The sequence below is a fragment of the Cibotium barometz genome, chromosome 60 (genome assembly GCF_041138505.1).
Source record: "Cibotium barometz isolate CiBa-2024 chromosome 60, ASM4113850v1, whole genome shotgun sequence".
Classification (NCBI taxonomy): Eukaryota; Viridiplantae; Streptophyta; class Polypodiopsida; order Cyatheales; family Cibotiaceae; genus Cibotium; species Cibotium barometz.
The window spans coordinates 34,965,322-35,037,410 of NC_141105.1; the positions used below are offsets into that span (position 1 = coordinate 34,965,322).

At 41.0% G+C, this 72,089-nt stretch overlaps 1 protein-coding gene across 2 annotated transcripts; it reads left to right on the plus strand.

Annotated features, from left to right (window-relative positions):
• Positions 1-26,160: 26,160 nt before the first annotated feature.
• LOC147605282 (Low-density receptor-like protein) lies at positions 26,161-52,223 on the plus strand. 2 transcript variants are annotated; one of them, XR_015265254.1, is made up of 3 exons: positions 26,161-26,428; positions 51,717-51,937; positions 52,070-52,223. XR_015265254.1 is itself a non-coding variant. In XM_086794242.1 (2 exons), exons 1-2 carry the CDS (start codon positions 26,272-26,274, stop codon positions 51,755-51,757), a joined length of 198 nt encoding a protein of 65 aa, XP_086650368.1. In that variant the 5' UTR covers positions 26,161-26,271; the 3' UTR covers positions 51,758-52,044. The 2 variants fall into 2 exon arrangements, 1 of the variants encoding a protein (XP_086650368.1); XM_086794242.1 differs by lacking the exon at positions 52,070-52,223 and having other exon boundaries at positions 51,717-52,044.
• Positions 52,224-72,089: the final 19,866 nt, after the last annotated feature.

Here is a 72,089-nt window from a genome sequence, read left to right on the forward strand (position 1 = left end):
ATGTATGAAGACACCTAATTACATCAATTTTTTTATTAATTGGAGAAATTTGACTCTCTGCTTAATTTTGCCTTAAAAGAGGAGACCATAATTAAGAGTCTAATCAATCCTCTATTTTAGATTGATTTACACAATTTTTGATGCACAAATATTAGCATTCCCTTGCTCTATCCAATGATGTGCTAAATTGTGTGAATTAATGAGAGATTAGTGGTTAATTAGATTCCTTGATTAGTGTAAAAGAGAAAAAGATTAGCGAAAGGATTAATATTGGATTAATTTTTAATCACTTTTTTACATAACTTATTAAGGCTAATGAGCATTCAATGAGTAGATGCTCATGAATTATCAAATTGTCCATTTTGGGGATCATTTATGAAGGGTGTAAGGGGTGTCATTAAAAGGTTGACTTTTTTTATTCCCACTTACCTTTTTGGAATTTTCTGTGACTTCACACCCTCGGGAACCGCACATAAAAAAAATAATTCAAATTTAATAGATTCACAAGGTGACCCATTTTTGCAACTTCACGGCCTAAGGGTTTACGTCCTCAGGAACCGCACACAAAAAATTTTTTATCGAATTTAATAGTTCCGTGAAGTCCAGTTCACAGCGTGAACCATTTTCTACAACTTCACGGCCTAAGGATTCACGTCCTTGGGAACTGCGCAAAAAAAAATAAATCAAATTTAATATTTTCGTGAAGTCTGGTTCATGGCGTGAACCGTTTTTCTACAACTTCACGGCCTAAGGGTTCATGCCCTCACCAACCCCAAAAAAAAAATCGAATTTAACTTTTTCGTGAAGTCCGGTTCACGATGTGAACCGATAAGAGGGAAAAGCTAGTCGATGGTTCATCACATTGATGCCTATGTGATCAAGACCAACTTCAAAACCTTGAAATCAGCCTTTATGCATGGCTTTTCCAGACAAGGTGATCGGTGGAGTGCAGCAACATAACTCTATTCAATTGAGCATCAACCAAATGAATCCATTAGAGATTTTATCCTTCGGATAAAACTCTTGGACTCACGATGTGAGTCATGGGAAAAACTTAATGATTCTCAATTGAAGAGATGTTTCATGACGGGCTTGAAGAATAACAGCTTACACAACTTGATCATTGCATCCAATCTGGAAACATTCGATCAATGTTGTAAAGAAGCAATACGTTTAGATGACAACATGCTGGAAGATGATCATGCTATGAGGTGTTCCTCATCTAAACCAAGTGAAGCAATGGCAAAAGAAAGATCAATCTCAAAATTGACATTCCCTGAATTCTATGTAGCCTTGCTTAAAACCTTCCAATTGACATCTCTAAGAGAGGATGAGAACCTTCAAAACCAGACATCCTTAATGTCTCTACAAGTGAGGAATGAAATGCCTTGTTTTGAGTGCAATCACTATAACCATCCCAATTCCCATTGTGCATACAAGGCACCTCTTCTTCTATACTGCATATATTGTAAAACCTTTGACTATGATACTAAAAGGTGTCCTGCTTCATCCACAATTGACTCAAAACCTCCATCTCCCGTGCACCAAATAGAAATAGTCCAAAGGGTAGAAACTGCTCAGGAAGCAATTAATCGAACACTTCAGTGTTTCTATTGACGTGGACCTCACAAGGTGGTAGACTGCACAGTTTGGAATATTTATATGCCCATAGTCACTGACACCTTACTATGACCCATGTGTGAACAATGTGGCATTGATCACATGTTCCAAGATTGTCTAAGACGAGTTGATTCCATGCAACTTATCTCACAAAATACAACTCTTAATATCTTTAGTGTACAAAACGGGCAATTGTCCACGATACCCTTGAATGTGCTTACACATTTACAAGCCTTGGCACATTTACAAGCCTTGTCCACGATACCCTTGTAAATGTGCTTACACATTTACAAGCCTTGGCACAAGAAACAGTCAAAGGGAACGTGAAAGACAATACCTCAACATGGGTAGAAGAACATGTTTTAAAACAAAACCTTCTAAAACCAAGAAAAACAAGGAACAACAAACTATCAAAACCAAGGTTGAATTAAAGGGCAGGGAAAAGGAGCGTATAGAGGACATAATCCCAAAAGAGCCAAAAGTTATACATGATGCAAAAGAATCCACCTCAAACACCACCACACAAACCAAAAAAACCCATATGTGTGACACAGGATATAAACGCCCAAAAGAAAATTCGATCTCGTCACATGGGTAAACATAATAAAAAACTAACAAACCAAAGAAAGTTAGAAAATGAAACAAGTACTAGTACGTCACTAAGTGAGGATGAAACAAGTTCTTACTCTTCACTTAGTACACCACATAGACCAATCAAGAAACTAGAACACACCCAACCACCCCAAATGGATAATAATGATCACATGACATATGTGGAACACAAAAAGCAATCTCAAGAGAGCATGCTTAGCTTGGTTGAATGTCTTACAGGTTCACTGGTTGTGATTGAGCCTCATAATGCCAATCCTAAAATAGCAACCAAAATACAAAGCCCAGAGAAGTATCGCTTCCCCTTTCAACAAGAGGAAGACATACTCTCTATAGAAGAGTCATTTGAGATAGATTGCATGAACTATACACTTGAGAAAGCACGTGAGGAATTTGATAATTCCCTTACAAGATTAAAATAGTCTCTCAAAACCTCATTTGGAGGAATGCTCTTCTCTCATGATGTGAACCCAGCATCACATCAGCACTTGCACCTTTAAGGGCTCAACCTGAGTTATACCAAGACATAAAGAACTCCATAGAACAGGATTGTGAGGATTCGCAAGTTTCTAAATAGACCTCATTAATAATTGTCAAAGGGCCAAGTGTGCCAGTGTACACACTGGGTACTCTTGAAAAAGTTGAGAGCCAAAATGAGGATGAAAGTGAATGGAAGTATGAAATAGAAATGAGATCTGAAGCCAAAACAAAAACTAAAACATCCATGGTTCCTTTGGAAGATTCTATCATGGTATGGTTGGATTTTCCTACAAGCAATGATGTTAAGTGCAAACACACATTGATTAGCCCTCGAGCTAGTCATAACATCGTGACAATAGACACTTGGGTGTCATTGGGACAACCTAAACTCATCCCTACAAACAATAGTCTTGCAAGAGGAGCCAATGGACAAAACATTGAAGTTCCAGGTTACTTCAGATACACTACTCAAACAATCGCGATGGCGATATGGAATTTACATTCCATGTTACCCTAGATTCCCTTGAGTATGATGTCATCCTTGGTGGAACTTAGATAGGTGAATCATTGTATTCAATAGATGAATCCATGCAAACAGCCACCTTGAACACTCCTACAAGCAATGTACAATTGCTATTTACGAGAGGAAGAGACTTGCAGGAACTGGAACTTCCAACATATCTTATTGAAAAGATCCCTAGGATTTTGGTTGGATTGGAAATTTCAAATAAAATCACCACAGCTCAAGCACAGCTTTATCCAACACGAGAACACAATCTCATGATCCTCGAGCTATGGGATTTGTTAGGTCAACCAACATTCACAGCACATCCTGAAAGGATTACCTTTGCACAAGACTTGAACATGCCATGTTTGGGGTACTTTGAACATACGATGTATATTGAAACTAACCCCCTCACTTGCAAGTTTTTTGTGGTTATGTGTTGGAAGCAGATTTGATCTTGGGGCGGCATAAATGGACTATTGTTGCCCTTGCAAGCACCACTGTGCTTTGCTAGCGCCATAGAGTCATCATGATGGTCAACAACAAAAAGTCGACAATACCATATTGCAAGGAAGAGGATCCAACTTTAATATCTATGATGCGGAACGTAAAAGAATACAAGCCTCTTCCACAAAATCCCCTCTACACAATGACCTACCATCTACATCAACAACTAACTCCTTTAGAGCATCTACTCCTTCAACCCCATCCTCACCTATGAAGTTTGATGCCAAAAATTTGCAATCAACGGCTATTCCTGAAGAAGTTCCCATAGCCCACCAACCATCTATCTCTAATAAGGAACTCAAAGGGAAGACCCCAGAGCCTATGAATCTTCATCAACAAACCTCACCAAAGGAGACAACCACATGCTCAAAGGCCTCATCATCGACATAGCCACTCCACAAGAGACTCTAGCCTCATCATCGTCAACAATGCCCATGAGTCTCAAACCTGCAGCCTCAGCGCACCAACCAAAGTCAAGGAGGGCCCCAAACCTTCCACATCAACCCAAAAGAAAACTCCACCATGACAGCCACAATCAAGGTATCTTAATAGTATCAAGATGTGGGTGGAGAAGCAACTACTTGTAGCTCAAGGCTACTATGAAGGTGCCAATCAAATTTGGGTGCCTTTACAATCAAAGCCTCTTCCTCAATGCAACACTCAGGGGCTAAGAAAGAAGAAAAGTACTCCACAACACCATCCACAAAAGCCTATACGAGTTCCTCAAAGAACTCCACCAAGTCAACAAGTATGGGTACCAAAAACACTACTCTACAGACACAAGGGTACTACCAAAGAAATACCAAAGCTTAGGTACCCAATCGCATCACAAAATCCCCTAAGCTTACACAAAGAAGGAAGCCTCAGCACCAAGCACATCGGCCACCAGTTTATAATGTTCATCAAAGATGGGTGCCTGTGCATGTGCTTCAACAACAAGGATACTATGATGGTAATTCTATCATATGGTTTCCAAAATCAAACAATGTGAAGAAAACCTCACCACCAACTTCAACCCCAACAGCTTCACCTAAAGCTCGACAAGAATGGAGGCCCAACAACAATAAGCAAATCACTCAACCACTCTCGTGCATTCAGCACCAACACAAGAGCTTGTGTGTTCAAGCAAACAATCAACAATCTTGCCTCGACAACATTTGAGCAACAAATTCAAGAATCAATACCCACGTCTACAATGGAGACTTATGAGCGCATCAAGAACAAAATAACAATGCTCTTGTCACCCCTCTGGATGTGAGAAATAAGTGCACAAGAACCTGTTGCTCACAAGTCAAGACCTAGTTGTCCCATAAAATCAATTAAAATCAAAAAACCATCGAGGTCAAAACCTGTAACTTCATGGAATTCCATCTCATGGAACTGCACTTCACGGAATTCCAGTTCATGGCCTGCACTTTCACGGAAACATCATTTCACGGGGTTAACTCTCATGGGATTAGGCCAGCTCATGGAATAACCCTTCACGGCGGCCAAAAAAACCTACAATCACACAAGTTCAAATTTCTCACGAATTACAGTCTCACGGCTTAAGAACCTGCACTTTCACGATTTAAGCCTCATCACGGATTAAGCCATATCACACATTAATACTTTCCAAACGATCTTCAATAGCCATTATATATTTGTTAAGCTTATTGCTTACTATTCTTTTGGCTTAATTAATGTAGTAGTTGCTCCATGAGTACATATCCATACTCATGTAGTGGAGCACATTTGCACCAAATCCTCACCATCGACAACTTCCAAGTACATCCCTGGATGGGGGGGGGCATGTTGGGCAAAAGCCTGGTCAATGGTACAACCCATCACTTGGAATTTCCCTTCAAATTACAAACCTCTCCAAACAATGCTACCATCTTCACAAATCAATGATCTTCAATCCTTCATAAAGATATCTATACCAGCCTCGCAAGTCGACGTAATTCTTTCAATCCTCATGAACAAGTGGCTACTTTAACACAGAGCAGTTCAATAAGAGTCTATATGACTCAATTCTTGTACTTCATGTATATCTGCTTCATAAAAGCACTTAAATATACATAAAAACATAAAAAGCACATGGTCAGAAGAAAGCAACAACAGGTCCTACTCAATAACATTTGACAAGAATCCTACCACACAAAGGGACATCATCGAAGGCCAATTTCTTCAAATGATGAATGTCGCTTCAATGAATCAAATGAGGGACTGAGAATCACCATCTCGTTCTGATGGTTAAGTCTACGTTGCTCCGGATCCTTCCCTCTCTTCTCTGCCATTATTAACATCTCTTAGCATCCCCACTAACACAAATCACATGTAACATTGCTTATGATTTCTAAAAACAAAGTGAGCAAAAAGCACCCAAAAAAAAACCATGCTCACACAAATATGCAATCATTCACAAAAAAAACCCCACCCCATTAGGAATTCCTAGTAAATCACTAACATTTTCATTCACTAACAAGCTTTTCTTATTCCTTCTGGAGGAACAAAGACCATTGAGTGTCAATCAACATCAAAGCGATCTAAAAAGCTTGCCCATTCTCCCCACACAAAGGTTTTCAATGCGATCGCCATCAGGAAGGGGGGGATGTTAACCCAATTCTAGGGTTAACAAGATCTACCGCCAAGGAGTCACGATAGATACACCAAAAGGTCATACATTCAAGATATGAAGCAATGGTGTCCAAAGCTACAAACACCCGTGATAGTGTAACGAAGTATTTATGGCGATTCCCACTTCAAGAGCGTTTGGTAGCAAGTAAGGATGCAGTCCTAAGTGATGTACTTCATGGATATATTATCAGAGTAGTCATTGTAATAGCATTAGGCCTCTTATGAGCCTAAAGTGCCCAGCCGGCCACATTTTAAGTGAGTGTGAACACTTATGGCCATGTATATAAGTGAATTTCTCTCATAATACAATATACTCTCCCATTGTACAATTGAGTCTTGCTCTTGCTAATCCTCTTGCTAATCTCTCTCCCCTAATGCATGCTAATGAGTGTGAGTGAGTGAAGTGAGATGAGAGGAGGGACGAGCACCCTTAGTGCAACGCAGCGATGTGACTACGCTCGCAGGAGGCACGGTGGAATTGCTTCTCAAGGAGTTGTAGAGCTTGGAGACCTCAAGGGTTATGAGGTCGGCCATTGGAAAGATCCACACGACAGTTGTGGCTCACCAGGCAAGTAATCTCTTTTTGGATGTGTTTTAAAGAGGGTTAGGGTAAGCCTTAACACTCATAGCTTCCATAGCCATAGCGTGCGTACTCATGTTTTCTAACATAGTATCAGAGCCTCACCTCTCCTCATGAGCCTCTCAATTTTAGCTTAGTTCATCTTTGTTATTAGCATTAATCACTTATCAATAATACTAACCACATCTATCCTCTTCACTCTCATTTAATTCTTAAGCTCTTGATAGTGATATCCCTCATTCTTGAGCCATTCCATAGCATCATTGTGCAAGTTGGAACATACTCTTAGTTCTTAGCACACTAAAGTATGCATTTTTAGCACTAATAATACTTAATTAGCTCACTAATCTCACCTTATCCTTCACTAGTGGCTCAAAGTTATAGAGCTCCGTTCTCCTCATCCTTAACACCATTGGCCAAGCCCTTCTAGCTTCAGCACCTACTCGTCAAGGCATCCACGCACACTTGAGGGTTTCACTGATTACGCTTTCAGGCTGCCTAATTTTAATTTCTCACCTACACTTGAATCTCTCTAATTCCTCTTAGGTCTACTTAGAGGATGGTATAAGGAGTCCACATCTCAAATCTTAGCTCATTCTATCCACGAGAGTTCACCCATATATACCTCTATGTTCGAGGCCATGGTGCAACAAAGAGCAAGAGACCTCAACAATATGGTACGTAGGATACCAATGCAATGTTCTTGATGCAAAGACCTATAACATATTTACAAATTTCCCCCTCATAAAGACCTTGCACCAAATCCCCCAAGTGCTCCTAGCACTTTGAATCTCATTCCCAAATTTGACATATTTCCTTAATGAGGCATATGCTATAAGTGCGAATTTGACCATGCCCACAAGGATTATCCCAAAGTGACAATCACCCCTAATAGCAAAGCATTTGCCTCCACGTCAAGGAGCCCTAACCTATTAATCATAAAAGGAGGACTCATTCACACGGTCCCCCCTTAATGCAATTATAAGGCTCCAATCCAAGATGAGGGCGGCAACTAAAGGAACATCCAAGGATCCCAATAAGCAAAAAGCTCGGGCTTTAACTTCAAAATAAGCAACTAAATAGCCAAAGATGTGAGCCCCAAAAGCTATAATAGCCCCAAAAGCTATAATAGCCCCTAAAAATGCTAATAAACCAAAACCAGAGGTCCAAAATAAGAAGACCTCAAAGAGCATATGTAAACACAATGCACAATTAGTTATCAAGGGCAACGACATCATGACAGTGCCAAAGCTTCCTCCCTTATAGAGATAGCTAGCCATCCTATGAGGATACCTGCCCCTTATATATTATACAATACATATTCCCAAGCATGGTAATAATGTACACATGTATCGGATAGAGAGTCCCACCAGGGGGTACCATGCACACCAACCTAGTGTTCGGCTATCTAGTAGCATATGTCCCATATCTGCCAAAAAAAACCTTACACTAGGAAATGGGTATGAATCCTTCTATGAGGTCCCTTTCATGTTTCTCATAAGTAAGATATGATTGGTGGGGCTTTGTATAATGCATACAACACTCTCCAATGTCTTACTCCTCGATTATGAAGCAAACAGCCTCTATTCCTTTGGATTGACTTCATCATTTCCTAGAGTCTAATTTTCCTCTATTCCTTTGGATTGACTTCATCATTTCCTAGAGTCTAATTTTTCTTTTTATTCTTATTTTTTTGAGTTGTTTCAAAGAGAAATTTAGTTTCATTTTAAAAGAAGCCCTTTATTTGGGTCCACCCTGCCACCCAATTCCCAATGGTGCTTTTATTTTCTACTTTAACTAGATCCATAGGCACAGCCTAGAGCCCATCCAATCCCCTTCCACTAGCCCTATGGAGCCAACGTGAACTCACACACCCATAATTGATATTCCTAATTCATTGCTCACACACATATAATTGATATTCCTAATTCATTACTCACACACCCAGCTGAAGCAATGAGAGACAGTTCATACACACACTCCACGACATAAAAATCTTTTGACATTGAAATTAAAAACTCTTATACACCAAGTACTATTCATACTAAGTTCATACAAAAACTCTAAAATATTATCCAACTAGCAAGTAATATAATATCACATATATCCAAAATATCTCCTCGAACCAAGAAGATATGCACCATTGAGCCCAAACACTTCAACTTGTGCTACCATCCAATGAGGAATCCATAAGTCTCACATCCCAAATCGATAGAAGCTTCTTCTAATGGCCATATCCTTCCCAAGGCATGAAAACTCTATGTTATTTTCGCACAAAAGTCTTATTATGATGAACCCGTACATCCAACCCATACTTACTTATCATGTTACACTTCAGAGTTGCCTCTGTCCTCACACTAGGCGATCATGTTTATGACAAGACTCACCACTCATATGACATCTACATGCATCACATCAACTTGTGAGGAGGTACCTTCACAAACTCCACTAAGAATATAATTTCAACAAACAGTATCCAAACAAATATCAAATATAATCAAGCAACCATGCATCATGAAATGGGGTAAACCATCGCAAGGTCCAATGTGATAATCTCGGTCCTCCATCGAGTCTTTGAACACGTTTTCCCAATCAAATCAAACTCTCTCCAAGCCTTTGAATAATATTTCCATACCTTTTGACTCTATTTTTCATTAAGTTTGAAGGTCTCTAAAGGTTAACTTATTCAATCCTTTGATTTCTTAATTTTGAAGCTTATCCTTTAGTTAGACCAATAATACCAGGTTTCTAAAGGACACATACTCTTCACTTTTAGAATAAAGCACTTTCCTTTAAGATCAAAGCTTTATAGAATATTTGATCATTTGATTTCTTAATTTCCAAGCTCCTTTAGTTAGACCAATCATACTAGGTTTTTAAAGGACACATACTCTTCATTTTTAGACTAAAGGACTTTCCTTTAAGGCGAAAGCTTTATAGAATATGAAAACACAATTTCACGCATCCTTTTTGGGGTTAGAACTAAACTTTAAGTCATTCACCTAGACTTGTGTTAAGGTTTTGGTCATAGCATAATTCTTTGATTAAAACTTATTACTTTAAGTAGTTTTTCCAAGGTAAGTCAATTTCAAGGTTCCTTTTTCTCTAAGGTATGTTCTTCTCTTTTCTATAAGGTTACTCTTAGCATTATAAAAGATCCATCTAAATTTAAGATATGTTTTATTCATGTTTTAAATCAAGTACTTTTTCTTAAATCATCTCATGTATGGTTTAAGCCTGTATCAAATCTTGATTTAAACTCTAATTCTTCCTTGATTTGATTTATTCAAGCTACTATTCTAAGTTTAGACCTTTCTTAGCCTTAGTTTACTAAGCCTCTAGTTGATATCTGATTACTTCTCTCTAGCTTTTCCCTTATCTCTCTCTAGATTGATGCTACTTCTTTCTAGGATTTCATTGGGGCCTTTCCTTTCATTAATACTTTTCTAAATTTAGACCCTTAATGACACTTATATCCTTAGTTTCTTTCATAATTCTAATCTCTATGGAAAAAAACCCCACTAGTAGTGGCATTCTCTCTCTACAATTAACTACTCTTTCTCTACAATTAACTAGTCTTTCTCTAGGGTTGGATTCATATTTATTGGAGAGTCTATGTAAATTTGACCCATTATTTTACCAATAATTTTTAAGGATTTCTAAGGGATTCAGCTAAAGTATAACTTCATCTACATTATTATGTATTTAACTTATATAATTTAGAAGCAAAAAAACTTTATGTCAAGGCTTAACCTTATCTCATACACGGTGATTAACAATAAGTTTGAGGCTAAGTTTAGAATTCTTCTAAGCTATAATCTCATCTACGAAAAAGGGTTCAAAAGAAATATCTACTTCTCAACTTATAAGATATCCATAACTATCTTTAAGAATAATTACATTATATTATGAGCACATATGTGCATATAAATGCACATATGTGCTTAAGCTTATCTCATACCCAGTGATTAAGATTAGGTTAGAGGCTATGTTTGGAATTATTATAACCTATAATCTCATCTAAGAATAAGGGTTCAAAAGGAAGACCTACTTCTTAAATTGTAAGGTATCCTAACCATCTTTAACCCTAAATTCACAAATAAATTATAATTGTTCTATTTAACCTAAAAGCTAATATAGACTTGGGTTCATCTCAATTTAGAGTAATTACCCCAATTTCCTCACCCTAAAAATGCATTTGGCTTAAGGACTCTCCCATAATTTGATAAATTGATAAATTATCCTATCATTTTGGGAGTAGACTATCCAACATCTATTTTGCCAAGGTACAAGATATTACAAAGGGTTTCACAAATTTTTAAGGTTTTGAAAAGGTCTAAGCATTAAATGAATATAGGCCAGACCTTAGAGGTCTCTGATTAAAACTACTAAAACTGATAAATTACTATTGTAAGGAAATTATAATTTATCAGCAATTGAATATTATACCTTGCAAATTGAGCTTAAGGGTACTCTGTGTGGCCATTGTACAAAAGAATTGGCCTCTTACTCCTTCAAAACTCCATGAGTGTTTTATGCTCTTTCTAAGGATGTATAAACTCCAAATCCCCACCTCTTACACCTCAACTAACTACTCTAGCCCTTGATAATGTAACCTAGGAGTAATCTAACAAATATTGCACTAAAATTTGAGCAATGCATACTCTCCTAATTTTCAAGAAAATTTCATGGATTCTTCATGAAGGGGGGGTTATTTCATACTTGAAAATAATTGGCTACATGCCTCTCATGCACCATTAGTCATCTCAAGCTGGTAGCCCACCATATTTTTAGACAACTCATCTTTAATCTTTCATGAATTCATTGATTTTCTCATGCACACAACCACTCACATCATCCACCCATACATCTAGTTAACTAACACATCCATGCACAACTAGATTCTTATATTAGTTCACTTTCTTAATCTCCACGTTAATTACTATTTTCCTTTTAAAAAATAACCCTAAGGTATTTGCACTCACCTTTAACCTTAGACTTTAATCTTTTACCCATTCACCCTTGCATTTAATTAAATGTGCACACTCGCAAGGGTAATGCAAACATACCCTTATGCATATTTTTAGATATTTCTCATTAATTAATTCCTCTAAAAAATATTTTATTTATTCTAGAAATTTTACTTGATTTTATTTTTATTATTTTCTTCCTTTATTTTTAACCTCCATATGTAGGGGGTTACATATGTGCACATGTGGATACATGGGCTTCGACCCCCTTGCAAAAGTTCTTACCCACTCCACATGCATATTGGGGAAGATAACAAATTACATGTCACATGAAACAAGCAACTAAAAACAAAATTGATGCATAAGGTAGCCATGCAAGGTAACAATTTATTTTAAACTTTTCCTTTACACACTCACTCACTTTGCCTACACTCTTGCTCTCACATTCTTGTGTAAATAATTTCATCCTCTTTTGTAGCTGTTAACACGGTGATAATAAATCTTATTAAGTTTGACTCATCAAACTCCCTACTGGACCCCAACCACCCAAACAATCAGCCATGGCTAGAAAGAAGTGGTTTAATCGACTTTTCTTGACTGCATTGGATAAACTCATAAAATAAATTGGAAGCAAAAGAACAATGGTGGAGTTGGCCAAGACCAATAAGGTGCATACAGTTGGGAAGAAGGTAGTGCTTGTCATAGGGGAGACAACGACAAAGGCTCTCCATCTCCTATCAGAAGGCATAACTAATATAGATGCATCAAAAGAAACATCTCCTTAGACCTAAAGAAAGTTGACAAGGAATACCTTATCTCGATAGTAGAGAGAAAGGTTCACCAGAAGCATATGCGGTTCTACTTGGACATGGTGTGTCTATCTCCACATAAGTAAATCTAATTACAACTTGCTAGGTAGTAAAGAGAAAGGTTCACATGGTGTGTCTATCTCCACATGAGTAAATCTAATTACAACTTGCTAGGTAGTAAAGATAAGGTAGAAGGTAAACTGGACAACTTGCTAGGCAGCAAAGATGGAGTAGAAGGTAAACTGGACAATGATAATATCAAAAAAACATGGTGATTCAAGACCAAAGATAGCTTTCTTAGGAGGACACTCTATGGACGGCCATCTAAAGGCAATTTCCACAACTTGAAAGCCTAGAATAGAGCACACATTATAGCTTGGAGGAACATGAGGAGGAATCTAAGAGACAAAAGAAACAAAATCTATTAGAAGCTCATCCCTCAACTCCTCGGGTGTAGAAGATGTAGTAGCCCCCTCCAAACCCCTCTACTAGCAAATACTTATTTGAATGGACTCAAAATATTGTAACACACAAATCCAAGAAGGCCAAGCTATAGGAGGAGAAAGACTAAACCCCTCTGCTAGCAACTCGGAGAAGCAGGTGCAAATGGTCAAAAAGAAAGAAAAAACAAAGGCTACAGAAGCATTAGCTAAAAGAAAATATTTTTTACAGCTATAAAACAGAGAGTAAAGAAAATATTTTTTACAGCTATAAAACAGAGAGTAAAGAAACTAGAAAAAGAGAACCATACCACCTCTACAAGGAGAATGAGCTAGAGTTTAAGAATCCTCTTTCCTTTTTCTAGTGTAGCTGATAAATTAAATCTTTGATGTATATTTCTTGTGAGAGAAGAGATTTTTTCGTTTGAAAATTTCATAACTAAGAAATTAAGAAATTACAAAACAAAATTTTAATAATAGTTAAGATGCCATGTGTAATAATTAAGTTGGGGATTTCAACGTGCACATGTGCACATATGTAACCCCCTACACATTGAGGTTAAAAATAAAGGAAGAAAATAACAAAAATAACATCAAGCAACTAAGAAATTACAAAACAAAAATTTAATAATAGTCAAGATGCCATGTGTAAAAGGGCCTATCCACTTGAGTTTCAGTTTTGCTAGATACAAACCTATTCTTGATTTAAACCCTAACACCTAGTCACCTTTATGAAATATTTTATACTTTATATTTACATCAACCCAATCCCCACTTTTTTGAATGGTTCAAGTGGTGGAATCAATATTGTGATGCATTCTATCTATTGCACTCGGGTGAGACCTAGCATCTGATATACATCACACTATTTTGAGAATTGTCATGCATATTTTGTAGGCCAACAAAACATGGCCTACAATATCTTGTGGCCTATGATTTCTCTTCAAAATGACCTCCCCATTGATGCCCTAATGTCCTTCTATAAGCATGCCTTGCTGCTCATAATCCAAGACACACCTACTGAGTTGCTAGTCTACCCCCATTTTATAGAACATCACATTGTTTTAAGGATCGCCATGCATCTTTTAGTATTGTGGGTCACCAAAGCCTGGCTAGAGTATATTATGGCGTGTGATTTCTCCTCCAAAATGTCCTCCCCATTGATGGCCTGATGTGCTTCTGTCAGCACGGCTTGCTGTTCACAATCCAAGACACGTGTGTAAAGTTGTTAGTCTTACCCCATTTTATAGAGTTGGTCTACTACCACTGTATAGTGCTTCTTGGTGAAAGTTTTTTTTAAAATCTATATTCATGCCATTCACATTTGTTTCTATCATTAAAAATGTTAGTATGTCATATTACCAATTACCTTCTAAGTTGATGGATTGTTAGTTGTGCGAGGACATAAGTTTATGTTCCATGTTGACCATCAAATTATGTACTTATCAAGCAAACCAAATTTAACATAATTAAGACAGATGCAACATCCCATAAGGAAAATAAAAGGAGTGTGAATTAGGTCTATAACAAACACAACACACAAACAACCGAGAGGATGGGTTAGAGATCCTAGGAGTAGGTGAGGACAAGATGACACGAAGAAGACTAGTAAGTTAGACATAACATAATCTCAAAAATAAAAGGAAGGAAGGATGAGTATGATGTATGGGATGATTTGAAGAACGTGGAACTAAATATCACATTAGATCAACTATTGACCTTGGTACCAAATTATAGGAAGAACAAGCTAGCATTTAAGGTATTAAAACTACTAGAGGATACCTTTGAGACTCCAACCAAAGAGCCAATAGTGGATTTCTAGAATACCATAGTAGAAAGGATACCGAAAGTGGACAATGCAGCTCCACAATTGATAGTGAACATCCGAGGTAATGTAATACCCAAATAACTTTTGGATAGAAGTTTTAGAGTGAACACAATGCTCGAAAACACAACTAAACATTTGTGAATACATGTATGGATACCAACTCCATTTAATATATCTGCATGGCAGATCAAATAATAGGTCGTTGGGCATAGTGAGAAACAAAAAAATGATGATTGTTGCAAGATGGAATTTCCCTAAAACATTCCTCGTGATACGCATGGAATCAGTACATGGAGCATATCCGATCCTACTCGAAAGGCCATGGTTGGTGTGACATGGAAATATCAACTAGAACTAGGAGAAAAACAAAATAACCATCAAAAGAGGTAAGAAGAAGCTAAAATGTCAGTCAAGGAAGGCATGGCAATTAAAATCACAATCCAAACACTTCATAATATGGAAGGGAAAATCTAATGAATGGTGTGGAAGATGATGAAGAGTAGAGGATCCTCAAAGAGAATCTAGACATTGTGTCATTGTTCATGGTGTATGTGGAGAAGAACCCTATGTAATACACGATAGTGGACCTACACAACAAAGTTAAAGGGGCTAAAAAAGTAAGCATAGACTCAATAGGTCATGCAAATAGGCCCAATTTTTTATATATAAAGAAAGTAAGAAGTAGAATAGACTTCCCTAGAAGAGCTGAAGAATTGGATTGAAAACAAAAAGCTAGAAGAAAAGTTCAACATGAATTTAGTAAGAAGATAAAATGGTGGATGCTAATCTATGTCTTAAGGAAGACCTTAAGAATGTCAAAATCAATGCAAAAGTAGATCAAAAATTCAAAGAACAACTAGTAAGCCTAGTGATAGAATGTAAAGATGTCTTTACATTTGCATGAAGATATACTAACATGGAACACATTGATCCTAGTTTTTATTAGCATTGGATCAACCTCAAGGAGAATGTACTGCCAATAAGGCATTAAAGGTATAGAATGAATCCAAACTACCGAAGGAGGTTGGATTCATTTACCCCATAGAAAAGACAACCTTGATTTCTCCAATTGTGATTGTTTTGAAGAAGCCCGAGAAGGATCTCAAGATTAGAGTATGTGTTGATTATAGGAGGCTGAATATAGCTACCATTTTAGATCCCTTCCCTTGCCTTTCATGGATTCATAGCTGGATGAGGTAGCTAGCCATGAGATGTATTCATTCTTACATAGATTCAATGGATACAACCAAGTTAGAGGATAGGGAAAGATGGCCCTTATCACATAATGGGATGTGTTTACCTCAAACGTAACTACTTTTTCCCTAAAAAATGCCCATGCTACTTTCTAACAAATGTATAAAGGAAACAATGATGCATCCTCTTTGGTCTTGTCCACAGACCAAAAGTTTCCTTTGCTAAATTTCTCATTTTCTTCAACTCACATTTCCAGGGTATTCCTTCTCTAGATTTTTATGGCTCTTTAGCAGGTGGCCTTCTACATTGGATCATGCTCAGCCCTTTCTAATTTAGACTAGATATTGGGCTTTTTGGACAATTTGGCATGCAAGAAATCACTTGGTTTTTCGTTCCAAAAGGATTGAACGCTATCCTTACTTTTGTCAATCCTTGCGTCAGTCTTTGTTTGATTCCATCTACCTGGATTAGATAGATGATGGCTAGTTGGCTTTGTTTTTTCAGTGCTTTTAGCTTCAGTGTGATTGCTTTTAGCTTCTATGACTTCAGCATGTTTGGTCAAAAGCATTTACATCACCTCAAGTTATGTTTGTAAATATTCATGGACACATGACTTAAGCTCAATCTAGCCAAGTGTGCAGCGACATAAAAAATGATACTCGAACACATTGTCTCCAATGTTGGGTGATAAGAAACTATGTCATCACCATCAAATCTAAAGGGACTAGACAGGTTCCTAGGGAAAGTCAAATGGCATGTATGATTCTTGAGGTACTTGACTCATACGGCCTACTATCCGTCATCGTTGTGCACACTTACTAGAAGAAAAGATACATCCATATGCATAGTCAAATAAATATAACAGATCTTGTTTGGCTCAAGAAGATGCTTAGCTCACCACCAGTGATGATCTCCCCCAGTCTTTTTTGTGGATGCATTAGACATAGTAATTGGGAGTGTCCTACTGTAGTAGTCAGAGGAAGGAGGGTACATACTAGTGCATTATGCCATAATGTTATCCAAAGTAGAGGAAAACTGCAACAGTACTAAAAGGGAAGCATTGGGACTCGTTTATTTTGTGCATCTTAAGCTACATCCATCGTATGGTCTAGTGCTCCTAATTAATTTGGTTCTTTATTTTCTAATCTTGATAGAAAGTCTACTACTTTTCTTCAACCTTTAAGGATCTAACCTCTCAGATATTAAATTAAGTAATATTTCTCAAAATGAGAATGAAAGTGCATGTGAATCTATAGATTGCATGAAACATTTGAATCAAAGATGTAAAGAAAGAGAATGAATGAGCGATAACCAATTATCATCATGGTTTCTTATTGGTCTTCATGATTTCTTATTGGATTACACAATCTTGGTCTTCATGATCATATGATTGTTGATAGTGGATTACAAACATTGGATGCTTCAAGTCATCTAGTCATTAGTCCATTAGATGGTAACATGAAGGATAAAGCTAGAAGAAATTCAAACTAAAAAATTCCTTTAGTTATTTTACAAGCAACCCAAGCTACTCATCCAATAATCAAAGAGCAACATCTTGGTTAGATGTCAGTTAATGAGCTCACTGTAGCATTGGAAAAACTGGGACAAAAACTTAAAATTATAGATACTTGTGGAAATGCAAGACATGCTCATACGTATCCTTGTAAAGATCTAGTGTGGTGTGCAATCCACCAAAACCATACAAGTATTGGATGTCCTCAATTAAGGCAAAGGCTAGTCTTATATTATGTGCCATTGTATGCAATGGTAACCATGATACCAATTCATGTCGTTAACCTAGAGTATTCAATGCCTTTCCCTAAAAGAGCACCACTTGCTCTACCAAATCCATCACGCAATCAACCACAGCATCACAACCTCCATTATGAAGAACTACTATGGTCAATCAAGTTTTGATTGATGAATTTGTATAAAAATTAGGTTATGAGGTTGAACTGGTGGAGCCAAAACCACCATATGTGGATGAAACCCAAGATTATTTGCCAAGAAGTGCGAGAGCTTACCCAAGATGTACGGTGGCATAAAGTAATGATACCATTGTACCACGTGCTTCGCCACTTTAGAGAATGATGGCATGGAGCTATTGGCTCTAAAACCAAGCTCTAAAACTAGGCTTTGATACCAATGTTGGAGGAGGGACTAGATGCTCTGCACACACACATAGACACACAGTCACACACAATCGTATCGAGATCAGAGAGCGAGAGAGACGAGACGTGATAGCTAGAAGTACTCGATACAATCATACAAAATGAATGGAGTACAAGGTACTTATAGTCCTAGGGATGATGTGCCTAACACATTAGAGTGAGTTAACAGGGGAAAAAACCCCTGCCACCACCAGCATAGGGTAAAAAGTGCTCATGTATAAGACTGTTCACACCAGGACTTCCCAGAGGACAAAGGCTAATAGTGTTAACCCAAAAAGGTGATAGCATGTCCCCCTTACTTTGTAGATTGAAAAATTGTGTTAACCCAAACAGGTGATAACATGTCCCCCTCCCTACTATAGATTGTGCCCTCGGAAGCTAGATTGACTTCAACTTGTTCTCCCACAAGCCTCTGTAGATGTCCTTTCTCTTTTGAATAGTTCTTGTAACTCTGTTTGGAAGTCCAAAAGTTTGCGTCGACAGATATGTCCTTCAATTTTCCATTCTTTCTAGGCACAACAACAGTAGGTGATACCCAATTGGTATGCTCCATTCAAGTTTCAAGATTCCCTCCTTGAATATTGTGTTCATCTCTGGTAAGGACATTGTTTTATAGGTCATGAGATAAGAATGGTATGTTACAACACCTCAAGAGGTAGTCCTTTCATATAAGCATACTTCCAAACAAAACAATCCTTAAATTCTTTCAAGATATCAATTAAGGTATGGTGCCACCACCTCAAGAGGTACTCCTTTCATAACAGTATACTTCCAAGAGGTACTCCCTTCATATCAGTATACTTTTAAGAGGTACTCCTTTAATATTAGTATACTTTTAAGAGGTACTCCTTTAATATTAGTATACTTTTAAGAGGTATTCCTTTCATATTAGTATACTTCCTTGAATTCTTTCATATTCCAAGAGGTACTCCTTTCATATTAGTATACTTCCAAGCAAAACAATCCTTGAGTTCTTTCAAGAGATCAAATAAATCTTTTTTCTCTTCTAGAGTCACATCCTTTGCAATAAAATTTGGTTTAAGGTCCTATCCTAGGTTCTATAATATCTACTCAATATCTACTTCCTTGACTACTATTGGGCCATCATAGGGCATACCTTAACTACTATTGGGCCATAATAGGTCCTCTCCTAGGTTCTGCAATATCTACTTCCTTGACTACTATTGGGCCATCATAGGGCATTCCTTAACTACTATTGGGCCATAATAGGTCCTCTCCTAGGTTCTGCAATATCTACTTCCTTGACTACTATTAGGCCATCATAGGGCATACCTTCTTGACCTTCCTTAGCACATTAAGCCTTCAGTTAAACAAATTTATCTCATTAATATTATAGGATTTGAAATGATCCAGACCTAATCTCAAGTCAAGTTCCTGTTTGATCTCATTTTTGCTTAGATTTTTTTTTGGCTTCCTTCTCCACTTGAACCAATGCTTTGGTGTGGCATCTTCTCTCTCTTGATTGATCTTGTATTAAGGTTTATAGTTTTTGTCACTAGTGTTTCTGGGTGCATGAACCTTTGGAGTTCATCTCCCTAGTCCATGAATCCATTGTGGACCTCAATTACTTCAACAAAATGCAACCATTAAGCATCTGTCACTACGCTCCTTGTAAGATTGTCTCTCTTGGATCAATACCATGCTTCATCCAACATTTGAACTTTGATAAAGTATCTAATGAGGAATTAGGAGAGTCACTATCAAAGGAACTAGTGTGATATAAGAGCAATTGGTATCATAATCCATTTTAGCACTCATCACATTCACAAAAGTACTTAGTACTCTCATTATGTTTAGTTTTCAAACTAGCCTTCAATATCAAGCTATCCTTTCTTAGATACATACAATCCAAAAACAATCATGTATAATTGTGGATTCATACATAAATGGTCGACCTAAAATTATGTCATAAGAGTTTGGTTTCTTTAGGAAGTTTAACTTCATATAAGAGTGAAAATAAGTGAAAGAGAAAATCTTGATTTTCAAATCATGAAGGATTCCCATCAGTCTATTAATAGTACCATATGCCATTTTGACTATGAGGTCAGCTCTATTTCTCCCAGCAATGCTTTGTCACACCAACACTATCATCCAAGATTGCTATGGCTTCCCACCATTTGTAAACATCTGATAATGTTTACTATGGCTTCCCACCATTTGTTTGCATTTGTGCATTTTTTCCATCATCCAAGATTGCTATGGCTTCCCACCATTTGTTTGCATTTGTGCATTTTTCCATAATAATCACCACAAAAAACTTCCCACCAAGAATATTGTATGTTGTCCAATTTATATCCTTTAAGTTTCTCGATGACAATTGGTTCTTACATAGGCAATTGTTTTACAAAAACTTTATTTTCTACTCGTAAGTTTCCCCATCCACCCAATATTTGAGATATGGCAAAAGACTCAAATTACGACCTACCAACATTCTTATTTTTGAAGATAGAAATGATGTTAATATAGTAATATGTTCTCACATTTTGTTTATGATCAATTAGATTATTGACCTGGTGATTGAGGTATGATTGCCTCTCTCGGAGGTTCATGTCATCCTTCATTAAAGATTCTAAACACTAAGTTTGGTTCCAAACCTCTTTAGCTTAATCTTTTGTAATAAGTTATAGAATTTGACTTGGACTGTCCAAAGATTTTACAAGTTGCCCTTCCTAGCCTTTAGCTTAGCTTTTCTCCTAGCACTCTCATACTAACTTGGTGGCTTCTTCCAAATAACCCATTTCTTGTTTAGGGTTAGGATAATCTCTTGCTCCTTTAGAGTTTTAGGTTGGTCTCGGTTTTTATTATCACCAATTTGGGCTTGTTGACCATAGTCTACTTAGTATGTTCCAACACTGGATCTTTCTCTGAAGGAGTAGTTGAAGGATTGGTAGTTGTGTCGTCCTTAAGGCCACTTTGGACAAGGACTCGTATCATCTCTTTTCCCCACTTTCTTCACTCTTCTCCATCTCATTAGTTTTAGCGTATCCCCATTGAGCTTAATAGTAGTTCTTGCATGCTTTACTTACAACCTTATAAGTGCAAGCAAAGAAATTATAAATGTTCCTTTTTGTATGTTGTGAATATTGATGGCAGTGGGGCACTCAATGTGGGTGCCCTCGTAGGACAATCCTAAATAAACTATCCACACCATGCTTATTGCAAGTTGGAGGTTGATACTTGTTAGATCACATTATTATATAACATTGTGTAAATTTGTGCAGTCCTTGACAATGAAAGCATTGTACAGAAGCTCCACATGTTGTGAAATCGATATCTGTGCCTTGAGGATGAAGCTCTTCTTGGAAAATTGAAATTGGAATTCCTTCATGATCCCAATAATAGCAGATCTGGGATTTTTACCTTCTTTTGTACATTGTTGGTGTCATTAGTTGTTGCCATCGTACATCCTAGGTACGCTCTCACATTTTGCACTTTACACAGTTTTAGGGTTTTTGCCTACACCGGTGTCATTCATTTACATTCTGGGCATTCCCTCACATTACACTTAGCTCAAGTAAGAAGCTTTCGGCATCGGACTTTTGTGTCCATAGATTTCGGATGGTTTTAATGGCTACTCATTCAACTTTCAGCATTGGACTTTTATGTTTGTCAGTTTTTCCTGGTCAGCCATTCAACTGCATCCACCATCACTTTTGCATCTGTCGGTTTTGCCTAGTCAGCCATTCAGCTGCATCCATTGGTTTTGCCCAATAAGCCACTCAACATTTGGCTTTCAGCTTTCGACATCGAACTTTTGCATCGGTCGATTTTACTTAGTCAACCATTCAACCTTTGGCTTTCAACTTTTGGCATCGGACTTCTGTGTCCATTAGCTTTGCCTGGTCAGCCATTCAACGTTTCGCTTTCCGTATTCAACACTCCATCAGCTTTCAACCTGCTCATACCACGTCAACTTCTAACCTATTGATTCCATGTGAGCTTCTGACATATTGATTCCACATTAGCAAATTTTGACCTGTAAATTCAACGTCCGCCAATTTTGCCTGTAGATTCTGACCTACAGATTGCTAGTTTGGTGAGTTTGCACATGCATTGATCACACATTTAAGGTGCTCTGAGTCACATGCAGATATTGTTTGTGTCAAATATACTTCAGTTTGAGCATTAATCTATTATGTACAACGTCAAGAAACACTAGTTAAAAGAGATGTAGCAATTATTGGAAACCTAGTCTTGTAATTGAGGAATGTCGAAATTGGATAGAGAGTGAGAAAAAGAAGCAGCAGCAAGGTCTTGCTGAAACTACCATCAACAATGCCAAGGAAGCAAATTTCACACATGATAGCTATGCCTTAACAATCACCTTCGAGCTATCACATCTTGTCTCTCTCGCTCTTTGAGCTTGATACGACTGTGCGACCGTGTGTGTGCGTGTGTGTGTGTGTGCAGAGCATCTACTCCCTCATCCAACAAACACATTTTGTCAATCTACCATGTTATCACCTTTTTGAGTTAACATATCTAATTTTTGTCAAGCACATATATATATGCCATGATTATATTTTGTTGGCACATTAGAAATGCTTAACTAAGAATCCTTATTCTTGAGTCCATGTAAAAATGCTAATGTCATAAAGCCTTGGTCTTCTTAAGGTCTTTTATGGGATTTTCGTCCAAGTGTGAATTCCATGGCTTAGTATATAAGTGACTTTTGTATTGTATGTGCATACATGTTGGAATAGTCAGAGTCTCAATGGTGTGAAAGGTTGAGGTCTTTTGGTGTGAACACATTAGGTGTGAACCACCTCTTATTGAGGGATAAAAGATAGGGCCCTAGTGCCTATAAAAGCATTACACATGGTGGAAGTCTTATGCATATAATTCATTTATCAATGTGTTGTGCAATCTCTCCATTGTGCTCCTTCCCTCCCCCCTCCCCCCTCCCCCCCTCCCCTCCTCCTCCTCTCTCTCTCTCTCTCTCTCTCTCTCTCTCTCTCTCTCTCTCTCTCTTTCCATTATGCTCCCTCCCTCTCTCTCAATTATGCTCCCTCCCTCTTATAAAAGCATTGTGCATGATGGAAGTCTTATGCATATAATTCATTCATCATTATGATGTGTAATCACTCTCCATTGTGCTCCCTCTCCCTCTCTCTCTCCCTCTCTCTCTCCCTCTCTCTCTCTCTCTCTCTCTCTCTCTCTCTCTCTCTCGCTCCCTCTCTCTCTCTCTCTCTCTCTCTCTCTCTCTCTCTCTCTCTCTCTCTCACTCAAAGAAGCATTATGTAATCACAACATGGTATCAAAGCCACCCTATCCACCTCTCGCATGTGTTTTCCATCCCACCATACTCATGCCTGGCTAACCCATTTTCTCCATGTCACCATGCTTATCTACCTCTGTGTTTTTAGGGTTTTTAAGTTTTTTTTTTTTTGCATTTTAAAGGCTTTTTAGGTTTTTAGGGTTTTTGTATTTTTTAAGGCTTTCCACATTTTTAGGGTTTTTACATTTTCTATGCCTCTTTTACTTGCCATAAAGCACTACACATGGCTACGTTTTCACTTGTACATTTGCCCACCTCTACTTGCCATACATAAGTGTATTTTTTGCTATATATATGCTGATTTTTTTTAAATTTGCTACATGAGCTATGTTTTCCCTTGATTTACTACCTACCATGCCTACATTTGGCTGCAATGTGAAGCAACTAATGCAAGCAAGTGAAGGTTATTAACGTAAGCAAGAGGGGGACTTGTATAGCATTTTGCATCTATAGTGGCCAATTAGCAAAACACAACCATCTACATCATCATCATGTATATAATGATTCTTTGGTAAGAACTTTAATAGATTAAAAGATCTTTCAATAGTTTGCTTCCTTCAAAGAGGAAGCACAAGTTACATAAACAAGTGCTTCAACTAATGTTGCTTAGACAACCACATGGGCCACATCTTATGCTTCTTTCATGAAACAATTCTCATGGTCTTCATCGAACACCTTCACGTGCATGACTTGTGGGACCTTCAACACTACGTATGTGCTCCATGGCATTACAACACCCATTGTTATAACTTTGAGATGTTCTTCAAGATCATGGGCTTCATCGATAGTATCTTCCTTGAAAAAAATGCACGAGCTCCAAGTCACATTAGCACATTGGCTTGGAAACGACAACGCAAAAGGATCTTCATTGACATCAAGGGAGACTCTTCTTCCTCTAGTGCTTTTTTTATTTGAGTAAAGTGTTCTCTACCTGAAATGTCTCCCGAAATCTGAATATTTTGTAGTCATGGGTTCTTTGCCTGAGTTGTCCCCTAAAATTTTATTATTTTTAATGTCTTTGTAAAGCCTTGATACTATAAAAGGTAAAAATGTATTCTTATCCTAGTTAGGAGTCATCGGGGGGTAACTAAGCAATAATGCCAGCTTCTTCGGTCATAAGTTGATTGAGGGAATAGCACATGGCATAGGAGGTATGCATGGCTAGGTCATCTCTCTATAGAGTGGTGTGATGGAGTTGGAGGTTGGTTGCTTCTTTTGGCTTCGGGTCTCACCATCTTCGCTCAGAGGGTGAGTGCTAGAATAGTCAGAGTCTTAGTGGTGTGGAAGGTTATTTAGGTCTTTTGGTGTGAACATATTAGGTGTGGAATGTTATTTAGGTCTTTTGGTGTGAACACATTAGGTGTGAACCACCCCTTATTAAGGGACAAAAGATTGTGCATCGTACATGGTGGAAATCTTATGTATATAATTCAATCATCATTGTGTTATGCAATAATCTCTCTCCATTGCCTCTCCCTCTCTCTCTCTCTCTCTTCACACACACACACACACACACACTCACTCTCTCCTCCATCTCTCTAACTCTCTGAAGCACTATGTAATCACAACAATACATTCTCACACATAATAGAAGTGACTCTTGGAGAGAGAGAGAGAGAGAGAGAGAGAGAGAGAGAGAGGTATTAACATTGGTAGAATGCAACATGAGGGCATATACGACCAACGGTGGGACTAGAGAGAGAGAGAGAGAGAGAGAGAGAGAGAGAGAGAGAGAGAGAGAGAGAGAGAGAGAGAGAGCTCTTGCTGTGTTTTGTGCCTCCTACTTTCTTGCTTATTTGTGAGAGATGGGGGAGATCTTGCGACATGACAACCATAATGAGTGACACACTACTAGGCGAACGAATGAGGAAAGTGAGCAACCAAATGTAAGCATCACTTCGAAGCACGGCTCGACTTGGATGACAGGTAAGTTCCCAATGACAATTATGCACTCATTCTAGTTGAAGTCGGGGTGGGAAGTAAGAGGAATCCATGCTTCTTCCTTCACATATTGAGGATATTCCTTTATTTCCCACCTCATAATCTACATCACTACCATTATTCCTACATATTAAATTCAATTAAAAAAAGACGAAAAAGAGGCCACGTGGCTTTTTTTTTCCTTTGTTCCCTTAGGATTAGTATTTGGTTCTTGGACAAATGTTGTTCCTTTCTTTTCTCTCCTCATAGTTAAGCAGGCACTCGACACCTCTTTAATTTGTGTTTGAAAAAAAACTTTTTTGCCAAATGGTGAAAAATCTTGATCTCTTGAAATCTAGAGATTATTTTTGATTGATTTTGAATAAGGTTGAAGGTATTTATAACTAAAACCTCCCAAAATCTGACTGCGAGTTACTGGATGGTTCTCGAGAGTCCGCGAGGCCATGGGTTCGAGCCCCCCTCTACAAGGGGCATGTAGGGTGTGTGTTCTTCTATCTAATTCCAGCCAAACTTAAAAAAAGAAAAAGAAAATTTAAAACCAAAATGTGGAGTGCTTTTCCACACATTAAGGTCCATAGATCTGCCGGATGTAAGCATTTGGCACTTAGAGGCTAGATCTTTAACGCGAAAGGTCGGCCAAAGAGCTGCTTGTCTGGCTAGGTAAAGATAAATTTGCTCTTTGTGCGCGCAGTATCAGCGATGGCAGCTCCAGCAGCCAGGTGGGCGCTGCGGCTCTTCATACTCGTGGCCGTCTTCATCGTGTTGTTTTACCTGGGCCGCCCTCTCTACTGGAAGCTCTCCGCCACCGCCCACGACATCTGGCAGAAGAACTACGACCCCCAGGCCATCAAACAAGGTGCGCTCTCCCACCACCCCCTTTTTCTCCTAAAAACGAACAAAAGAAAACTTCTGTCTCTCTGAGATCTGCCTTCCTATCTCCCTAACCGTTTTCCAACACCGTACATTTTTTGACACCACACACGCACTTCCGTACACTTCCTAGTTAGATGCCGTGCACTCTCTTGTCCTGCAAAGGAATTGCTTCAAAGAGGCCTGCAACGCTTCATCATCGTGATGTCTCGTCAAGATTGTAATTGGTACATGGCATCTCAAATACTGCACTACAGTATACTTTGCCATTTAAATCAGCCCATCTCAGCCCTGCAAGGTGATTGTGGAGTAGAGGAGCTAATCACCCTAGTATCAATCGGCACAAACTCTCAAGGCTCAAAGAAGACCTCTTTCACGGTAGCATCCCCTCTACCATGCAAAGACTTCCCTTGATTCATCAGAGATAAGTATATAAATATAATTGGCAGATAAATAAAAGATAAACTTTTGTTCATGCATTAAGAAATTGGTAGCTTAGACCATGCAATTCTTGAAAAACAGGTTTTAGAGAATGCTGCCTTGCGTTTTATTCTCAAAAAACTGTCCAAAAGCATACGAAACCTACTTACCCTCATCTAGCTTTTAAACCAAGGTTGGGATTTGAAACTAAGAATAATCATTGATCAATACACCAAGGTTGGAAATATGAGCTTGTAAGGAAAGTCATGGAATAAAACCGTTTGTGTGCACTGTGTTGGGTATTCGGAGCCTCTTGTACGTTTGTACCATTGTTTGTGTGTCCGTGTGTATGAGTGTGTGCCATGTGGACACTCTTTATGAGTGTATGTGTGCATTGTGAACACACCCTAAGATGGAGAATCTAGGGTATTTGTGTGAAGTAATCAGTGATGTCATCAACATTGTACTTTTGGCTATATAGTGAGCCGCTATCAATCAAATCATAATAGAGTCGTGCAAGATTCTCTCTCTCTCTCTCTCTCTCTCTCTCTCTCTCTCTCTCTACGCACGCACCATCCTTTTGACCTACTATAGCCTAGCTATGCTCCAACCCTAGAAACCCTAATCACCACATTTGGTATTAGATCTCGGCTCTCTGTGTTGCTGACCGTATACCCTTCGTGCTTCTCGAGCTGCTGCTGCTCCTCCTCACGAACCTTTAGGCTCATACAGCACATACCTGCCTTTGCCATCCATCGTTGCCTTTCTGCATCGTCTAAAACCCTTGCTGCCACCTGGGTCTTCATTGGCTTCCTTGCTTGTCCGCCATAGGGTAGCTGTTCCCACTACTTTGGCACCGCCTAAGCGTAGCTGTCCTGACTTTTTTGGCACCGCCAACGGTACAAGAGCCGCCCATTTGCAACCACCACTGCTAACGCTATGCCGCTGAGCCTACCAATGTTGCCGCCTCACAAAGTTGTCTTCCTTCAATAGTAAGGTTAAAACCTTAGCCTTTAAGGTTACTTCTTAAGTTGTAACATGCGGAAGCTTCGGGGGAGATCGGTAACTTCAATGCTCAGAAAAACAGCACACTTGTCACGACGAAATCAACGCAGAAAACTGAATAAAGATGTGTAGAAAAATAGAGGGAGAAGAGGACACAATATTGGGTCCCGAATAACCTCTGTAGGGCCCCCACCACGAATGGTGTATTTGCTTTTATTAGAATGATGCAAAACTGAAATAAAAGTCTGAACCTGAACCTTCTTGGCTGAGATAGATCTCTGCCCTTGACCTTCAATCCTTCACCCCTTCTGCGTTAGCTTGTCCTTGGCTGTCCTAGCCCTTTGTTCAGCTTCAGCACTTGGTGAATGATGAGATGAATGGACTGAAACATGCAATGGGTATTTATACCCTTCAAGGATGCTGGTCGGCTGGATTAAAGCCAGTCGGCCGTCTGAAAATTACCTCACGACCAGAATAAACAGCATTAAATGCTATGAAATCAGCGCATCATCTAAATGAGCTGCTGGCCATTAGGCGCTTCACATTTTGGCTGCTGGGCAGCCTGTGTGGGCTGCCCCACACCTGGCCTACAGTCCTCTAGGGCTGTGTACCCTGTCGGCTGCCTGTCCAGGAGCCCTAGGGCTGTCCTACAGGCCTTCCATGGCCATCCCATGGCTGGTGGGCACAGCCAAGGCCTTCCTGGCCCCTATGGGGGTGGTTTTGCACCTCCCCCATGCCCATATCTGTCCTTGGGGTAGCCCTATGGACCGGCCCCTTTCCTATATGCAAACCCTAACTGTCTACACAGTGGTCTGGCATCCAGTATCATACCAGATACATAGAATCACTGACATCATTCCAGAGGGAGACTCATAGCGCGGACTGGCACTGTTTCATGTGCAGGACAATGTATACCTGACCTTGGACGCATGTGTAGGACAATGCACACCTGACCTTAGACGACTGGAGTGGGACCCTGGCTGACTCGTCCCGGACTGGGTTCACATGGGACCAATTTTCCACCCCAAGTCTTGCACCTTCTGTACAGATATGTCTACGTGGCATCCAAGTGCGGGATGCACGTGACATCCCCTTTTGCTTAACTTGACGGAAGCTGCATAGCCTCCAAATAATCCGTCAATAATGCCGGATAGTCGTCGGAAAACTCTTTGTCAAGCCATACCGCTTCCTTTGTCCCTCGGTCCTGAAACTTCGTGAGGAACTGTCTTTGTCTTCGGCCTGAGCCATGCTTGAAACGGTGCAAAAGGATCTGTTCTAGAACCATAACTTTAGCTTCATCAATAATATCTAGTTCCGCCTCGTCTTTAACTTCTGAAGGGATCGGACCTGCATATGGCTTTAACCAATTGACGTGGAACACATTGTGCATAGTGCAACTTGGAGGTAGCTTCAACTTCATTGAAACCTCATTAATCTTTCTCTAGATGGGAAAAGGTCCAAAGCTCCTGAAAGACAACTTTGGGCATCGCTTGCCCACCTGCTTCAACCTTTGCTTCATAATCTGAAGATAAACCCAATTCCCTTTCGAAAACTTCATATCCCGTCGGCTTGTTGAGTGTAGGCCTCTTGCGCGTTTAGCCAACCTGTCCTTTACTGACTCCAAAATCTCTTGGTAAGACTTCGTCAATCTGTTTGCCTCAGGTACTGAAGACAAGGTTCTGGTTAATAGGGACTGGAATGGTCGCTGCCTTATATGGAGTCGTGCCAATAGCTGAAGAAAAAGAATCATTCAAAACAGCTTGAACTAAAGGCAAATATGATTCCCACTTACCTTGCTGATTGTGGACATAATACTTCAGCACATCAAAAGCCAACTGGTACGATCTCTGTCTGGCCATCCATCTGTGGGTGAAATGCACTGGAAAAATTCAATTTAGTATCGAAGTTATCAAACAATGCCCTCCAAAAATGACTGGTAAACTTGGCATCTCGGTTTGACACTATGGTCCTAGGAATTCTGCCAATCGGGTATCGATGCCGAATGAACAACTGGGCAACATCCTCGGCGGTCACATTGAAATAAGCATAACAAATTTGCTAAATCTATCAACTATAGTTAAGCACTGAGTATTACGCTTACCCGGACTGGGAGGTAGATTCGTGACAAAGTCCATCGAAACATCTTGGATAGGTTCCTCAAGAATTGGCAAGGGCTGTAACAACCAGTGTTGCCAGGCGTTTCTGAAACGGCAGGTATGAAACGGGTTTCATACGTTTTGAAACGTTTCATAAAAGGTAAGAAACGGGGACAAAAAGGTTTCATACAAAATAGAAAAAGCATGTATATTTTTAACTTGAAATATACAAAAGAAAAAACTGTTGACATAACTTATTAGAGACCACATTGAATTCATTTCAATAAAAGCAAAATACATGTAAGATATGATGATATCACAAATCACGTGGGTGATCACTGATGACTAAACAGAAATCAAAAGGATCACCACGTGGGTGATGAGTCATGACTCAAAATCCAAGATCAAAATAAATAACATGTCCAAATTTCAAACTAAATAACATGTCCAAATAAAATGATGCTGGCAGTTGCTAGCTACTATCTGCATCCTCATGCTCATCCTCATCTGCATCTTCTGCCTCCAGCCTCACTCTCAAGGTCACTGCCGGTAGCCGAGTCCTCAAATGCCTCATCCTCTAGAGGTGCAAGTGCATCACTAGTACTAGCCTCTCGAGAAGATTGTGTAGTGCGAGCCGAAGCCATGATCTCCTCATAGAGCATAGAATAGATGTCTCTCTCCTCTTCAAGAATGTCGGGAATCTCCTTGCACTTCATGATATCAATCTTATCTGGATTCACTTGGCGAGGCTCAATGGGATGACCCTTTTGTTCTAGCAATCGGAGATTGCAATGACAAAAGACAAGCCTCTCCAATTGTGTTGTGGAGAGTCTATTTCTCTTTTTCGTGTGAAAAAGAGCCCATGTATTCCAGTTCCTCTCACAAGGCCCTGAACTAGCTCATCCTCAAGGGGGATACCTAGCTGCATGGCCTTCCAAGCCTTTAGGCTATCATAGATTTCTTATGGCACATGCTTACATGGCCTGGAGCCAAAACCCTTTGTTTGTGACAAATGTGCCTTCAGCCTGGTGACACTGCCATGGTGCTTATCAGCACAAAAGTTGCATTTTCACTTTCCGGAGCCCTGAGCCACCATATCTAGACTCGAAGGTGACATTGTTCCAAAGAGAATCACCTGTTCGAGGCATCCTACAAGGCGGGGATAAATGCAGATTGTTGGCCCTGCAAGTGCGACACAGAACATAAACTAATCTTATTATATGATTCATGATTTTAACTGTCATCTTGGCCAACAATAGAGCAAGGGGAAGAGAAGGTAGATAGCCTTAGAAGTTAGGCCTCAATAGAGCAAGGGTGGACCGTGAAAGATATGCCATAAATATTGATGGAAGAGAAAAAAGTGTGCTGCTTTGTGAGTTGTGCAGAGAAAACCAACATAAAGCAAAACATGACATTACCCCTTTGGAAGACCTCCACAAGGCCTAAGGACACCAAGGAGCAGGCGGGCTGACACAAGTGATGGCAGGCTGGCACATAAATTGGCGAAAATGTACAGGCGGCCACCACTAGGAAACGCGAACGAAAGTGCGCCGTACGAAACGATTCGATGCGTAGGTTTTTAAAATATGCATGATGAAAAAAAACGCGTTTCGTATAGGACGAAACGTTTTGAACGTTTCGAACTTGTACGAAACGCGTTTCTATGCAAGTGTGGTAACAACCCTATCTTCTTTCCACGAGGAGCTTTCACCTTTTGACAAATATCACAATGTTGTACATATGAAAACACATCTCGCCTCATCTTTGGCCAATAATTTTGTCGTTCCAATTTCTCCAAAGTCGAATTCATGCCCCCATGACCACTAGTAATGGCGTAATGGGCGTCATGGAGAAGAGCTGCCCTAAACTACTTCATGACACATAGTCGGCCTTTGTAGAAAAGCCAACCATTGCATATCAAAAAGTGGCATGGTCCTGTGGCATCCAATGTCTGTTCCCACTGTGTACCGAATTCCTCGGAATCCGCGTACGTGTGCTTCATGTTGTCAAGTCCCGTACCAACAAGGTCGAGTCTAGTGGTCTGAATAAAAGTCACTTGTCCCTTTTTGCTCAAAGCATCAGCCAGTGGATTGGCCTTTCTTGGAAGGTACTCAATCATACCACCAAATTGCTGGAATATCTGGCTTCAGTGGTGTTTGTCGGTCACTCCACTGTCCACTAGGCATTGTCTGAATCTAGCGTAATGCCTGATGGTCAGTGCGAACCTCAAAGTCACGGCCATAAAGAAAATGTTTCCAATGTTTCAAGGCTTGTATAATTGCAAGGAGTTCACGATCGTAGACTGAGTAATTCTTCTTTGCAGGCAGTAACTTACGAGACATGTAAGCTACTGGATGACCATTCTGTTGTAATACATCGCCAATTGCGATGTTGCTCGCATCGGTGATCACCTGAAATGGCTCGTCCCACGAGACAAGTGCTAAACAAGGCGCTTTTGATAAAGCCACCTTGAGGTTCTTGAATGCCTCCAACGCTCGTGGAGTCATCGAATCTGTTGCCTTCTTGTCTTGACACCCTTTAGCAGATCGGTGAGATCCACCGAGAGGTCAGAAAACTTGTCTATGTGGGTGGAGTATGCCTGGCATATACCCACAAAGGATTTGATGTCATAAGCTATTTGAGGTACTTTCCAATTAACAATCTCGGCCACCTTAGCTGGATCAAGTCAAATGCCTTCTGCACTAATTATATATCCAAGGTAATGAACTTGGAACAAATAAAATTCTGACTTCTTCTCATTGACGTAGAGCCCATTTTGGTAGAAGATCCAGGACGGGAGCTCATTGATTGACCAAGACTCAATGACCGAGCAGTCTACCATTCAGGCTGCAGGAGGCCAGTGGATGATTTGGAATGGTTTACTATTCTGTAATGACAAAATTTGTGTACCACAGATCCGGGACATTAGGTCCAAGATTCTTAAGGAGTGTCATGACGCCCCTTCTGCTGGACACTCTGGGGTACACAGGACGCTATCGTTAGTGAAACACACTTTTTATTGGCCAAAGATGAAAGGGTATGTAGAAGATTATGTTCTCAAGTGTCAAATTTGTCAGGCAAATAAAGCTGAACGCTTTAGACAAGCTGGGTTGTTGCATCCTTTGCAAATCCCAGGTAATAAATGGGAAAGTATTTCCATGGATTTTATTACCGGATTGCCAAGAACACATCAAGGTCACGATTCTATTTGGGTTGTGGTAGATTGCTTGACAAAAATGGCTAGATTTTTATCGACCCGGAAGACGATTACAGCTACGCAATTAGCATGGCAGTTTATCGAGCAATTGTTTAGACTGTATGGGTTACCGCATGACATAGTCAGTGATAGGGACTCTAAGTTTATGAGTGATTTTTGGAAACTTGTTTTTGAGAAGTTGGAAACAACTTTGAATTTGAGTTCCTCTGATCATTCTCAATCTGATGGCCAGACTGAAAGAGTGAATCAGATTTTGGAGGATATACTTCGAGCATATGTATCCAAAAGACAGAGTTCATGGGAGGATTATCTTCCTATGATAGAATTTGCATATAACAGTACTAAGCATACAAGTACATGTTTTAGTCCTTTCATGCTTATGTATGGTTTTCAACCTAGATCACCTGTTACAGTTGGATTCTCAGGACTTCAGCATGATGCAGCACGTATTTTTTTTGCAAGATATGCAGGAAATGTTACAAGTTGCAAAGGAATCTATTAGAAGTGCTCAAGACCGAGACAGATTTTATTCTAATAGACCAGAGAGTTCTCTGAAGGAACGATGGTGTATTTGCGAGTTCCGAAAGATTCCGAGACTTTACGGATAGGTCGATCTCCGAAATTATCCCCTAGATACTGTGGACCATTTCGTATTACACGAAGGATTGGTTCAGTTAAAGATCATGTTGAGGAGGACGCTACATGGGAGACATTGACTACTCTTCAGAGAGATTACCCTGGCTTTTTAGTGAGCTCAGGAGTGAGCTCTTAGAGGGAGGGGAGTATGTCATGTGCACAGTGTGTATCTACCGTGTGCTACACGCACGCAAGACTAGCTTCGAGGTTTGGGGAAGCTTGGAGCTAGGCAGGCTGATTGTGTCACGATTGTGACGTGTTTATGTATCAGATTCTCTCTTCATTGCTGATTCCTGTTGCAGATGCAAAGAGTAACCAGCCAAAGGGAACCCCTATCCTCGACTGGTTGCGACTCTTCGCCAAAGGATGTACCTCTTCATCGAATAGCCACATCCCTTCAACGAATGGTTGTATCCCTTGATGAATGGTTGTGCCTCTACATCGAATAGACACATCCCTTAGCCTAAAGTTGTACCCTTTCGTCTAAGGTCATGTCCTTTCGTCAAAGGACATGCCTCTTCAAATGTGTCTCTTCATCTCCTATATAAGAGACCTATTGTACTCAGTTTAATAACACAAGTCAATTCAATCTTGTCTCAAGTGTTCTCCTGAAGGTTCTTGTTCCAAGTTAATTACTTAAGTAGTACACAATATGCAGGATTAACAACATAATCCTCACAGTGGTATCAGAGCAAATTTTTTCCTACCCGTGGGTTGTGAAGTCCTCACCCTCTCCGCGGTACTCCCTCATCCACCTCTCCTCTCCTCTCAGTGTTGTATGGAAGAAGCAGAGCGATGGTGGACTTGGCGTGAATCCTTGCTCAAAGTAATGTAAACAAGCACACAAGGTCTCACACCCATATACACGTATTGTGTGTATAGCAGAGAGGGATCCCCTGCTGTATTTCCGGAATACCCTCCCTCCCTGCTGACCGGTGGTGTTCGGCGTTCGCAACATGGCAGGAACTGCCCCTTTCGCTGCTGAATATGGAGCCCCCCCTCACTTCGCTTTGGTTGCTGCCAACGTGCGCTCTTGTTTGCTGAGAGTGGCTGCCGCTTGTGAGCCTCCTTAATATATGCAGCGACTGCTGGTGGCACACTGTTCGAAGAGGCGCACCCTCCAGCCGGCGACGTGATCCAGCCTTCGAAGCGGCGCATCCTTCCAGTCGGCGAAGCGTCAACCTTCAAAAACAACAAAAAAACAATACACAACATTAATACGTGCATTGCCACGTGGATCTTTTAAAAAAAAAACCCAAACAAACCCAACCGGCGTGCGTAACCCTCTGGGCGTGCGCTGGGCGTCCGTTTGGGATTTGTTGGTGTGAACAGCCACCGTGGGCGACTCGGAAACCACCACCCCCCTCCCCCCCCGGTTGTTAGGATGCCGCCTAGTTCTTACTCGCCTCCTTCTCTCCAGCGAATAGGCGCCCTTCTTCCTGGCTGTTCGTGGGTTTTCCTGGCTTTGCCCACACCACATACTCTGTGTGCTCTCACCCTCTACGTGCATGCTTCATGGACAACTTTCCGGAGGAACCCGACATGCACATCTCTTACCTGAGTTACATCGACGAGATCCCCAAGGCTGTTCTTCCCGAACACAACCCTCCTCGTGCCCTCACTCCGGAATCAATGCCACTACCTGCCGATGTTGGGTGGATTCCAAGTCTTTCGGCCTCTCCTATCCCAGCATCTCCGGCCTCTCAGGTGTACCGCATTCATGTCAGCAGCCCGCATGTGACCAAACCCGACACTTGGGCGATTTGGACTATTTTCCTCACCTGCGAGCCACTGCATCTTACTCATTTCGAGTATTTTCTATCACGGTACCCGCACTTGGCACACTTTCTTCCAGAGTGCAGTGTGGATGGCTTACGCAATATCTCCTCCACGCGCCCTCCTGTGACATTTTACTGTGAGATCTTCGTCCCCGACTATACTCCATTATCTCCGGTGCCCAGTTCTTTGGCGGAAGCCGATGCAGTAACTTCGGAGGACGATCCCGACGAAGTGGAAGACCCCGACTTCGCGTACGAGGATCCTATTACTGCCTCTCCAGCAGCTGTTCCTTCCATTCTACATTTCGGGTGGACCTTTCCTGCTTCACTACAGTACTCTCTCTGAGTGCTCCAGATGTCGACTTCGCACGACAACGTGCCACCCGCCGATCCTCAGATGGAGGCCTTGCAGATGACTACTCTCCAACAACAGATGGAGGACTTGCAAAAGGCCTTTTTCGACGGAATGGCATCAATGAGATCCCAAATGGAAGACATGCAGCCGCGGCACCGACATCAGCGCGAGGGATCCAGGAAGTCACAGCGAGCGTAATGTTCGCATTCTCCACAGTCATCATCATCATCATCCTCGGTGGGCCAGCAGGACGATCCCTTCACTCCTCCCGATCCGACTGCCGAGGTAGACAATGTTGAACTTAAACTTTTATATAAATTAATGACCACAACACAAACACGAAAGATGGACATCAAGTTACCTGAGCCCTATAATGGCCGCCGCGATAAGCGGTTAATCGATCACTGGCTCTACAAAATGGAGGTTTATTTCTCAAATACCGAATTGCCCGAGAACAAAAAGGTGGCATTGGCCAGTACCCTCTTGAAGGATACCGCCTTCCTTTGGTGGCGACGCAGGATTGCAGATGGCAAGTCTACTCCAACGTGGGATAAATTCCGGCGTGCTCTTCGCAAGGCTTTTGAGCTTGCAAATGCGAATTTTCATGCCAGGTCTTCTCTTCGCCGCCTGAGTCAAACTAGCTCCGTGGCCGCGTACATCTCAGAGTTTCAAAAACTGGCTCTGGAGATAGAGACACTCAGCCCCTCTGATCAGCTTCACAGCTTCATTGACGGGCTTGAACCCACAATCCAAGACGAAGTCCATAAGTATAATCTTGCCACCCTGGATGAAGCAATCTCGTATGTCCAGCGCATTAGTGATTACCGGCGTCCTCCGAGGAACTTTTCCTCTGGCGCCCGTTCCTCTCAGCGGAATCGATTCAATGGGACTAGCCAACCCCAGCGTCCTAATTCTGGACAACCCAACTCTTGGTGACCATATTCTGGACAACAGTCCTTCCGGCCGCGCTTTTCCCGGCAAACTTCCGCAGGATCCTCTCAGACCGAATCCTCTTGCAGCAGCAGAAACCGAGATCGGTCTCGACAGGACCGTCGCAACAATGATCGGCGCAACTTCAAGTGAGAAACCTCTTCAGGACAGCAAATCTCTTCATCAACTGCCCCATAATGGTCCATCAAACTGAATTTTTCCATCTTAACAGTCCTCCATGTGAATTTTAATTTTTCAGATTTCTTGCAAATCCCCATGCAAGAATGCATTCTTTACATCCTCATAACCAGGTGGCTGCAACATATACACCTCTTCTTGCAAATCCCCATGCAAGAATGCATTCTTTATATCCTCATAACTAGGTGGCTGCAACATGCTCGGGGTGACTCACATCCTCATAACCAGGTGGCTGCAACATATACACCTCTTCTTGCAAATCCCCATGCAAGAATGCATGACCCGCCTCCTGTGAAAGACAAGAACAAATAGATGGCTTGTTCTGTTCGCGTTTCGGAGTTTGTCAGTACCCTGATGCTTAATGGCCAAAGTACCAACCCTGTTCCGGTGAATCTTTCCAAACAGGTCCTTAGTCTTCTTGGCTTCATTGGCGACCATCCCATCAATGTGCTGGTGGACAGTGGCTGTTCCACTAATTTTGTGGGCACTTCATTGGTTCACAAGCTTCGCCTACAGACCCGACATTTTGTGGATGCTTTTCAAGTCGAGCTTGCTGATGGTTCCTTCCTTAAGATTACCAAGATCACCTTAATTTTTCAGTGATGCTGTTGTCACATTATGACATGATATTGGGACAATCTTGGCTGTATCGATATGATCCGGTGATCAGCTTTCGTTCCCATTCAATCCAATTATATCATGATGGTCGAGAGCTGAAACTTCATGGTCTTTTCAGTGCCAAACCCATCACCGTTGTTTCTGCCCTGCAAGTCAAACGTCTCGTTCGCAAACGTGACAGTACAACATCCTTGGTCATGTTACGGGAGATTGAAGCAGAAACCAGTGAGCAATCTCAAGCCTCGTCATCAACTACTGCTTACTTGGAGCAACCCTTCTTCAGGCCTTTTCAGAATTTGTTTCCGAATGATCTTCCGACGACATTGCCTCCTTGTCGTCCTGTGGATCACCCGATTGATCTTATCCCAGGTCAACCTCCTCCAACCCGAGCTCCATACCGTGTTTCTTACTCTGAATCTCAGGAGATACAAAAGCAATTACAGGAGTTGCTGGACAAAGGTCACATCAGTCCCAGCAAAAGTCCCTTCGGAGCCCCGGTTTTACTTGTCAAGAAGAAGGATGGATCAATGCGGCTTTGCATTGATTACCGTGCTCTCAACAAGCTGACAATCAAGAACAAATTTCCTTTACCTCGCATCGATGAATTGTTTGACCAACTGCTTGGTGCTAAGGTGTTTTCCAAGATTGATTTAAGGTCCGGCTATCATCAAATTCGTATCCGTAATGGTGATGAATACAAGACAGCCTTTCGGACAAAATATGGCCATTATGAATTCTTGGTCATACTTTTTGGGTTAACCAATGCCCCGGCCACTTTCATGACCCTGACGAATGAAATTTTTGGGCCATACTTGGACAAGTTCGTGATCGTTTACCTTGATGATATTCTGGTTTTTAGCCGATCTATGGTCGATCACAAGGAGCATTTACAGATAGTCTTTGAAGTACTACGCAACAATGTGCTGTACATCAACAAAAAGAAGAGTGAATTTTTCAAAAACCATGTGGAATATCTTGGACACATCATTTCTGCTAATGGGATTGCAGTAGATCCTAAGAAGATTCAGGCGATTGTGGATTGGCCTTTGCCTCTCACCATTTCAGATGTTCGATCCTTCTTGGGACTTGCTAACTTTTATCACAACAAGGTGCATAGATTTTCGGAGATTGCTGCCTCTTTGACAGAACTGACAAAAGCTGGACAAACTTCAGTGGTCTTCGGAAGCTGAGCAATCCTTCAATGATCTCAAGCATGCCTTGACGACAACCCCGGTCTTGGCCATTGCAGATCCCACCCAGCCCTTTGATGTAATGACAGATGCCTCAGATCGTGCTTCTGGTGGAGTTTTGATGCAGAATGATCGTGTCATTGCTTTTGACAGCAGAAAGTTTTCAGCCATTCAAAGCAGGTATCCTGTGTATGATAAGGAGTTTTTGGCAATCGTGCATGCTTATCGAACATGGAGACATTATCTTCTTGGAGCAGATTCCGTTGTACGTACAGATCATCAATCTCTGACGTACATTTTCACTCAGCCTGTTATGAACTCTTGACAAGGCAGATGGGTTGAATTCTTGGCTAATTTCCACATGATTATTCAGTATGTTCCTGGTCTTTAGAATGTGGTTGCAGATGCCTTAAGTCGCATGCCTCGAGCCATTAATTTTGCCATCACAGATGTGCAAATGGAAATCCCTGCTTGTTTCAAAAATGAATATTTGTCGGATAGAGATTTTGGAGATGCGTTCCGTGCTCTCAAATCTTCTAATCCCAGTCCTGCAGAAATGAACATGTTTGCAGCCTATATTATCATGGATGAGTTGCTGTTCTTCTCTGATCGCATTTGTGTACCTCACAATACTTCATTGCGGAAGATTCTTATTCAAGAACATCATGAAGTCCCTTATGCTGCTCACCCTAGTATCAACAAGACATATCGGCTTTTGTCTGCTACATACTTCTGGCCTCAGATGCAGCAAGATGTTATCAAATTTGTCAAAGCCTGTCATTCATGTCAAACAATGAAAGCCTCTCGACAACTTCCTCAAGGGTTACTTCAACCGTTGCCAGTTCCCAATGAGAGATGGGAAAGTATCAGTATGGATTTTATCACCACCTTGCCTCGTTCATCCAAAGGCAATGCTCAGATTCTTGTGGTGGTTGATCGATTTTCCAAAATGGCACATTTCATCCCTTGCAAGAAAGCTGCTTCAGCCCCAGACGTGGCGTCATTGTTCGTGCAACATGTCTTCAAATTGCATGGTTTGCCAAAGACCATCATCTCTGACAGAGATCCAAAGTTCACTGGACATTTTTGGACGTCTTTGTTCAAATCTCTTGGCACAAATTTGTTATTCAGTTCAGCCTATCATCCTCAAACAGATGGACAGACCGAAAGAGTCAATCAGATTTTGGAAGAAATGATTCGACATTACATTCAATTCCGTCTGGCATCATGGGAAGATTATTTACCACTCGTGGAATTTGCTTATAATAATTCCCACCATTCAGTAATTGGATTAACTCCATTTCAAGCAGCATATGGGCATACTCCTCTTGTGCCTACAAACTTTGTTTTACAACACAAAGTGGCGTTGGCAGATCAGTTGGTTCAGGAGATGCAAGATGTGCTTGTACAAGTTCGAGATAAATTGGTCCATGTGCAACAAAAATATCAAAAACAGGCCAACAAGCATCGTCGACATGCAGAATTTCAAGAAGGAGATTTGGTCTTGTTATATGTGGCACCTCACCGCTACAAAAGAGTGAAGTCAGTTTTTCCAAAGTTATGACCTCGCTTCTATGGGCCTTTCAAGATTCTTAAGAAAAATTCAGTTGTCAGTTACAAGTTGGAACTTCCACCGTCATGGGGAAAGATTCATCCGACTTTTCACATTTCTTGGCTCAAACAGTATGTTCAAGGAGATTCGCCTGTTCCAGACTTATCTTCATATGTACCAGAAATTGAAGATGACCATATTATCCTTGTTCTAGAAGTAATACTTGACGTAAGACAGAAGGAAACAAGAAGAAAGTTGACTACAGAATTTCTTGTGAAGTGGATGGACTTGGATGAGTCTGATTCCACTTGGCAAACAGATGAAGAAATGCAGCAGTACCCCAACCTTCTTCAGGAGTTCTTTGACAAACGGATGTCTATCATTTGACACATGGGTTTTATTTTAAATGGGAGGGAATGTCACGATTGTGACGTGTTTATGTATCAGATTCTCTCTTCATTGCTGATTCCTGTTGCAGATGCAAAGAGTAACCAGCCAAAGGGAACCCCTACCCTCGACTGGTTGCGACTCTTCGCCAAAGGATGTACCTCTTCATCGAATAGCCACATCCCTTCAACGAATGGTTGTATCCCTTGATGAATGGTTGTGCCTCTACATCAAATAGACACATCCCTTAGCCTAAAGTTGTACCCTTTCGTCTAAGGTCATGTCCTTTCGTCAAAGGACATGCCTCTTCAAATGTGTCTCTTCATCTCCTATATAAGAGACCTATTGTACTCAGTTTAATAACACAAGTCAATTCAATCTTGTCTCAAGTGTTCTCCTGAAGGTTCTTGTTCCAAGTTAATTACTTAAGTAGTAATTAGTACACAATATGCAGGATTAACAACATAATCCTCACAGATTGGCGAGCTGAGTTAGGGATAAACTAATGGGCGGGCACCCAAGTATAGACGGACGGCACCCAAGTGTGGACGCCCGATGACTGGCCAAGAGCCTATAAAAGGGTGGCCAAGGTTAGTTATTGAGATATAGAGAGTCTCGCAAGTTTGTGAGAGCTCTATGGTCTTGGAGCCTGGATCTAGTGCAGACGTGCACCTGCTTTACGCAGCCAAGGCTGGCAGCAGTCTCGAGGCCCGCAAGGGTAGCTTCGTGGCGGTATGGGACGTCGCGAGGAGGAGATTGGCCGGTACGTCAACCTAGTTAGCTTAGCTCATGGCTCGGTGGGGACAGCCAAGACTGTGGACTTGCCCATGGCTGTCATGGTTGGGAGGTGAGTCAAGCCTGCATCCCGTTGTTGTTTATTCGTTTGTTTGCATGTTTCGAGTCTCGTACCAAGAACGATCACGAGGAGATCCGGTGGGGATTTGACAGGTCTTCAAGTCTTTCAGGTGGGAGTTCACCTGGAAGAGACTCACTGAAACAATCTTTGAATTGTTGCACAAAATTCATATGCTCAACATTTACATCATTTTCAGATTTACTTTCTTGTGCAAAAACCAAATAACTGCAAATGGAACTTTTCATTGCTTTCGTAATCTGTACATGACCAACAAGAGGAATGGAGTTTCCCCGAACTCCTCCTTCTAATGCAATATTCTTTCCTTTATGAGTAATCTTGATTTTATCTTCATCTGGGCGTACACAGGTATTGTTGGGTGTTGGACTCACACACTCACACACACAAACCTGCACATTAGGGTTAGGTGCAGGGTAGAGAAGCTCACACACAAAAAATGAGAGAGAGAGAGAGAGAGAGCCAAAAGTGTGGTATCCACAAAATGCAAGTCCACCCTTGCATGTGTGCCACATCCATATAATATAGAACTACAAAATATATTATGTGTCCTTTCACACTTGATGTCCAAGGGGAAAAACCACATGGGAAAAAGTGCCCTTGGTTAAGCCCTGTTCACACAGCACTACCATAAGTGAGCATATGCCTACAAATCCCCCCTGTAGTGGAAGTGTGAACGTGTACAAGGAAGCAGATCACTCTCTGTATGAGAGTAAGCCCAAAGCTTTGCGGAAAGCTTCAAACTTTTCTCGAGGTAAAGCCTTTGTGAATAGATCTGCAACATTATCCTGTGTAGGACAATAAGATAAACTGATCTCCCCTGCATGTAGCCTCTCTCTGACATAGTGATAATGAATCTCTATGTGCTTGGTACGTGCATGAAATACTGGATTTCGTGCCACGGCCATAGCACTCTGGCTATCAGTGAGAATGGTGGTGGGTGTCTGCTGACACTCATGAAGATCAGCCAATAGTCTCCTCAACCATACACAATCTACTGTAGCTGTAAAGACTGCCCTGTACTCAGCCTCACAAGTAGATGTAGCAACAGTGGGTTGCTTTTTACTCAACCAAGATATGCATGAGCTGCCAAGAAAAAAACAATTCCCACTGGTGGATTGCTTGGTATCATAATCACCAGCCCAATCTGAATCACTGTATGCATAAAGCTGCAAGCTGCCCCCCCCGGGATAGAACAAGCCAAGATTCAGGGTACCCTTAAGATATCGAAAAATGCGTTTGACTACTTGCCAATGCTTTGTGCCTGGGTTGTGCATGAATTTGCTCAACAAAGACACCCCAAAAGATATGTCTGGCCTCGTGTTACACAAGTAAATGAGGCATCCCACTGCCTGGCTGTAAATGCCGGCCTCAAAAGGCTCTCCAATATCATGCATAGTAAGCCGTACACCTGGTTCTACCGGAGTAGAAATGGGCTTACATTCATCCATGTGAAACCTTTTTAGCAAACTTTTTATGTACTTAGTTTGTTGCATAACAATGCCATCATCTGTATGCATAAACTGTATCTCGAGATAGTAGTGTAAAGGCCCCAAATCTGACATATCAAATTCAGCTTTCAAATCAGCTTTGAAATCTGAAATTTGTGCTTTGCTTGTACCTGTAATGAGCATGTCATCTACATACAAGATGACTATGAGAATATCGGCATTGGTTTTCTTCACATATAATGTGCTTTCAGCTGGACTATTCTCATAACCTTGGCTGGTTAGATGAGCATGTATCTTATCATACCAAGCTCTTGGAGCTTGCTTTAACCCATACAATGCTTTGTGCAACCTGCATACTTTATGTTCCTCACCAGGAACTACAAAACCAATGGGCTCATTTACATATACTTCCTCCTGTAAATCCCCATTTAAGAATGCAGTTTTGATATCCAATTGATGCACTTTCCATCCTTTATGGGCAGCCAATGCAATCACAGATCTTATTGTGGTCATTCTCGAAGTAGGAGCAAAAGTCTCTTCATAATCTATTCCCTTTTTCTGGGACTAGCCTTTAGCCACAAGTCTTGCTTTGTACCTGTCAATAGTACCATCAGACTTTCTTTTGACTTTGTACACCCACTTTGTGGCAATTACATGCTTGCCTTTAGGCAATTCCACAAGATCCCATGTATTATTCTTCATGATAGAAGAAATTTCAGCTTGCATAGCTTGCAACCAATGCTCATTCTCATGTGCTTCTTCATAAGAAGAAGGCTCTTCTGAATCAAAGAGACCACCCATTGCGAATGCAGACTCCCCACGATGTACATTCAAAGCATGGCTGGAACTAGCCCTTGTTCTACCTGTGAGTGGAGCTGCAAGTTTGCTTTCTTGCAAAGTTTTCAGCAACCATCTTGGCACTGACTTGGCTGTGTCTATGGCTGTTTGCTCTTCCCTGACAAGATCTTCCACTTCTTCCACAGAAGGGGGCTGAATGGCTGGCTGTTCCACATGTTCTACATGTGGATTTTCTTGTGTAGGGGCTGGCTGATCTGAATCCCCCCTAATTGCAATGGGTAAAAGTCCATCAAACATGTCCTGTAAGCCTGTATCATTGCTTTTATACAAGCTGACCATGGGCTGTTCTGAATTTTCAGCAAATACCACATCTCTACTCACAAAAATCCTTCGTGTAGTTGGATTATAAAGACGGTATCCTTTGCTTTCATTGCTGTAGCCCACAAAAATGCATTTAATTGCTTTGTCATCAAGCTTTGTTCAGAGTTGTTCTGGCACATGTGCATATGCCAAACACCCAAATGTACGCATATAATCCACTGTTGGCTTTCGGCTATACCAAGCCTCAAATGGTGTTATGGTTTTCAAAGCTTTTGTTGGACACCTGTTCAACACATGAGTTGCACACATTATAGCTTCCATCCAAAATTTGTGAGGCAACTTTTGTGCTTTCACCATGCATCTTGCCATCTCCATGAGAGATCTATTTTTCCTTTCAGCTACACCATTCTGCTGCGGTGTATAAGGCACAGTACATTGGTGTTTGATGCCCTTTTGAAGCATATAATCCTTGAATGCATTTGACATGTATTCTCCACCTCTATTTGAGCGAAGTGTTTGGACTTTACATGCACACATATTTTCAGCCATTGCGACAAAGTGTCGAAAGCATGTAAACACATCTTCTTTTGCTTTCAAAGGGTAAGCCCAAGCAAACCTGGAGTAGTCATCAATGAATGTGACAAAGTAAAGATGCCCCCCTATGGATGGTGTCCGCATTGGACCACATACATCACTATGTATGAGCTGTAATTTACTTTCAGCTCTAACAGCTCCATCTTCGGGGAATGGTTTCCGTTGCATCTTTCCCAAAATACACCCCTCACATACATGTCTTGGCGGAGACTCAAGAGGCGGCATATTATCAACCATATGATGCTTCTGCAAAAGCATCAAACTCTGAAAATTTACATGCCCAAAACGAGCATGCCATAGCTCTGCATCATGCATAGCAGGAGTGTGGGCAGCCACTGTATTTGCATCATAAGTGCGCTTGTCATAGCTGTCCAGCTTATACAAGCCTTTGTATCGTGTTCCAGAAGTGACTATTTCATAACCCTTTGATGGGTCTTTTACCAAACACTTCCCGTCTTCAAATTCAACCTTTAAACCTTGGTCGTTTATGGCTGGGACGGAGAGCAGATTTTTCTTTATTCCTGGAACATACAATACATTTTTCATACATATATTGGCACCATTGGCTGCAATAAGTACGACATTACCAAATCCCTTTACTGGATATGTGGTATGATCTGCACATGATACAGTGCGGCCATTTGAAGCATATACCAAGTGCTGAAATACATCTTTGCATGAAGTGATGTGGCTCGAAGCACCACTATCAAAATACCATGATGCATTCTGTCTGTCAGATGCAATGCAAGACATATCAGTGTCTGAAGCACTTGGTGTGTCACTAGTGCATGTGACCAAAAAAGTGTACTCTTCCTGGATTACATTAGCTGATTGCTGTGCTTTGTCATCCGAAGAGTCTGCTACTGCATTGCCTGCTTCTTTCTTTTTCTCTTTTGCAATCCTTTTCCTACATTCACTGATGTAGTGTCCAAGCTTATGGCAGTAGTGACATTTGCCCTTCTTTTTGGGCTTGTTTGCATCCCCTTTGTCAGACTTTTCACCACTAGAAGAGGGCTGTCCATGACCAGCCTTGCTAGACTGTTGTCCCCCATGCCTAAAGCTCTTTGCTTTACCCTTATCCTTGGTTGTAAATGCCTTTTCTCCACCACGGTTGCTCGATATGTTTGCTCTTGTTTGCTCTTCCTGCAAGAGTAAACCCACGAGCTCTTCAAAAGTGATGGGATCACCACCTCCTCTCATCGAGAGGTTGAGAGAGGTGTGAAAGCCCAAGTAGGAAGGCGGTAAAGAATGAAGAGTGTTGGTGACCATCTGTCTGTCTGGGATAACCTCATCAATGTTGAGCAATTGTTCCTGCAAATCTTTCACTTTGGTGAGATGATCTGCCACCATGGAGTCACCCTCATCCATAGAAAGAAGATCCAATTGCCTCTTCAAGTAGGCAACTCTTGCCTCGTTGCGTACCTGATACATTGCTTCCAATGTGTCCCATGCAAGCTTCGATGTCTTGCATGAACGAATGTGCGGAATAATAGTCCTTTTCACTGAAAGGGCTATCAATGACATGGCCTGTGCATCTCTAGAGTCCCATCTCTTCTGCTCTTGTGTGGGAGCAGGATCTACATCAGGAGCTCTTTGAGCACCTCCCCTTTGAGGCATGGCTGGCTGAATGGTATGTGGGCGTGTGTCATCACCACACACGATGCCCCAAAGCCCTTTGGCTACCAGCAAATTATGGATCATAAAACTCCAGAGGGAGTAGTTAGATCCATCCAGCTTGTCCTCCTGGGTGAGCACACCAAATACATCTGTAGCATTCTGTGCCATGTCAACAAAGTATAACTGCAAGCAAACCAAGCACCAATATGCACTGCCAGGCAACCAAATGTCCTGTGCAAATGTATGCCTGCAAACCAAAGCAAGTGTAAACCTGCACCAAATTGTCCAATTACACTCAATGTGTATACATACGCGACAAATCGCAGCTGTAATGCCCAATTACATGCTCCAATCAGAAAATCCCCAATTTTTATGCACTCCAATCGCTTCAATGTGCATCTAATTGGCCAATTTTCAAAAAAGCCCCAAATTTTTGCAAATGTAAGAGGTTCAATTTGCTAATTTTGACCTCAATTTTGAAAACCCCCAAATTTCTGCAAATGAGAGAGGTTCAATTTGCTGATTTTGACCTCAATTTTGAAAACCCCCAAATTGCAGGCAAAGCAAAATGCCCAATTTTTTCAATTTGTCTAGAAATTGAGAAATCCCCCAATTTGCCTGAATCCACCACCTGCAATCTTTCAAATCTTCCTTGGTTTTTTTTTTTGTTGAAACAAAGGTACCTGGGCAGCAATGATGCACAGCCAGGGAAGTTGAAGCACGGAAGTACAGTCGAGAAGAGACCTGGGAGTCGGTGCAGGTGGAGACTCAACGAGCTGCAGGCGGGTATCTGTAGCCGGATGGAGATGTGAAGAGAGTGTCGAGGAGCTGTCGGCAGGTAGACTCTGCTGTCGACGGGCAGCAGCCAGGTGGAAGCGAAGGTGAAACGCGTAGAGGCGAATGGCAGGTGTTGAGGGACAGGCGGGCGTGTCGGATGCCGCTGGCCCCCTGCGTAGCAGAAGCGCTGGCGCAAACAGTCAAATGTTGGGCGATGCGCTGGCGGCGAAGCGCTTCAGACGCAGGCTCCCGGCGCTGGAGTCGGACAGGGTGCGCCGGCGGGCTTGCCAGCGCGGGTCTCGGAGTCGACGATTGACGGCCGAGTCGGAGCATAGACGGTGGAGGACGGATGGCGGCCGGAGTAGAAACGTTGACGGTGGGGACGACGCTGGTCGGAAAGGCCGGACGTGGTCGACGGCTGGAGCACTGACGGTCAAGGTGGCCGGAAGGGTGACGGAGCTGGTCGGCGCCGGCTGTAGAGGAGGTGCCGCCCGGGAGGCTGGGCGGAGGTGGTGGGCTCCCCACTAGTGCCGCCCCTATTTGGCGGCCGGACGGTGGAGCAACTGGACGGAACTGGCGGACGGAAGCCACGGACGTCGACGGAAAAACACAGCGTCGACGGAAATTCGCAGTCGACGGAAAAACATAGCGTCGACGGAATTTCACAGTTTTTTTTTTTGCAGATTCACACAAGCACTGCTCCAGGGCAAGCTCCCAGCTCTGATACCAAATGTTGGGTGTTGGACTCACACACTCACACACACAAACCTGCACATTAGGGTTAGGTGCAGGGTAGAGAAGCTCACACACAGAAAATGAGAGAGAGAGAGAGAGAGCCAAAAGTGTGGTATCCACAAAATGCAAGTCCACCCTTGCATGTGTGCCACATCCATATAATATAGAACTACAAAATATTATATGTGTCCTTTCACACTTGATGTCCAAGGGGAAAAACCACATGGGAAAAAGTGCCCTTGGTTAAGCCCTGTTCACACAGCACTACCATAAGTGAGCATATGCCTACAGGTACAACTTTGACCTTGTGCATCCAAGGCATTCCTAGCATTACATCACACCCTTGAATAGGGCCTATGAGAAAATCCACATGATCCTAGTAGTTTCCGATGTGAATCCTCAAAGGATCCTTCACAGGGACAACTTGTGCTTGTTGACCAAAAAGTGTGTTAGCAATAGTGGGTATACCTTTGTCTTCCTCCATTAGGCCAATGGATGTGGCCACCTCTTTAGAGATGAAGTTATGAGTAGACCCAGAGTCAATCATAACTACCACAGACTGATTTCTCAACTTACCAAATACCTTCCATGGCTGTCTTTCTTTGGTGTCGTGGCTGGCTTCTGGAACTTGCACATCAGCTATGGTACCAACCTTAGGTTTTGATGTTTCTTCTTCGGTCCTCTTCTCAACATTCTTCTTTTTGCATTCCCAGGCCATGTGCCCTTTTTGTCCACACTAGAAGCATTTTCCTTCTTTGATGTGTTGCTCTAGCTCCTCCTTTGACAGCTTCTTGAAGATTGGTTTAGGCTTTTTGGTTTGATCTTTGGAATTGGATGATTTGGAGGTTACATAGGGCTTCTTTTCTGGCTTCTCTTGGTTCTTTGTCTTCTTTAAGTGTGGCTCCTCCGAAGAAGACTCCTTCCTCTTTATCATCCACTTCATGTCATGAGATTCTGCATTCAATGCAGACTCCATGCAATCCTTTAGAGTATTTGTGCGTGAAATATGCATGAGAGGATGTAAGAGAGAATTCAAACCTCCCTCAAACTTGCGGATCACTTCACTATCACTGATGTCAATGTATTGAGCAGCTTTGAGGTAGACCTCCCAAAACCGATTAATGTACGTTTATACATTATCTCCTTGTTGATCCAACTTATCCCATTCTATGCACACCTTCTTCTTGAAGTCAGTGGGCAAAAACTGAGTTCTAAACATCTAATTTTTTGGATTGAGATTCCTGGTAACAAGTCTTAGATACCAATCACTAGCAACTTCTTTAAGATGTATAGCTACCTGATGGAGTTTAGATTCGTCTGAGAAGTTCCGGTTCTTGAAAGCCAAATCAAACTCCCGGATGAAGGCTAAGATCTTTGAGATGTCACGGTCCTTCCCATCAAAGTATGGCAGTTTCACACTTCGATCTCCCAGCTTGCAAGTCTCTTTCTTCTCTTTCTCCTTGGTATCTTGAACAGCTGCCTTTTTCACCATCATGGGTGGCTCTATTGGTGATATATTAGAGGAAGCTATGATGTAGGGCTCCAAGAAAACAGCTTGCCCAGATGGATCGGAACCAATGATTCCCTTCTCATAGAGGTATTCCTTAGCAAACAGCATAGGATCACCTAAATCTGATTTCTTCACATAATCTTCAAAATGAGATACCTTGGAATGGTTGATGGCCTTCTTTGCATCGGTTAGCAGGTCCTCCATTTCTTTGATTCGGCGATGGAGCGCCTCCTCACCATAGGCATGAGAGTTACACCGTATTTCTTCATTTTGGCCAAAGGATCTTTAAGTTCGTGGAGAATCACCACTTTGCCTTGTTTCCTTGTCAGCACCACCACCTCTTCTTTTTGAAGAAGAGACTTCCATTGTTGCACTAGGATGAGCCAACGATCTTGATCTCTCTCTGTGGGTTGACATCTTCTTTAGCAGCAAAAGGCTTGTTCCCAAGGATTGTCTTCAATCACCAACAAGGTAGGGAAGATAACACCGCTCTGATACCACTGAAACTCGCTGAGGTTGCGTAACAAGCTTATCACTGCTAAATCACATTAATCCACTTTTAACCATGGCTGAAATTGAAATAAAACTTGTGAATTTTCAGCCAACAATACTTGAGCCACATAGATGGAAGAATAATTGAGAGAGAGAGAGAGAGACGACACAGCATAGACCCGGAACGGCCGGGCCCCTTCATAGGAATATGGATTATTCCTCCAGAATTTTACAAGTGTATGGGCTGATTTGAATCAGCATGGTACCGCCATGAAACAAGATAGAAAACAAAGCCTTTGGAATCTCCTAGTTTGTATGTGGTGGCCTACCACACACACACAAGTGTTGGAGAAACTCACCCGTCTGTGTGTCACCCCAATGGCCTACCAATGGGTCACACAACCGGTTCTCTTGTGGCAAGGAGGCTCACAAGAGTGAAGTCCTTTGATGAAGAAAATCAGCAAGCTCTTCTTCAACTCTTCAAAGCCTCTTCTTGAGTAGCACCTCCGTCTTCACATGATAGCCTTCTCTCTTGAATAATGGTTCTCTACACTTGGTAGAGAAGAAGCTAGTCTTCTTGCTTTCTTGCTCTCAAAAATGCACAAGCAACGCGAGGACCATGTTGGAGCATCGTGATCTTCCTTGTTCACTTTGGGGAGAGCGTGTGGCAACGGCTGTCCATACCCTCAACCGGTCTCCAACGACTTCAGTACCTAATATGACTCCGTTTGAGGCATACTTTGGCAGGAAACTTGATGTCTCCCACTTCTGTGTTTTTGGGAGCGATGCGTATGTATATATTCCGAAGAAGCAGAGGGGGAAGCTTGACTCCAAATCCCGTAAGCTTATATTTGTGGGGTATAATTCTCTTTCCAAGGGATACAAATTGTATGATCCAGAGAGGAATGAGATTGTTGTCAGCCGGGATGTGGTCTTTGATGAGCATGTTCCAGTATCCACTGTCGAGGAGCCGCCACGTCTTGGAGATCCAGAGGAGTCTGATGATGATTCCTAGACCTTTGTTCCAGTTGGTCAACCACAGTCAGTACAGGAGGTTGAGCCCGCAGCTGGAGTAGAGCCCTCGCAGGAGCACGAGGCTCCACGATCTGTTTGAATAGCCCTCGAAGATCGCACAGAGTCCGCGACAAAAGCAATACAGTGGAGCTTCTTCAGGTAAATTGTGACATGAGGGAGTTGATCGTAGTAATCCAATCCTAATATGACTAATCCTGCACTTAACTTATACTGAGAGAGATAAGAGATAAAGAAAGATGACTGCAAGATAGCTTTGAATGCAATGCAATGCAACTTACATTTTCAATACATACCAGCACTTGGCTAAATAGTTACTTGTAACTTAGCCCTTTTGAGGAATGGAATCACTTGTATTCATGATTGGTTTGTGGTATAATAGCATGGAGCCAGCTTATATATATTTTGTCTTGCCATCATTCGCATATGGATACTGTGTTATGATATCTAAGATATCGTTAAAAAAATGACGGTATCTTAAAACGTATGGAAAAATATTGTGACTTTGAAATCTGGAATCCATCCGTATCATTCGATATTGGTATTGAGAGTATGGGTCCACTTTGTTTACCCCTTTATCTCAGCATCAGAGTGGTTTTGAAGCTTGCCTGTTTGTGAGAGTACGGCCTGCTTTCCTGAGTTTCCTTTGTCTTGCTACAGCCTGCTGTTCTAAGTTTACTTTGACTTGCAACAGGTGTTTCCGAATTCATGAATGGGGCACACAAGACTGACTGAGTATTTATTATCGGAAGCATACATCAGCATATACAACTTTCAGTCAGTTTCAGCAAGCTAGGAGAGTATACTGGGATATTGTATGAAAGCAGGCAATCGGTGGTGTTGAAGGCCATGACCTGCAGGAATGTTTGTCTAGAACCTGCACATTCTCGAGTTTCAGCTGTAACATTTTGCAAGGTAGAAAGTGAAATAAATTTGAACAGAAATTAGTATTCCTTTTAAGGAGATGCTAATTTTTGTAGAAATTAGTATTGCTTTTTAAGGAAATACTGATTTTTGTGCCTCATGCTTGTCGTGGTGATGAGATAGATGAGCTGGGCAAGAACATGCAAGTGCTGCATTGGAAATTAGGCAGTTTTTGCACGTTTTTGGAGGCCTGACTCCTACTTGTTTTGTGGATGTTATGGTCTTTTTTTATAAGAAAACTAAAACTATCTGCAAGGTTTGAGGGTTATTTGATTAATGTCATCCAATAGTGTACCCCAATGGTGGACTATTGAAGCTTATTAAAGGTTTAGTAATAGTGTGTTTGGTTTTAAGGTGTTCAAACTCTAGTATATTTGTTTTAAGGTGCCCAGATAGTAATTGGTGGATTTTACATCCGAAACTAGATCGTTGGATTTTTTTCTTCCTACCCTCTTTATTGTTTTCATGCACTGACATAACAGAGTTGATATATCAACAAATACAGTTTGTGAGCATATAGATCATAAGCTCTTGGTTGAAGGAGTGTAAACTCATGAATGCTAAACTCTTCTTAAAGTCAAAGACCAAGTTGACCTTACTTTTTGCAAGAAACTACAAATTGTGGTGCGTGTGCGCACACATGAGGATCTTTCATGAACAAAACTAATCACAACTTGCATATGAGTAGAGTAAAAAACTGAATTAATGTGGAAAACGATGATTACAATAGCTGGCTACTGGCTATTGCTCCTAGATGGCTATTGCTTCCTAGTCGTGTGTTCCATAGAAAGAACCTTCAAATGTACAAACAAATGCTGATGACATGGTCATTATGCAGAGGATAGAAGTGAAGGTAGATGAGTGAATGTTGAATGAGGAGTTGCATCGTTGGTTTATATACAAGATCCTAAGGGTAGTTTATGCTTAGGTTGGCCATGGTGGTTGTTAAACTTGATCTAGTTGACCATGCTATTGAATTGAGGTGATATTGTATTATGAGACCTGTAGATTTAGTGCAGCTTTTGACTTGCATAGACCTTTGGATGATGCATCCCAGAAAGATCTCCTTCAGTCCTTACCACTATCAGATATGAGAGTGAGTGCACTTGGCACGAAGCTTGTTTGGTAGTGTATAAAACGTATCTAAGTCTCTAGGGGTCTTCCCTAACCTTGATGGGTTCCCATTTGGTGTTAATTAAAGTCTTGTTGGGTATTTGAGCTGGTTAATCAGTCATGGTAACTTGTTTAAAAAAGGGCCTCACAAAATAAAACTGGTCGGTACCCATGTAGTTAAAAGTAGAGGGTGGAGCATTGAAATGGGGCACTCCCTCTCAATGGCTAATTGTAGGTGAATTACCTCTTTGGCCCAATGTGGAGTTGATAAAGATGTGGTTGCAAAACATTGTTTACAAGAGCATTTGTGAAGGTTTCCACACAAATCTTCCTCATTGAGAGGAAGACCATGTTCAACCTTACTCTTCTTGATGAGTTTATGCACAAAGCAATACTAGATCTCAATGTGCTTCGTGTGAGCATAGAACACAATCGTCACAATCATCATTTAGCTTTGGTTGCAATGCAACTTTGTGTTGCTTTAATGTCTCCCAAAATTCTTTGCATTGTTATACCTCACATGAACCAAAGTAGGCTATCAATCTTTGTAGATGAGGGAGCTATGGTAGGTTTTTGTTATTGATCCACAATACACCTTGAAACAATAGAGAACCAATTATCTATCATTAATTGGTGATGTTTGAATTGCTTGGTCAAGGTCTTGTCCAAAGTGTAGGTGATATTATGCTTCATTGTATCTTTGATGTATTTTGACACTTCATGCCTTCCAATGGTTCTCTTGGGGCTTATTTAAAACCTTCTCGATATGCCAATTGCAAAACCTTCTCAACATACCAACTACAAAGCTGATGCTAAGTTGTGTGTCACACAATAAGGTAAGATTAAGCTAGTTTAATTTTATAACTCATTAAGCTCATTAACTAGTGAAGCAGTGTCTTTTCGATATATAGCTTTATTAACCTCCATTGAGGTGCCAACTGCCTTTTACTTAGCGATGTTGTATGTCCTAAATGATTTGAGTATACTTTTGTTGAGAGATGATGATGCTATTTGACTTTTAGTTTCCAAATGAAATGCATGAACCCAAGGTATGTCACTTTAAGATCTTTATCCAAAACCTTACATATCTAAGGATTTTTCTTCGTGGTTATCTCTGCCAAGATGAGGTTGTCCACATATATGACCATGATATTCTACTTGCCCGACTAAGAGAAAATATATAAACTTGCATTTAAGAGACTTTTGGGAAAAAGTGTCAACAATCTGGTGATATCATGGTTGAGGGGCATGCTTCATTCAGCATATCTAACGCTTTGCTCGGTCCCTAAAATTTGTTTTCTAAAGTGGGGACCATAAATCTTAGAGAAAGCTCAATGTACATATCCTTCTTGATATTCTCATTAGGGAAAGCAAACTTTACATTTATTTGCATCACTAGCCACCTCTCATGTGCTACCAAAGCAAGTACATTTTGAATTGTTGTCAATTTGGTTATGGGAATTAAAGTCTCCTAGAAGGTGGATGTTCGATTGGCATGGATTCGTGTGCTGTCAAAGATATATGAGAGAGATACTTGACTTTATAGACCACTTGGTGCCGTTGACCTTGCTTTTGAGAGGCCCAAGTGTGGTTCTTCATGATGGAGATTGCATGGTTGCCATCCAATTTGCATTCTCTTAAAGAGTTGTGAGCTCTTATACCTTCTTCATCTCTCTCATGAGTGCATAATTAAAAAGGTTTACTTGATGCCTTCGTTGCTTGCTTATTCTCTTTCACTAGCAAATATTGCATGAGTTAATTGTTGGAAGGTGGTTCCACCTTGTCAAAGAGTTGCTTGATATACTTGGGAATAAATTTGTTTTTGTGGTTTTGCAAGCTTGTTGTCTTTATTCTCAAATTTCACCTCTTGTGGAAAGGGTGTAGATAGCTTGTTTTAGAGTTAGAAGTCGTTGTTTTGCTGCTAACAGTTGTATTAGAGTTAGAAGTCGTTGTTTTGCTGCTAACAGTTGTAATGTGGAACTATTTGATGAAGCGAAGGAAGCTCCACATTTATCCCATGTTGCTTCAAGAATACCACATTACGTCTCTTCACAACCTTTGTTGCAGAGTTAGTAACCCTTGGACTCCGCATTGTAACCCATGAAGATGTACTTACAAAATTTTGGGTCCTATTTAGTTTCCTTCAAGTCTCAAACACACATAAAAGAACCACAACCAAAAAAATTGAAATGTGCAATTAAAAAAGGCTTACTACAGTAGGCATGATGAGATGCCCTCCTATTTACCACTTTTGTGACACTCCTATTAAGAATGTACACAATAATGTTTGTCTTTCCCCAAAAAGTTATTGCTTAAACCTTTCCCATTAAGCATGCCTGTAAATCTGAAAGTGATAAAACACATTCTCCCTCTCTAAAAGGGTGCAAAATCTTCAGAGCAAGAGCAAAACAATGGTGTGGGTATTGTAAAAGATACAAAAAATAAATATACCAATTGTTACCATGCACATTGAATGATGAGAATGACTGAAATGCTAGCATTGCTTACACCCCCACAACCATTGGCTTTGCCAGTACCACCTCCCAGTGGTGCAAATGTAGCTTACGCAAGTGTAGGAACCAAATTGTCATTTTAGGAATCCTTATAGGGACATGGATATTTCACCTCCAGTGTTACCTCCTCAACTAGCCCCCCCCACCAAATTGTCATTTTAGGAATCCTTATAGGGACATGGATATTTCACCTCCAGTGTTACCTCCTCAACTAGCCCCCCCACCAAGAATAACTCCTACAAGGCTAGTCAAGATTGAGCCAATTATTGATGAACCTCATAACACACATGACTTCTATGTCGAATATCCAAACTCAACGGTTGGAAGTCCGCCAATGCATCAGCTGCCCACCTTAATGTAAATAACATTAGGAGCTTACTAACTAAGAGATATCAACATACCAAAGAAAACTCTCTTAGCTTGCTTTAGATGCCAGGGCCCTCATAGAGTGGTTGATTGTCCAATACGAGCTAACCTAGAAGCAACTATAAACCCAATAGGTGGTGTCCAAAGTGTGGCATTGAGATCATTTGATCAACAAGATGATTGCCCTCTTAAGCCCCAACAAATCTAAATCCCCCAATGAGTGCATCGTCGCCTTGGGAATAGTCAGTGTGTCTTTGTTGAAATATGGTGCCCATCATTGATTGTCATGTATGGGGCACATGTATATGGGAGAAAGGTAGATGAAGTCTAGAATGATATGGAATAGGAATGATGAAGGGTAAGGTTATTCGGGCATGTGAATGGATGAATGTAAAAGGGAGTAAATGATCAAAAAGTAGGCACATGGAAAGTGCACGGGTGCACAAAGCATGTGGGCATTTATGAACACAAGGATATCACAAGGGTGCATAGAGCATGTCGATGAGAGCTCTATGAGAGCTATAAATGGATATCACAAGGGTGCATAGAGCTCTATGAGAGCTATAAATGGATGTATCAAAATCATCTTCTTAATGAAAAATCATGATTTGGTGATTACCCTTGATTCATATTTTAATTATCTCTATTTGTACTAATCTTATGCTCTAGAAATGCCATTTTCCACCTTCTATCCACCATAGCCCTTGTTTCTCTTCATCTCATAGCTCATGTGTAGCTTGAACCATGCTCTTTTCAACTTGGTATCAGAGCCAATGCCATTCCTTTCATCTCATTACCACTCCATGCTATCATAATTAGCAAGTTTGAACCCTATTAGTGACTAATTAGTGTACCTTATCCAAAACAAATATGTGGTAGAGAACCACCCTGTGTGGTGGAGGGCTTGCCATTGCCTACTCTCTCCACCATTGGGAAAGTGCATCAAGGAGAGTCTAGAGGACCTAAGGCGAGTGTGCATACCAGAGGAATTGAACCAACTTGTCAAGAAATGCACGCAATCTTTGCTGCACCCACTGCTATTTATTTTGGGGGAAATTGTAATGCCAGCAAGATCACATTGAATTGGGCCAACTCCACTTGGCTCCCGGGGTTTTCGGCAGCCACAAACATGCTGGTGAAGTTGGTTTAGCAAATGGTTGAGTATAATTTGAGATCTAAGCTTGCAGCTCCTATTAAGGTTTTCTTATGCTCACTAATCCTTGATAAAAAATTGGTTTATTTAAAGTACCAGTAGTTCAAGATCATCTTCACTCATTGCTATTTCATTTTCTCAAAGCATTGTGGTTAACTTGGATTACAACTATCCTAATCACTCAAAGTTACCTATGGTCTCTCCATGATATTAGTGAGTGTTTAGTGATCTTAATCTTATTTAGCACCCAAATCTGAGCTAAATTTGTTCAAATCATTGTAAGAGGATTAGACACTACTGAGATTCAATTAAAATCTCGGTAAGAACTTCCTCATTGACTCAAATATTAGTGGATAAATTCAAGGGTGAAGGATTCCATACATGGTAAACAAAGGTCATGTATCTACTCATGTAAAAGGAACATTGGGGGTAGTAAATGGAGATGAGCTTGATCAAGGGAGTGATGATGAAGTCAAAGCATGGATTAAAAAAAGGATAGAAAAGCCATGGCCATCATTGGGTTAAGCCTTGGGGATAACATCATTCATCATATCAGCAAGCATACCAAGGAAGCCTCAGATGAGCTAGAGAAGGTATTTGGAGCCAAGGCAAAAAATTCAGAAATAAATATGAAAATACAGTTGTATGGGCTTGATATGGAGTTCAAAGACTCATTTATGGAACATGTAGGTAAGAAAGAGAATTACAGTGCAACTTGTAGGGTATCAAGACACCCGTGGGGATGAGAAAGATGCAATTACGGTCTTAATCAAGAGCATGCGTCAAGAGTTTTCATTCCAAACCTTACTCTTGAAAGTGTTGAATCCTCTTTTTTTGAAGAAGATAAGAAACTAAAAGGTCCACAACAAAGCTCAACAAATAGCAGGGGGACTACATTCTTTAATAAATCCAATATTAAATGTAATCATTGTGGAAGGATCGGCATGTAATGGCCCAATGTCATCATTGAAACAAGCCCAAGCTTGTATGTGATGCATGTGGCAAGTTAGGCCACCTTGAGAAGAATTGTTGGTCAAAGGAGAAGTAACAAAGCAACTTGATGGTGGAAGAAACTCATGAGGATGCTTCACAAGAACACCTTTTCTAGGTGTGATGATGATTCATGTCATGTCTTATGTTGATATCAACCTTGAGATTGGGAAACCCTTGGTGAAGATGTGCCGATATGTATGTGTATATGATGATGTCTATGTTCATGTCCATTATGTTATGTCATGTTGATGTAATCACCTCTAGCCACCGATGATGTAGGCTAAGTGATGTATGTATAAGTCTCCATTAGGGGGGGGGGGATTTCATGTCTATGTATGTCAGATTACCTTCTTGGGATGAGACTCATTTGGGTGCCAAGTCTATGTTGAAATATGGTGCCCGTCATGTCATATATGGGGCACATGTATGTGGGAGCAAGGTAGATGAAGCCTAGAATGATATGAAATAGGGATGGATGAAGGCTAAGGTTATTTGGGCATGTGATGCAAAAGGGAGTCAATGGTCAAAAAGTAGGCACATGAAAAGTGAAAGGGTGCACAAAGCATGTGGGCATTTATGAACACAAGGATAGCACAAGGGTGCATGGAGCATGTGGATGAGAGCTCTACGAGAGCCATAAACGGATGTATCAAACTCATCCTCTTAATGAAAAATCATGATTTGGTGATTACCCTTGATTCATATTTTAATTATCTCTATTTGCACTAATCTTATCCTCTAGCAATGCCATTTTCCACCTTCTATCCACCATAGCCCTTGTTTCTCTTCATCTCATAGCTTATGTGTAGCTTGAACCATGCTCTTTTCAACTGTCTTGTCCAATGTCTTCTTCAGAAGATGAAAAGAAAGTCCCTTTGAAGATTGTGACAAGGGCCTAAGCTAAGAAATTGCAAGATCAAGGAGCCCTATCCACTTCTTTCTCAATGAGAGGGATGGAAAAAGTAGTCATGTATTGAGATGTTCTAAAACAAGGGACGAAAAGAGCAGTGATGTATTAAGATACTCTAGAACAAGGGATGGGAAAATCAACGATGTATTGATATGTTCTACAAGAAGGAAAAAAAAAGCAATGATGTATTGCAAAAATTGTCCTCAAATTAGTCGATGGAATTTAGGAACACCTATAGGAATCCTCAAAGAAGTGGAAGTAATGTTGTACGGCCTAGACTATGAGTGCACGTTTGCTATTATTGAATTTGGAAGGCCTACATCAATTACAATGTGATTGTACACCCTTTTCTATGCCAAATGATGTAATCCATGACTAGGGAAGACATGATATATACCTCCACCAAGCGGATAGTACCATCAAGGTGAACCTAAAGAACCATTCCTACAAAGATTTGATCAGGACACCTATTAAATGACATAGGGTGTGATACAAGAGCATGCTCCGAGAGCTTAAATTTATGTCATGTGAATGAGCATAGTTGTAAAAGGTGTGAGCATGATGAGGAAACATCTATTGCTTCAGTGCCAAACTGTTGAAATATGCAAGTGAATGGGTGTCTGCGGGAACAAGCCCTTAGCAAGAGGTTGTAAAAGAGAGCCTGTAATTGAGTGGGTAGCAGTGAAAAGGTGAGAGGTATCTACTGATGAGAGAATCAAGGGTAGCGTGAGTGAATACAGGGGTGTTGAAAGATTCTAGGAAAAGGTGCCCCCAGCAGATGTAGGGGAGGTGGCACAAATCAAGGAGAAATTAGTGGGATTAGATGCTTGGCATCTTGTGGATGTAAACTCTATGAATTGAGGCATTTGCCTAATGAGTATTTGCTGGTTTTTGAGTACCCATGCCTACATTATTGTATTAGATAATTGCTTACTAATCTCATCTTAATCATCATCTTAATTACATGCTAATGATGTTGATTCTTGCATTTGATCCACCATAGCTCATCACTTTGCTTGCATTTTATCATGGTATCAGAGCCAAGCTTAGGATTCATCCAATTTCTAAGCCTAATTATCTTGCTAATCACTCTATTAATCATAATTAGGAGAATCACTTTTTTAGCCTCTTTTTCAACCATTCTCTGTACCCCCAGCTGGTGGAGGAGCTCCCTCTCCCTCCAGCCTCAAAATTGGCTCAAGATCTTTTAGCCATAGCTAGCCACAACCCCCAAGCATCAGCCCATCGAATCAAAACGTCAAACCGTTGTGCAGGTATGCAGAAAATCGCGATTTTACCGACGCTCCATTTCTGAAGGAAAACTTAGATCTGCACTTACACCAATGGAATTAGTCTAATTACTCTTAGCCCCAGGGGTTTTCAAGGGTGATCTACATGATGCTGGTGATCTCAAATTTGTGAAATTCCTCAAGGAGAAGTAGCATCAAGCTCTGCGTCAAATATGCAAAAGTGACTTTGGTAAAACAGAGATTAAGCATTCAATGTTTGGTCAAATCTTTTGTTTCTTGGTTGATCCTCTACAAGACTAACTGCTATTGATGCTCTTGAAAGGATCTAAGCTAATTTTAACTCTAAGGCACCAGATTTGGCCTCCCCGCACACTCTGTTTTTTGCACACAAAACAAGAGATTATTTCACTAATCAGTGATTAAAAGAAGACAAAGTCCTGGTTAGTTTCTTGGGCATGTTCCACTCCTTCCCACAGGGCAATGATAGCATCAAGGATGTATCTGCCCTTTATGAATCCTTTTTGTTCTTCTCTTATCCACTGTTTAAGATTGTCACTCAGTCTCCTTGCCAGCACTTTAGCATAAATTTTATATGTTGTAGGAAGCATGGAGATAGGTCTCCAATTAGATAGAGCATCTTTGGGACCCCTTTTGTGAATCAGTTTGATTAAACCTTCATTTAGAGAAATTGGTAGAGCACCATGGTCTAGACTTTCTTTTCACACTAGCAGGAGAGGCAGTGATCATCAGTTCTTTAAATTGCTTGAAGAATTCTACTGGTAGACCATCTATCCAAGACTTTTACTGTTCTGCAAGCAATCTATGGCATTTGCAAGTTCCCCCTCTGATACATCAACTTCAAGAGCTGTAGCTAAAGATTTAGGGACCATTTTCTGCCTGCATGCTAAAATGGTCTTACATGCTATGTCTTTCTCCTCATTCCAAACTATAGGGATGCTGAAAATGTTTGAGAAGTGCTCTCTAGCAATGGTCATATTCTCCTCAATAGAAACTACAAGAAGGCCTTGAGGGTTTTAAAAAAAAGGGATATATTCTTTGTCAAATTTATTTTTGAGGATTGTGAATATCTCTTTTGGTGGCTTGTCAACCTTGCCTGCCCACTGTTCTCTTATAAAGAGTTTGAGATGTTGACATTGTATTTCTTCCTCCCTTCTAAGGTCAGCTTTGAGATTATTGATTTCACTGCTCAAATCCTCTTAAGATGAGGGCACTCTGCTTTCTAAATCCTTAAGTCTATTATATTTCATGTTCCTTCTTTGAGCTCGTACTTTAGTAACTTCTTTTTTGATTGATACTAAGAAGTTTTGAGTGTCTCTAACTACTCTAGACCAAGCTCTGGCGGGGCAGGAGCTCGAAAAGAAGAGAAGGATTCTTCCCATATTTTTGTAATCTCTTCTTGAACTTGATGGCATCTTGAATAACTTGGGGTCATTATGAAACCACTCTAATTTGATTTTCTCGCAGAGCAGCAGGAATCTTTGAGGGTTAGTAGGATTGGATAATGATCTGAGAGAACAATGTTCTTCATAACTTGCATAGTGGAGCTCATAAATTTCTAACTGAGAAAATCAGAATGTAGCACCTATCCAACCTTGCCTTCCTAGCCAACATGTCAATCCTCCCATTGCTCCAAGTAAAGTCATGTGAAGTGGCCATATCCTGTAGTGCATGAAAGATCTTGCATTCCTCCCATCGTTTCTTTTTCTGACCTTTGATTGTTTATCCTAGCTGTCTGTATCTGTCAAGATGCAACTCCACCATGTTAAAGTATCCAAGCATAATAATTGGAGAATTAATATTTATAAGAGAGATGTTCATAGCCCAAGTCTGGATCCTGCAGGACCCGAAGCATATAGAGATACCACTGTAAATACATCCTCACCCATGTCAACATGAACAACAATGCATCTATGGAGAGGATCAACTTGAACGCCCTTTATGCAAGAAGCCAGCGTTACATCAATTCCGAGGGTTGTTCCCCCACTTCCCAAAGTGACAAACCATTTGTGATTCTTTGATACCATGCATAGATTTCTCTGCAATGCATCTCCATTCACTTTGATTTCTTGGAGGAAAATAAATGAGGGTTTTAGACCTATTTACCACAACCAATCTTTAATAATACGTGGTCTTATATCATGAGTTAGGCCTTTTGTGTTAAAGGACAGAGCTATAAAGTTGTCTAACATCAGGTTCTAGTAGTTTTTTATGGTGGTTTCCCATTGGACTTAGGGGTTTTCTCATTTGGAGCTGGGGAATGCATCCCCCCCACCTGTGAATGTCTCCTTTTTGAGGAGCCTAAGTTCACCAAACGGGGAGAATCTCCTCTTCTGCTTGTGAAGGGAGAAATTAATCTTCCTAAAAGTTTTCCTAAAATTCCATGTCATCCATGTCCCCTTTGAATCCATCTTGTCTGGCTTCAACCTGTGAGCTAGGCACATATTCCTCTTCTTTAGAGCTCTCCTCTCTTGGTTGGGAAGGTTCGGCAATATCCATCAAGGGGGGTAAAATGATTGTTCTATTTTACCTTGGGTTACCTTTTGGAAGTCGGCTTTTGTTGATGGGTTTACTTCTCCTACCCACTGTTTGAAAGCCCTGGTTGTCAATCTTTATGGGACTCTTCTATTCCTCTTATCTAGGAGGAGGTGGGGGGAACTCGATAGGACAGTTTCTTATGAAGTGGTCCTTAGCTCCGCAGTGGAAGCATGTGTTAGGAATATTCTTATAGACTAATGGTTGGTCAATGGAATAGCCAATCCCAGTTGAAATTATCAAGCTAGTTGGCAATTATTGGTTGATGTCCAACTCTATAAGGGCTTGTCGGTGCCAAACGAGGATTGAGATCATCTGTGGGTTTAGTCCTTCGCAGTCTACCAAGAGGGTTCACTATGAGTTTAAACAGCGGGCATAATGAAGAGGCAGGTTGGGGAGCTCCACCCAAATTGGCACCAGAGAGGGTTTAGGACCCAAGGGAGAAAAGTTCGGGGACCATCTAAACACAGACAGTGGGGAATTTATGATCATCCACTAGCCTGCCCCAAGAACATTTAAGTCCATTTGCTATGTTTTAAATAGAAAACAATAGTAGTTATTTGGTAAAAATCAGGTCTTTTCAACCTTCCATCCCCTCATGGTCCAATTGTTTTTAATCCAAGTGTGTAGGATCTCTAGAGGAGGTCTTGGTCCAAAACATAGTCCCCCACTATTGCTCTAGCTTGGTAAGAAATGTTCCACTCATTCACCAGATTTTCAAGTAATGAGATAGAAAGTTTCTTACTAATTCCAGGTTGTCGATTTTGCACTTGAGAAGGATCGTCACCTCCCTCCTCGTTTCCTTCTACTGTAGCATTAAAGCTTTTCCCGTTGGAGTGTCAGTGTGGTGCCTTCAATGCTGGTGCATGCACCTCTCGTGTAGAAGAACATCTCTTCGAAGGTGTGTATCTTAAATGCTTCTAAAAATTGGATGTGCACGAATAACCCATAGATTTGGTGAAGTGTGGGCTTGAGTTGATGTCGACGGCGAGGCCTTGCGCATGTCATTCATCGTATTTATGCCATTGCATAGGGCCCTTTTCATCCTTGAAATCTTGTAAGAAGATGCGGATGGTGTCGAGGAATAAATTGTGCTATCAACCCGCATATCCAATCTTCTACCGAGATCATGCCAAATGGAAGAGATTCAAATTAAGGGAAGTTGAGGAGGAGAACATTAATCTTATTTTTGGCCTCATGCTCCTTCCACCTCAAGCTCTTGCACAATGGCACGTATATTGGATTAATTCATTGATTAACTCGTGCGACAAAGTATGTGGCCTAACAGTCTGGATTGCAAAGGTAGTGGAGCCACCTCTTGGGGTGGTACTTCATCTCTGCACTATTAAATGCTTTGTTGTCAGTTGGCCTCCTATATCTATTATACTCTTCTGATGGACTTGTTATAAAGCCATTGCTTAAAAGGGTGCGCGAGGTAGAGTTATATGAGTGAGACCTTGAACCTGTGGATACCATGGATTGGCTCTCTCGAGGGAGATTCCTTGCAAGCCTATAAATGGCTTCATCATAATTGTGGATTGATGGTAGGTACAAGAGGTTTTTGGGAATCTCCTCTGGCAATATCTCTTCCGCTTCAAAGAATAAACTTATCAGGCAGAGGGTCACACATTCACTATGATGTGGTTCTCTAATTTGTTTTGGGTAGGACCTCACCTCCTCCTTATGACTTACTTCCTTCTTGGGGCTGTGGTGGTGGTTCCTAAAAAGCAAGGGATGCCTTTTTCTCCTTCTATGTAATGTGCCAATGGCTTTGTCTTTTTTGTTCAAGATTGTCTGGTTAGGGCTATGAGCAATGTTGTGACCCTGTCAGGCTCTATTTCATGCTGCAGACTAGGCTTTGAGTGTGTTCTTTCCATCTTCCTTATGGTTGCTAGATGCGTCTTTAGACTTTAGAGTCTCATGGATCTGGGCCTCTCTTAATCACAATTATTCTTGTAAAATTGGGATTTATTGTCATGCATTCTTTGGTGTCTTCTATACGTATATTGTGTGGATCTAGGAAAGTTTAGCCGCAAAATGTTAGATCAACACAATACATCCACTTGGATGTTCAGTTGTGGCAGTTAAGCTATGGCTTTCAACAGTAGCTCGACTGGCACTTACATCATTTTCTGTCCACTCGGCAATTTGTTTGGCATTTGGGGACAATGGTCCCATGAGGTGTGGTATTGCATGCATCCTCTCAAACTCACTTGTTCCTTGCACGATGCTCTCTTGCACACCTTGTTGTGTGGTAGTTGCATAGGCTGTGCTGACACATGGTGCTTCAAGGTCTTTGCCCTTACCCTTTTCTTGTGGCTATGGCCACGAGGGAAGGGGTTTTTTATCGGACTTTGAGGTCATTACTAAATCAATTCCCTTAAGATTTATCTTTTTCTTTTGACCTTGGATTCTATAGCGTTTTATGTTGTAGCTTGTGCCTCCTCTTTGACCTTGGGATTTTTTGTAGCATAGATTCTATCTTCTTTCTACCTTGTGGGGCTTGTGTTAAGGTTTTGTCTTCTGTAGCTCTTTCCCCATGGGTGTAGGTAGTTGTTGGAGTGCTTCTAGTCCCGAATAAATGATTCAGGTTAACAAAAGTGCTCCTCCCAGGGTACTGTGCCTTCCTAAAGTTAGCAATTTCTTGAGCTCTCTATACACTAATTGTGTTAAATTCTGCACTATTGCCTCCACATCTTGCTCTTCTCTCTGTGAAGTTTGACAAGCACTCCTATGTCCATGTTTTGTAAATCTGTTTGTCTTATAATAGAAGGAGAAATACGTGCAGATGGCCTTGGCTGGTGTGACTAAGTAGGGTAATCTGTCCAATGAGGCTTTGTTAGTTTTTTTGGGCCAAAAAGTGATGTCCTTTTTGCCTTTGTGGCGTTGTGTACTTGATCTTGTCATGGTTCACTCTTGGCAACCTAAGGGAATTTGCACTACCTCCATGGTCAGTATATCAAAATGACCCTTTGCCCTCCCTAGCCCTAGACTAAGTCTACATGAATGGCCCTTGTTGTGTGGGCGTAGGAGGCTATGGCTTGGAAGCACCTCAACTGGCTGGCATTAATAAGATGGCACCATGGCATAATAAGCCTTATATGTGTGCCTATCTTTGACATGGAACTTGAGCATATAGCCATTTACTCATTTTAGCTCTTCGACTTGGAAGTAGCCCACCTTGCTACTCTGACTTGGTAAGGGATGTACAAAGGAACTGCCTATTTTGGTGCCACTGCTTGCTTCCTTGTCGTCCTCTGGGACCCGACTATGCTGCTTGTGTGGGCAGTCATCTTACTACACCTTGCACTCTTACAATACTCTTACTACAATGGCCTTTTTAATCCTACAATCTCTACAAAAGGAAACTTGCCTTGGCCCTACAGCCCTTCTACCCTAATTTCAATAGTCTTCTCTGTGGGGCTTACCCCTTTTCAAGTTAGTAGAGAGAAAAGAACCTACAAAAACCCCAAAGTGTCTTGACACACTCTCTAAGTACATTATTTGAGGGAGGTATGCCAATGCAAAAAATCTTTAAGAAAAGTGCCCATATTGCAAATACCTTTTTACGATTAAGCCTTTGCTTGATGCGAATTGTTGACTAGAAGTCATGTAAACTAGCGATTACAAGTTTTGGAGATTGCACCAATGCTATGTCTGAGAGATTGTAAGGACTGAAGTCGATTTTGGCAGAGTCTCTATATAGCCACTAAGTCAAGATCATATAGACTTCCAAGTCGGATAGTCCATGTGGCAATTGGGTTGGGTTAGTTATCCAAACTTGGACGATCTCAACATGTGAATGGTCTGGATGTTGGTGGTCCTGGATTGAGGCGATCCAAAAAATACTTGATTCAATCTAAAGGTCTTGATGGTTTTAAAGTGATTCCACTAGTGGGATAGTGCAAGGCCAGCTAAATAGAAGCCTTTCACGTGCAATGAAACCTATTCCAAGACCATCAAGGAAGAAATCGATAGACTTATTTTAGTAGGTTTCATATGTGATATTAAGCACATGATTGGGTATCACTTGTGGTCATAGTACCAAAAACGAATGGCAAGATTCACATATGTGTGAACTTGAGAAAGGTAAATGTTGCCATGGTAAGGGATCATTACCCATTGCCTTATACTAAACATGTGCTTGAAAGAGTGGCATAAAAATAAGCTTACAGCTTCTTAGATGGATTTTTAGGATACAATTAGGTATCCATAGATCCAAATGACCAACATAAAACCACCTTCAACTAACAAATCATTCGCATACAAAGTAATACCATTTTTTGACTTACAAACTAGCTACATTTCAACAAGACTGATGTTTGCTGCATAAAAAGGTTTCCTAAAGAAATTATTGGAGATCTTCACAGATAACCTCTATGTGAACTCAAAGTTGAGAAGAGAGTGTATCACTCATCTGTCGGCAAGTGTTTGAGAGACGTTGGTACTATAGGATGTGCTAAAGTGTAAATTCATGGTTATGAATGGTAGAATCCTAAGACATGTGGTGTCCAAAAATGAGAAGGGAAGATCCAAGTTATTATAAAACTTGAGAGACCGAAAATCCCAAAGGTTGTCAAAAGGTTTATGGGATACATGGGGTATTATAGAAGATTTATATTCATGTGTAGTCAGAAATTGCTAGACCTCTATATGCTCTACTGGTCTCCTTCATATGGACCAATGAATGTGAGGAAGCATTTCATAAGCGAAGGCTCTCATCTTAGCTCCAATTCTGAGAGAACTAAGTTGGGATAATATCTTCCATATGCACATTGACACCGGCTTATGCCATGGGATGTATATGAACTTAACCAAGAGAAAAGATACTCTGCTAGTAGACAATTAAATGAGTCAGAAAAGAATATATGACCATTGAGAGAGAGGGTTTGTCGAAGTTTCACCATTACCTTTTGGCAAACAAGTTTGTATTTTATGTCAACCATCATTAAGCCTTAGTATATCTAGTGAACAAAGCATGCACACCATGGGATAGATCACAAGGTGGTTGTTACTTCTTCTCGAGTTTGGTTTTATTGTCTCAGTGGGTCAACACAAGCAAGAGTTGGCCATATTTCAAGAATCTTGAGTGGAGAGCTGCCACGTATTATAATTTGGTCTTCAAACTAGATGTAATTCTCCCTGTGGAATTCATGATCCTAACCTTGAGGGTATCCAAATAAATGGCATGGACTAGTTGAATGACTTATTGAACTTGAAAAACTATATGAGGCCAGGTTACACTTGTTGGTGGGCATATCTATGCTAAAAAGAAGAGAAGGAAAAGATGGTTTGATTTGAACATCGAAACCAAGAGGTTTGAGGTTGGGGACTTGGTCCTTCTTTATAACCTCAAGAAAAACAAACAAAAACTCATGCTTAGAGGAATGGGTCCTTTCAGGATCATGAAATGACTTTGGCAGGAGCAGTTCGCTTAGAAACATGGATGGAGCCCAAACGGAAGGATTCCTCAATGGGGGTAAAATTAGAGAATTCTACAAACCTCTCTTCTATGAACAAGTAAAAGCCATCATGTACCGGGCTAAGGAAACAAAAGAGAAGGAAGTAGAAAGAAAGGAACGAGCTTGACACGAAGACAAGGTTCACGAGGAAAAAGCTAAACAGTGGAGAGGAATTTTTCATGTCCACATGGCTATAGTAGACAATGATGATGAAGCATAAGATGTACAACCTGCAAGGTTTTTATTGGATTGTCCCATAACCAAAATGGGTATAACCAAACTTGCTCTATTGGATATAGAAGGAGGAAAAATTTAATGTCCTATGGATCTCGTTTTTGCAAACCAATCCTTAAGTCTACAAAGGCCTTAGTGTAAAGTTTTGAGACTATACAATGAATGTAAAGGTGTTATAAATCGTAAATTCCACTATACTATTATCCCGAGAAGGTATTTTCTTTGTCACATGACTACAGGAACTATGGTAGAAGAAATCATCCTTGGAAGAGGGTAGATTTCCAAACATGATCGTAGCATTGACTAGAGGAGGACAAGGAATGCAACCATCAAATTCGATCAAAGAACCATAAATGTTCTTCTGGTAGAAGGAGAACCAAGCATTGATCGGAGGAGGACAAGGAATGAAACCATGAAATTTGAGCACAGAACCATAAATGTTCTTCTTGAAGAAGGAGAACCAAGCCAATTCTCCTTTGAGATCCAAAAATTTCTCACTTTATTACAAGTTGGTTCGATCGAGCTGGCAAGTTTGATCATCCACAAACTCCAAGTCTCATCAAAACAACCACCACCACCACAACCCTTGCCAATTCCATCACAAGTAGGGGCCAACAACCCAAAAGTCACACATAAGGAAGTGAGGCCAAGCCAAAACCAAGGAGGAACTATAGACGAAACATAAAAACAACCAAGGACATAACAATTCCTGTTGTCTTCACTTCACCACCAATACTTAAGGGCAAACTTTGACAAGTATGGGTATCAAAAGTCTCAGTTATTCCAGCTCTACTAGGAGAAACACCAAATTGAAAAATGATCTAGCCACACAAGGATGATAAGTACAGAACACTCCCTCAAGACCCAAGGATATTATCAAGGACAAAGCTTAATTTGGGTGCTAAAGATAAAGCCAACACAAAAAGAACAAAGCTCGGGAGCTAGGTTGTATCAAAAAACATCATTATGCTCAAAGTTATACACAAACTTGCCAAGCCAAAGCACCTAAAAGGAACAAAAAAGATAAGGCAATGGTAATCGAGGACGAGAGGGAACAACTCCAAAGACAAATTTAGGACCTCCCCTTAACCTCTAGCATGAAGGAGATTCCTTACACCCAAACAAAAGTGTCTATTGAGCAAACCTCACCTCAGAATGGCTCCAAGACCCTTAAGTATTTAATCCTTATGTGGGCGTAGAAACCTTGTTTCTAAAGAGGATGATGTCACCTACATGTTGAATCATAAGAAAAATGAAGTCATTGCTTACCCAATTGCAACACAGAGCAAAAGAAAAGACCAAAGGATAACCCATTGAAACGTCAAGTTGCCAGAGGAGACTGAAACATGCCAAGGGCATAAGAGTCAAGAGTCGGGTTACAAAAGGCCAAAAAGTGCCCAAATGTAAATCCTAAGCACAACACAATATGTTATTCACAAGCTATTTCACAATCTAGAGAGACAACCATAGCTCTCAAGTCAAGTTAGGCATATGGGATGTGGTAGGTGTAAGGGTTGAATGGAGTGAAGAAAGAAGTCCCACTCACACACTAATCACATACTACATTTAAGTAAAACCTTGACTCCAAGAGCCTCTTAGGTAAATTCCTAGCGAGAGGATGGAAGGGAAACCTTTCTCTGCTTTTGGCGTAATGTACAACCCATCGCCTAAAATTTTCATGATAAAATTCTTTCTTCCACTATGATGAAATCTCCAAAGTAAAACCTCATCTCATCGACAAGCCCATGCACTCCCACTAAGTGTTTTTACACCAAATGTTTCATGCATTCAATTGCATCCCTAGTAGGTGTGCATTAGGCACCTTAATTTTGTTGAGACCCTTGCACTAGCACTCAACCAAAGCTCAAGAAACCTGAAAGAAAGAAAAAGGAAAAACTATACGTGCTAAGTTTCAAATCGTCGATCTAAATCCATTCAATGATTCCAAAATTTGCATTGCCATCACTTTGGATTGTCGATCCCAATTCCTTGATCTTTATTAGATCCCTCTAGTTGGAATAGGACCACTAAGTAGCTCTCAAGGCTCTTCTGACATAATGCAAATATTTCTCTTCATCCTTGAGGATAGGCAGGTCTCTTGTTTTGAGATGCATTAGTTTTTTAAGCTTCCTCAAAGAAGCTTCTTTGTTTTCAAGGAATTCTTTGAGTGTCTGGTGTTCTTCTGACAGCTTCTCTTCCTCTTCATCATTGTACTTGGCTTAAAGCCTGCACTAAAGCCTCTGAGTAGTATGATTCTCATTTCCTAGGAGTTTTTTCTTCATGGCTTTTCTTGGTTCATCCCCTTTTTGTTTTGAGAGTACATCAAATAAATTTCTGACAAGAACAATGTCTTTTATATCTTTGTCATAGAATTGAGTTCCCATGGTTTTAGGGCATGTGGTGTCCATTGTGGCCAATAGATGCATCTAGTTTTCCTCCTCTTCAAGGTTTGTGATAAAATGCAAGCAAAGTGATGAGCTATAGTGGATCAAATGCAAGAATCAACATCATTAGCATGGAATTAAGATGAGATTAGTGAGAAATTAATCTAATACAATAATGTAGGTATGGGTACTCAAAAATCGACAAATGCTCATCAGGCCAATGCCTCAATTTATAGGGTTTACATCCACAAGATGCCAAGCATCTAATCCCACTAATTTCTCCTTGATTTGTGCCACCTCCCCTGGGGGGTACTTTTTCCTGGAATCTTTCCAAACCCCTATATTCACTCATGCTACCCTTGATTCTCTCATCAATAGATACCTCTCACCTTTTCCTAGAATCTTTCCAAACCCCTATATTCACTCATGCTACCCTTGATTCTCTTATCAATAGATACCTCTCACCTTTTCACTGCTACCCACTCAATTACAGACTCTCTTTTACAGCCTCTTGCTAAGGGCTTGTTCCCGCACACACCCATTCACTTGCATATTTCAACACCTCCCCTCAAGTGAATAATTCTAGCACACCTGGACCCTATACCAAGTTTCCCTCTTACTTGGTAGCCCACCACGACCAGTGCCTCAAGTCCCTAACTCATAGTCCTTGACACTCTCTCTATGTGTCCAAGGCTACTACAAGTGCCCGTGACCTTGACTAAAGTGCTCACACATACATCTACTACATGGCCTACATCTTCGGTGGCTCAGAGGTGGTTTTACTTTGTTGGGTAGGTTACATTGGGTTGTGGGGTTTCTCTCTCTTTCTCTCTTAGAAAAGATGTCCAAAATCCTCGTCCTTATTAGGAGTCTCCATGAAGTTTGCTGATGTCTATCCTTCTTCATTGGGTTTGCTGTAGTAGTCTCTCTAGCCATATGTCCTGGCTTCCCACAGTTGTGGGGCAAGTGAAGGTCCTTCCTCCTCCCCTGCCTCTTCCTCGTCCTCATCCTCGTGAGAATCCCCCTTGGGTGTAGAATGCTCTCTCCAGTTGTAAGATCCAACCCTTTCTTCTCTTTGACCTTGGTCTCTTGCTCTAGTAGAGCTCCTTCTATCTCATGTAGCTTCAATTGTGGTACATTTTTTAAGGTTGCCACAATGTTTTCATATTCTCCTTTGTCCACACTCTTCAGAAGCACTGCTAGTGCCTCATC

Bases quoted from the DNA above. Each gene is read 5' to 3' on its own strand.
- LOC147605282 (XM_086794242.1), top strand. From the start codon at position 26,272: ATGGCAGCTCCAGCAGCCAGGTGGGCGCTGCGGCTCTTCATACTCGTG. The intron at 26,429-51,716 runs GTGCGCTCTCCC...GACTTGCAACAG, and splicing joins CCCCCAGGCCATCAAACAAG to GTGTTTCCGAATTCATGAAT.